A 72,089-nucleotide genomic window follows, 5' to 3' on the forward strand; every position below is an offset into this window, starting at 1 on the left:
AAATAACTTAAATTGGCCACTGGATGTTACTACTTTCTTCTTTTTAGAATAAAAGCTGTGAAATCTGCTTTGTTCTTTTGTGAAGAAAAGCTCTTTTTCTTTTAATCAAATTTTGTAATTCATCTCCCCATTTGCTGAAAAAAAAAATACTGACTAAATGACACTTAAAACACTTAATTTTACAAAGATCCCACTAACACACGATGTCTATATTTTTTATGGGCAGTAGCCAATAAATGTTTTATGAGTAGACTGATAGTAACCCCTTTTGTTTTTTGTTTTCTTTCTTTAAAGTTTGACTATACTATCTGTATTTGTTTTATCAGATTAACTGTTACCTCACTGAAGCAAAAGAGAGACAACAAATGAGCAGTTGGTCACTGATAAGCAGCATTCCTCGCTCAGCAGAGGGGAGCAGGCTCTGTCTCTGCGGTCAGCAAATGTTCAAACAGTGGGGGTGAACTACTGTGACCCCCCTCACTCACACACACACACACAGTACACAGGGAAGGGTAAACACTTCACCAGTCCTTGTTTTTTTCTCTCCAGGCCTGTGCTGTGGAGAGAACATTTGGATGATTGGACAAACTTTTGCTGGTGTCCAATTTGGTGCAGACAACAGGAGGAAGAAGACGAACATAACACATGTGCAGACACCGACGCAGATAGCTTGAAAAGTTGAAAGACATGTAGGTCACACTCAAATTGGACACTGGACTTTAGAGTTGTCTTTTTAGACCCATTCATTTCCCTGTGATGGTGCAAATGTTCAACACGTATTCTTATGAAAAAAAATACTAATACATTCAAATGTGCTGTTCTTGCATTACGTTCTCATTTTTATGTGTATGATTCAATATTCTAGCACGATACTGTCCAGTACAATGAAATTGCTTTTAGTGCAACCTTGTTCAGCATCATCGATTACTGAGAATGTATTTTTTGCTCCCCATTGTTTCTATCTGTTTGTTTCCCTATTGTCTAATTTAGTGGCTGCTCCTGTGTTTGTGTCCCCTGCACCATCTCTGTCCTTTTCCACTGTGATTCACCAGGGAAGAGGTACGTGATGTCTTCATGCCTTAAGTTTTCTGCTGTAACTTCCTTATTCATATATTTTATAATGTTTTTCTTGTCATATGTAAACATACTCTTTTTATTTCATTTGTTAATGAATGAATTAATAAATGAATGAGCTTTTATTGGCATTATACTCACAGGTAGTTTGAACAAAGAGTGTCCAGGGTGAGTGCAGTGCTGTTTTTTTGTTTCTTTAATGCACATTTTGTTAGAAATTGCACTGAATATGACGAGACTACATAAGGAGTTAGGTCTGGCCCTGGCTTCTCTTACTTGACACAATGCAGGTCTGTCACATGTTTTGTTTCACACTAAATCAGTGAAACTCATAGTAGTGACATGTTGTGTGTGCAAAATAGCGCCCTGTGTTGGGCGCCATTATCGACTGGTATTACAAACATCTAGCCTGTGTGTATTTGAGATACAAGGTCAACTCGGAGGTGATGTCACTTCCTGTTCTGACCTCCAACTCCAGATGAGAATGGAATGAGTGTGAGACCTCACTGGTTACGTACAACAAAACCCAGAGTAAACTTAATTGTTTTTAACCAATAGTTGGCCAATTAAGACAATTCTTATTCTGAGCTGTTCACATATGACAAATGCAGCAAGATTGTTCTCACATGTGCAATTCCAGAAAAATGCCCTGAATTCAGCACAGGTCTGAAAGCAGATCAGTCATTTCCGGGGCCCTAAGGACAACAGTGACACTTTTGGTGCTTTTCCACTAACAGCCCCCAGGCACGGCTCGCCTCGCTTTGGCTGGGCTCAGTATGGTTTTCCATTACTCCAGCACCTCCTCAACATGTTAAACCTCAAAAAGCAGTTGTTTTCAGTGTACTGAATCATTAGAATCGATTAATTAAAAGGATTTGTTCAGTACTTCCTGCATGTAAAGTACCAGGTACTATTGCTGATGGAAAAGCACTGTGCTGAGTCGAGCCGTAGTGGAAAAGCACCATTTTTCTTTCTTTTTTATAATTTATTTTGTTGGGCTGTACAACAATACGTAAGTAAAGGATACAAAATGTTGAACTATGAGAACTCTAATAATAATTTCAAATATGCACAGAAAGGGCACTGCTATGTGCTAATTACTGATGTCCTGTTAAAGGGTTTCACAGGGTTGTGAAAATGACTGTATTCAAAGTGGTGGAGAATACAAAAACTTATTAAAAGGTGGATGAGACAGACAACAGTGAGTGTGAGCTGAAGAGGAGTTAAATCACAAACAGCTGTGTGAGTTTCATACCCATACAGGGATATCCAGAGTTTGTGGCACATGTGCTGCGAGTGTGTCTGTGTGTTTTTCTAATCTCAATCTAATTTTCTCTTGTTAATTAGTTTACTGCTGCCTCCTGCTGCCTCGCTCACAGATGGTGTCTAACTTTTCTCCTCACTGTTTTGACAGACAACCTGGGGGCTTGAGATTTCTCACCACCCTGCGGTGCTGTGCTGTTTATACAAGAAGCTGCACATGAGTGACACACAGGTTTGTGTTTGTGTGTGTGTGTGTGTGTGTGTGTGTGTGTGTGTGTGTGTGTGTGTGTGTGTGTGTGTGTGTGTGTGTGTGTGTGTGTAATTCTATCCATTCGAGGACTCTATGTGGACTTGAATTCATTTGGACAACATGAACCCAAACCACATTTCATATCATAACCCGAAACTCAGGAAAGGTCCTGGAAGGTAGAAAATATAAGTTTTGTAAATGAGGACTAAATGCTAAATCCTGATGTTTGCCGACACTGGTGTAAATAGGCAAAGAGCAAAATCAGCTACAGACTTTTCACAGGAGGCAGATTTATTCCCAATAAGACAATTTGCTTAGATTAAGATGGAGCGAGAGATAACGTGACTCTAATTATTATTATTTCATTTATTTATTTGTGTTATTTTCTTTATTTTCTATGCACTCTGGTCAAAATTCCTCAGCTCCACTCCGATCACATACCCTGTAGGTTAGAACAATATTTCTGATTTTCCCTTCAAATACCAAAGGAAGCTGTTTTTTATAGTGAAACCCACTGAAGGACTTTTTTTCCAATTTATTTTGTACTAAATTCACCCCTAAACACATTAAACACACTATTTAGATTAATATTAACTGTTTTCCGTTGTTTTGATTTTTTTGGACCTCCAGACCGGGGACACCCACCAACACCTATCCGCTCAAGGGGGCCCAAAATCGGATACAATAAGCACCACACACATACCCCATGGAGCTCCGCCATTTTACTTTTTCAACCTTTTACACATTTTTCACAAACATTTAGATTAATATTAATTGTTTTGCATTCTTTCAATGGTTCTATTTTATTCATTTGAAAAAAATTCCGTGCCCCTGGTACCATAGTTTGAGAACCGTGGTTGTAAGCATTATTAAGTAGGTGAGGACTGAATGCTGATTCTCATTCTTAAAAGTCATAAACACACTTTTTCTTTCTTTATTCATGAAATACAATCATTTATCAAGTTTATTATTTTCAGGACATGATCAGCCTTGACTGGCATCATCGCTAACGTGCGTGTGCAGCCCATTATGGCGGGTGTGAGAATCGTCACTGGACGCCTGCTCTAATGGCCTCTAATGGCTCTTCTCATGCGGGTCACACAGAGCTGTCAGGGGCCAGCAGGGGCCACGTGACGCCCGCTGAGCGCTCAGAGTCACACATGGGCGCAAAAGGCACAAATGGGCCAGATAATGGGCCAAATAAGAGGAATTTACCTGCGCAAACACGAATTCCTTCTGTCAAAGAATTTTATTTGTGGACTCCAAAAACGACATATTTAATTAAATTACATTAAGCACACATATCTATTATATACATTTTTAATTTAGATGTTTAAACCTTTTTACTCATCTTGATTCTGTTCATTGCTTTCATGCACTCTTTAAACAATTGATGATTTATTTCTTTTTTCTTTTTTGTCGTTTATGTAATTGTGTTTGAAAACGGCTTTTATCTACGGTGTCTTTAAAGGATGACATTAACTTACGACTCCCATTCACTCACATGTTTCTTCATTAAAATCATTTGTCATGTATCAGTACATAGACCCGGGGCTTGAGGGGGGTCTGCTCCTCCTCCTCTTCGCCCTCCTCCCCCTCTGGTTGCAGCAGACTCGCCCCCCCTCTGTGAGCGACCACCTCGGCTTTATAAACCCCTCACTCCGCCATCATCACCACACACTCTATCTCCACCACCGGACACAGACTCTTCCACAGCCGCAGTCCAGCGTGAGACGGAACAAATCTACGCTTCTTCCACACGCGAGGACTGCAATACTCAACACATTTAAACACTATTTTGCCCGTTTTTTGTGCTAAGAGAATGACTTCCGCGTGCGTGCTCGTCCACCCGGCGACTCTCGGCGCAGTGTCGCGGTCGCGGCCGCAGACAGTGAGCAGCAGCTCGGACACTAACAACAGGTAAGTCCCTTTGGACTCTGACTGGACACAGTTAACTTTTAATTATTATAATTATTTTGTGTGGTTCTTTTTACCGGTTTAACACGGCTCTTTAATGCTGTGGAAGAATGACTAGCCTAAACGGCTACCTAGCTAAACCAAATGGTTGCTAGGCGACAGTAGCTGTTGACATAGTTTCACGAATACTGCTGTGAACTGAACTCCAGATATTAGTTTTGGTGTGTAACTGGTTTAATTCATATTTTAATCCAAAGTTCAATTTGACCTCAGGTAGCAGGGGCATGCACAGACATTTAGAAGGGCAGGGGTGGACATTAAAAGGGGCACCTACTGCACACCAGTGGGGCAGGCACCCATAGTATATAATTTTCACATTCTCACATGACTGTGTATACATATACAGGGACATCTTTTATAGCACAGCATTGCTTACTATTACTGAGTATTCTGTATGAATATGATCTGTTTGGGACACTGTCATGTAGCGACAGTAGAGAACTTCATAGCGACGTGGACATTTTGGGCATGAGGCAAACTGGTTCTGAGGGGAGAGAACACATCAAACTCCACCAATCCCCACGCCAAAGCCCATATTTTTTTCCTAGTTGGAATGTATCTCTAAAGTTGTCTTTCCATGGACAGTTTCCTGGAGTTCATGTGGGAAAAACGTTTTTCCATTCACATATGATGAACACAACTGGAAATTGGACGGGTCAGACGGGTTCACAACAGCAGGACATTGTCCAAAATCCAGAAATTTGACTGATTAAGGTTGTTGGCTGGAGTCCAGACAGACGTTTGGCAGACATTTGCATTCTCACAAAGCTGTTCTGGACAATTTCAGAAAATTATCCCATCAGGTTTTTTTTATTGTAGTCAAAATAATGCATCACCGCATCCATCTTCTCTTTCCTCATACAGGAGGCTTACAGTAGTCGGTGCTCAATACTCCGTTTTCAGGGGCTCCCAAACAATCCTCTGCTTTGCATACATTGTTTCTTGTTGATTGTTCTGATCACATTTCCTCTCTTTCTCTTTAGTCAGACCTCACTGTGGAGACCATGGTTATCCAGCAGCAGGAGCAGGAGCAAACTGTCCTGTGTAAGTTCCAACACTCTTTAAATTTAGAGCTGTGATTTGAACTCACTATAGTACTTTTTGATGAGTTGCATTAGGAAAAGCACAGGTATTAACATGACATTTTGTACTCACAATCTTTGTCTCTCTCCTCAGCCTTACTCCAGACCCACAGTGCCAGGTTACTCGATGATGAGTGGGAAATCTCAGTCCTTCCAGCATCCCGTCAGGTCAGGATCTCTTTTTCTACATATGTTCATTCTTCTATGCATGCCAGGTTTTCTATCCAGAGCCCCATTTCCACCCGAGCAGCTCTGCAATTATTTACGTTTCCATCGTCAGATTTTTGAAAAAATACCAAACTAACTGATCTTTACCGTCCCCAATTTTGGAACACTTTTGATGGGGCACCAACAGAGAATCGTATCTTTTGTGCAACAGTAGAGGGGAAAAACATTGTTTTTCCATTCCAACACACAAAGCACAAGTCATGTTGTGATAAACAGCCGAATACCAAGAAGAGAGAACATGAAATGCTGGGCGTCTTCTTTGTTTTGCGTGGAGTGTGACGCCATTTTTTATGTCGCTATCGCCATCTGACCCACGGAATCTGCGATGGAAAAGGCAAACCAGATCAGGGTGTTCCATTCAAAAACCACACCACGGTGTACTGAACTGCACTTCACCATTATGGGTGGAAATGAGGCTTAAGATAGTTCTTGTTATTTCATTTTAGTTCAAAAGTGTTTCATGTGTTTTCATAGTTATCTGTGGTTATGTTAACATGAGCTCTTTTCTGTCTTCCAAACAGACTCTTCTGGCCCAGAACCAAGTCATTTGACTATCTGTACAGTGACGGAGAGGCTTTACTGAGGAACTTCCCCGTTCAGGCAACCATTAGCTTTTATGACGAGTCTGACTGTGAGGATGATGATGACGAAGAGGACTGGGAAGAAGGGGGCGACTCTGACGATGAAGAGTGCCACAAACAGCAGTCACATTTCACCTCCTACAACTAAAAGTGACTGATGATAGCATCTCTGTCTTCAAATGGGAAAGAACTGTAGAGATTTGTTTTGTTTACACAAACTAACAAGCAAATGTCAGATGAGTGAGCGTAGGCCAAACTCTGCTGAGTTTATTTTCTGTGTGTTACTGCACACAATTAGTGAAGTGGTTTGCAGTATCTGCAATGCAATGTGTTTGGTGAGAAAGGAAAGCCAGGCTTCATGTGCTCCCACATTTGGGAGACTTGTTATGTTTACAGTCAATCTCAGGGTCGGATCTTTGCCAGTGTGTGTATGTGTATAGAAAGAATGTAATCCACACTCATTTCTAACTTATAATGTATATAGTGCATAACCTGTACATAAAGAAATTTATTTTTGATTTATTTTTATATTATGTGTATCTGTGTAAACTTTGCCCAAACTGAGATTGTATACAAAAATAAAAAACTTTTTTGGGGACTTAATTATGCTTCTGTATTTGCACAAAATAACTTAAAAAGCCGAATCAAAGTCTTATCCTTAACTTTAACCATAACTAGTCCGTGCACCTTTATAACCTTAATCAATAACTCTAATATAAGAAATATTTAATTTAGGACCAGGTTTTACTCCCAAAGATGGAGCAGTATTTATACCCTGTATAAATATTGTATAAAATAGTTTTTTTTATAAATTAAACTGTGCCTAGTGCCATGTATACATGTACCCTATTTGTGTACCCTATAACACTAAGTTCTTTAATTAATACACAGGTTCATATATTTGTTTTTATTTAAAATGTGTAAGGCAGGCTGAGTAGTGTCGTGTAGCAGAGCAGTCGATACCAATGGTATATCAACAATTTTGGTCAATTCCGTGATAATCATGCATACAAGCTATTCAAAATGACATTTTTATTTTAAACAAATACAATGTTTGATTCATGTTTATGAGTATTAAAATGAAATTTTTGTAATGTTAACAACCTTAACCTAAACTTAACCAGTTGCTCAGAAATTAGTTTCTTCCTCATGAGAACTGGGTCAGTGTTTGTGCCAGAAAAGGAAAACAAATAAACAAACATAAAATGATAAAATGACACTACAGCAGGTTGTTGGGCCCCTTTAAGGATGACTTGCTGCACGTGCCACTCCTTCACCTCTGTCGTTTTTCTCTGCTTATAGTTTTCTGTTTTCTTTAATTTTTTTTATCATCTACTTAAGTCCCGCCCTTCTTCACAGCATGTCCACATTCATGACGGCTGTGATTGGTCAGTCGTAGGGATTCCTCGTCTCCTATTGGCTGGCGGGCGCATGAATCACGCACAGTGGGCAGTGACTAGTGTGGGAGTTCCCTGGAGTCCACGATGGAAAAGGAAAGGCCTTTATCAAACGGAATGAAGGTAAGGAAGATTTATAAAAAATTTTTTTGAATATATCTCTTCATTGAACAAATAGACGTACCTGTTTTTTAAATGCTGCCGTTTACAAAATGGCGATTTTTGTCACTTAAGAGGCTCGTCACGGTCGTGACAATGAATTTTTCACAAGCAGTTATAAAAGCAGTCATACGGTGTTGGCATGTCAAGGAAGCCCTCTGTCTCTATTAGTCCATTAAAGCGCCGGTTTTGTGCTCACAGATACATGTTTATCGACGGAATAAATGTACAGTATGTTGTTTTACAGTTGAAGAAAATGTTTCGTGTGTGCGCGTGCGCGCGTGAGTCAAATATTTTTTTTAAAATAGGGCTATTTGACATCCGGTGTAAAACAGTTGTCCCCCTGTATCCTAATTATTCAGGCTATTCTGAATTCAGAGCCTCCCCTATCTTTGTCTCAGTTGCTATGGAAACCAACCCCCACCCTCTCCATCTATATTTATAGAAGCCTATGTTGTTCCTGGGGGTATTTTTATATTTGGTGAATAATGTCTCAACACTGAAGGACACATGTAGCATGTAGTCATTATATTCGGTATATTCATGTGGACATTTGACACAGATGGAGGAATCAGAGCGTGTCATATTGAAAGAGGGCAAACTCACAAACTGCATTACACACGAATTACCCCACTTGTTAAAATTAGATTGGAAAACCTTGACCTAGAAAAAAAAATACAGCCTAAACTAAATGTGATTTATGGGACACTATGCTATTGGTAAATCTCTGAACTGCATTTACGTTAATGGAACAAATACTATAGCACACCACACATTTATTGTAACTTCCCTAACCCATTTGTAATGACTCAAAATGTGCACAACAACACGACACATCTTCTCTCTTACAAAAGCTAAATTGTGGTTGGTGCAGGATTACTTGTTACAGTGTGATCGGTGAACAGCTAATGTAGTTAATGTCAACTGTTGGCCTTAAGCCTCTGATTAAATATGCGTGGCTTTGTGGCCTTTGTTGTTATGTGTACTTTAAATACAAGGCACCATGGACACTTGATACCTTTGATGGCTTTGATACAAACAGGGATCTGGAGATATGTGCAATAAATGTGCAAACCCTTCACAAGAAGACTACAGCTGAAGACTTTCACTGCTTTGGAATTAAATGTACGTTCGCCACTACAACAAGTCAAAAAATCTCACATTGATTTGGATCTGGGTGCGGACACGATCAACCCAAGAAGAATGATTATATTGCAACGGGTAACAACGCCCTGGAAGCAAGGAATGCCAGAGTCAACTGCTCAAGCCTGTACAAGCTAGGAAGCCAGTGAGTGAGTTCACTCCTTGCTGTTACTGACACTTTGAAGCCAGCAATAGCAGATTCGCAGACCGGTGATGAGGAAGGCTCATCAGCCCATGGGGAAGCACGCCTGCTTCAACGTATCATTGCCAGAAGATCCCGAACTACAAAATGGAACCAGATAGAACGTCTTGTGTGTAGGGGTGCACCAATCCACTTTTTTTCACTTCCGAGCCGATCCGATCCGATACATGAATTTGGATATCTGCCGATACCGATACAATTCCGATATGGATGCTCTGTTTGCTTTAATATTATTATCATTATTATTGTTGATTTTACATTAGGCCTCCTTTATACAGGCAAGTATGATATGTACGACTTTACAGGGACTTAAGGGAAATACATGTGCAAACCCATTGAAAACTTACTGCAGCTGAAGACTTTCAGTGGCTTTGGAACTTTCAATGTACTTTCGCCACAACATGGGGTGTTGTGGATTGATTCGGGTCAGGGACGTGCAGAGAAGGTCAGAGGGACAGGGGCTCAAATATAGGGCTGCTCAAATAATCAATTAGTAAAATAATTGTCAACTATTTTGATAATTCATTCATCATTGCAATGTCTTAAATTATTATTAGAGCAATCATCCCGTTTTTTCCATTCACCCCAACCTGCCTAGGCAGATGAGATCTCTTCCTTACTCGTTGTGGGAACTGGCCTAAAAAAACAATACATGTATTTGTAACATCAGTTAAAAAATGATATGCAAAAAAAAAAAAATTCTTGGTGTCTCAAAAGGGATATAATTTTGCCACATAAAATATCACAATATTGATTATAAATAATAAAATACCGTGAACTTCCCGAATACAGTGTGAAGTTTCTTGAGTCTAATGTGCTGTTTTATCCCTGCAGGTCTGTGCCTCGTCAGTGTGTGAATAACAGGGCAGGAGCATGGCTGCAGGTAGGTGAGCACAAAACACACAACCAATGGCTCGGTCATGGTCACAATAGTTCATAATAAATCAATCAATTACTCTATAGTAGAAATATATTAAAAAGTTTGTATTTATATATATATATAAAAATGACTGTGTAATTTGTGGTTATTATCAAAAGGTGGCAGCAGCAGCAGGAACTTAGTGAGTGGACTTCATGTGTGTTTGCTGAGGTTTCTTGAATGCATTTTGTAGCTGCCCCTCTAAGCTCAACACGCTGTAGATCCCGCAAAAACAATGATGACTTACTTTACCAGGCTCTTAGAATGCATCTCTTTAGCTACTCCTTTGAGCTTAACAAGCTGTGAACTCTGCATTACTTTAACTAACTCTCATGCCCTACCCTACTTCATAAACATCTGTTTTCTTGCTTTACATGCCATTTCAAACAGAGTTCAAACTGTTGAGTGACATTGTGCGCTTGTGTGAACTTCTGATCTTGTTGTTGCAGCGTTCCTTGATGGTAGGGATGCTCACTCGGTCCTGAAGCGTTTCCCTCGAGCCAATGGCTACCTGGAGGAGCTGAGACAAGGCAACATTGAGAGGGAGTGTGTTGAGGAGAGCTGCAGCTTTGAAGAGGCCAATGAAGTGTTTGAGAACAAAGAGAGAACGGTGAGCCAGATTTTTATAGCACTCCTCCATTATTTATGGTTGTGTGATTTCAGTGTAGTGACTGCTGGGCTAGAGAGAGTGGTCTCTGTAGCGCTATATTGCCACTATATTGCCTCATGTAGTGAGATAACTGTGGTAATAAAAGTCCTACAACAGCCAGTACATTTACATGTAGACAAGGGCAAAAGAAGGCTAATGATGACTCGCTGTCTTTCAACCAAACTAAAGTAAACATCTTTGGGCTACACCTGGGTATTTGACATTTTTGGTGCCTTCAAATTAAGTTGTGTTTACAAAATGTGCATGTGAATGCTTTCCTCGTGTCTTATTTACGACATCGCAAATGGAAAGGAGTTCATGAGTTGTGAATTTTGAGATTGAACATAGGTTCACTTTATGGTGGCTGTGAAGTTAAAGACGGACTAAAGCGAATGCAGAGATTCTGCTATTCAAACGCATTATATGTTAGAAAATAGTGGCTGAGAAGCTGTGGAGTAAAGAAATATGAAGTTAAGATTGAAATCATTTTCTCTCCAGTCTTCTGTTCAGGACAGAGAAGTTTTACAATACAGCTTTACAATAACTCAGTGTCAGTATTTGATGAGTATTTTATTATCCAATTTTGCCAGTGGAAATTGGCTAGATTAGACAGCTGATACAATATATGTATGAATTAATATAATGTGAGAATAATTATACATGTTAGGAAACATGATGCCTGATAAGTATCAACAGTAAAGGAGATTTATCATCACTAAACTCAACATTTGCATTATAACCATAAGGAAAATTATAGTGATTGATTTTCCCTCCTCTGTCAAGCTTGGGAGTTTAACATGATTTAATTTCACGCAGGTTATCATCACAATCAGACTTCTGTCAATACCTTGTTAATTTGATCGTGAGCTTTACTGATGGACTTAATTGGTAATCTAATAATAGATATTGCAACCTAACTTAACCACTGTAAATTTTCATGATGTTCCTTTATAAATCATTGGTTGTTTTGAATAAGAAATGTCAGTTAAATATATCATATAGGAGACAAACACAGTGATATTTGAGAAGTGAAATGCCATGCATAATGCCCTTTGTTTTGCCCAAATAACTCTATTTTAGTTTCATCAGTCCACAGCACCTTATTCCAAAATGAAGCTAGCTTGTCCAAATGTGCTTTAGCATACCTCAAGCAACTCTGCTTTTTCTGCATGACTCTTCCATACAGCATCTCCTTGTGTAAAGTACGCTGAATAGTTGAACGATGCACAGTGACACCATCTGCAGCAAGATGATGTTGTAGGTAGAGCTGCAACTAACAATTATTTTCGCAATCGATTAATCTGTCGATTATTTTCTCGATTAATCGATGAATGGTTGGTCCATAAAATGTCAGAAAATGTTAAAAAAAACATTGATCAGTGTTTGTCAAACCTGGAACTGACGATGTTCTCGAATGTATTGTTTATGTCCACAAACCAAAATGATTCAGTTTCAATGATTTCTTTTTTATGTGGAGCAAAGACTAAGAAAATATTCACATTTAAGAAGCTGAAACAAAATCTTGTTTCAATCATGAAAAAAGTTTCAGACTGATTAATCGATTATCAAAATAGTTGCCGATTAATTTCGTAATCGATTAATTTCGTAATCGATTAATCGTTTCAGCTGTAATTTTTAGCTTATAAAGACAACATTGAACATTGCAGGGCCTTAATTTCTGTTTCCTCTTAGTGTTATCTTCTGTAAGTACCTCTAAGTCAGCATTGAACTCAGGTGTCTCAAATAACCTAGGGGCCACTGAGTGTCTAGTCTGGTCAGGAGGCCAGTCATGTGAAAAATTTTTTTAACTGTGTGGTAAAACAACAGTTCATGGTGTGTGAGATATGAGATAAAAATCATATTATGACAAAAAACTGAAAACTGTCTTGATCCCCTGCCAGATGGAGTTTTGGAAAACTCGCAGCGCCTACACAGTGAGCAGTAACAACGAGGGCTTCTCTGAGCGCGCTGACACAGTCTTCATGGTGGTTCCTCTGCTGGCCGTGGCCCTGCTCATCATTATCGGCCTCTTCCTGCTCTGGAGGTGCCAGCTTCAGAAGGCCACCCGTCGAAGACCCGCTTACACCCAAAACCGCTACTTAGCCAACAACCGCAGCACGCGCAGCCTGCCGCGAATTCTTGTTTACCGGGAAACGGCTTCGCACAATGAAAGCTCGCACCACGAGTCCAGCTCATATCCCACTGTAGTGGTGAGCGGTGCAGAGAGAGGAGGAGGTTCCCAGATGGAATCGCAAGGCCTTCACCAGCAGAACACACAGGGCCTCTATGTCCAGGACCCCTCCATGTCGGTGGCCTCTCGGTTGTCTGGTGCCACGCCACCTCCATCTTATGAAGAGGTGACGGGACATCTGGAGAGCAGTGGCGATGAGACCTCAGCACCTTCATACAGTGACCCTCCACCCAAATATGAGGAGATAATCATAGAGAAATGAGAGCGGCCAAAATAATGCATCTGATGAGGCCAATTCTGGCTGCTGGTTGGTGACACCCACGTTTTTTGTTGTTTTTCAGCACCATAAAACACTTTTGTTTGACTCCTGTGCTGTGTTTCCAACATGGTACGGTTTGGTAAAGAATGGTTTGGAATGGTAAAGCCCTGGGTCAGGCTTGTGTTTTGACTGAGAACATGGTGGACGGGGGTGCCGGCTGTGCCTGATGGCTCCGTCAAGCGAGATATGTAGCGTGACGTCATGCGGGCGGTACGGTTTGGTTTGGAATGGTAAAGCCGTGGGTCAGGCTTGGGTTTTGACTTGAAACAGTACCTTTTCATGCTAGGCGGGGGGTGTCGGCTGTGCCTGATGGCCGTGTCAGCAAGATACGTAGCATCAACGCAACAGACAACAATGGAGGACATCAAGCAGGTATTTTTGCCTCAACAGGACGTCACGTTTGTGTGAGAAGAACAGGAAAAGTCTGACGCCCGGATCATCTGACTGTACAGTACCATTTTACTCTGGTACTCCAAAGGATGGGTACTCTAACTGTACCATACTGAACCGTTCCATTCAGTGAAAACACAGCAACCTTAAGTCACACTGGATTTTGTTTACAGTCACATCACACACTTGTACAATTTATTTTGCTCCTAATTTTGCTGCAGCACATCAGTGACTATATATGAACATTAAACAGCTCCCAAGATGGAAGCCAAAACATCTTCCAGCCCGATATTTAATTAACATGTTGTTTTTCTGTACAGAATGTACAAAGATGTTTTGCAGAAACGTAAAACAGCAAAGTTTTCCTCGGAGACCAGGCTGGTGTGTGACTCTACAGACTGGACATAGTCAGTAGTGAGAGTTTTTGGAGTCAAGCCAAAGTTGTTAAATGGATCATTTCCTGTTTTGTTTGCTGTTTATTGTTGTTTATATCCAGATTTCCAGGCAAAGCCAGCAGGGCTTTAAATTCACCTCCTATCATTCGACCATGAACAAGACTATGCTCACATTTTTGATACTTAAACTACTGACTGTGTAGTTTGTTCCAGTGTTTGTAGAAAAGCTCCGTCTCTGAGAGTAAATATCTGTATTTCTGCTTCACGCTCACTGTGAATCCCGTCATGTTTAGACTGTCCACTTTGCTCATCTGCTGTGGCCTCATGGTGATGAACCAGGTTCTGTTGCTTTGGGTAAAAACGTGCGTGGACTGAATCTCCTTAGTAATGACTTCTGCTACCCTGCTGTGCCAAACAGGTGGGAGTTTATTCATTGCCAAATGTGCTTTGTCTCAGTACTTTATATATAAATCTGTGTGGACCAAACTGATATCTACTCTGTACAGGCCTTATTTCCTGCAGTTTAAGACAGGGCCTTTGTATTAATACGTTTAAACTAGAGACACGTTTTCTTGCCACAGACCAGCCTCCCTATTCCTTTGTATTTATTTTGGTTAATCTATTTAAGTAAATTAAAAAAATAGCCTTTAGCTTTAATAATCATATTACCAATTAGTGATGAAGCTGCAAAATTACCAAATATCTGCCCCTGCTGTGCCGATTTGATGCTTTTCATTGTTTTGTATTGTAATTTTAATATTTGGGTTTTGGAGTGTTGTTAATGATAAAATAATCAGTATAAGAACACGCTTGGACCTAGACCACAGTTTGATACAGTGACAAAAAGGATTTAGCCGTCCTGTTTCTTGAAGAAAACATACAGTACACACTGCCACAAGCTTCACAAATACACATTATTCACATGTGCACAATCAATATTATGTGTGTGTAGCAGAGGTTGTTTGATTTTAAGCAGACACTCTGCTCCGTACGATTAATATATCAACTCAGTATTTGAATGCATGTACTTTATACATAAACATCTTTATGTACGTTCACGATAAGCATGCTACACTCGACCGTGAAGCGCCTGTGTTCCTGTTTGCAGGACGAGGCGATCGGTGAATGTCATTGTTTTGCTTTGAAAACACAACTGTGATTAGTAACTGTGTTACGTTTTAAATGGTGCAGTTACTGTGACACTGTGGTTGTGTGTCGTGTCGAGACCGGAAACAACCGAAGCAAGGTTGGAGACAGTGTAGCATCACTGGAGATGTGACCTTCACGCTGACGGTTAAAAAAATAATCAAATGTTCAGCTTTTTAGTCGTTTGAAGGACTCTTTTAATGTTTACAGATGTTATTGCCAAGTGTCAACGTGTTAAAGACGGTCAGCAAATGTGAGTGTGCTCGAGTTTCTTTGAGTGTTGTTGCCTTCAAGGAGACTGATTCAGAAGACGAGCTTAAACCCGATAGAGTAAATATGGGTCACTGATGATGACTATTTAAGAATCAGCTCCCTGAAAGGTCTAGATGATTTTAAATAATGTATGATTTTTATATGTAAAAGCCGTTTTCATGTTCAAATTGTGTTTTTTGTGAATTTTTTTCCACGCTTTTTTGATGCAAATTCTTCACATTTTGTCTTTAAACTGTATAAAGTGATGATGTAACTTGATGATGGGAACCAGTGTGTGGAAAACGCTATAGCTGCTTTCAGACATGCACCAAACTGCTGGAAATTCTCAGTTAGAAAGCGAGAAAAACCCAGTATCCATGGTCCCAAAATCCATGGTCAGCATCTGCCACATCAACACACACGACTTCCCATCATATTCATATATACTGTGCACACATATCGAATGTAAAACAAGATAGTGTATTTAAAGAAGTTTTACCAAAATTGCTAAATTAGAGGATAAGATTATCTCATGTATGTTTCCAGTTCAGCTTTGGTGCCAGCTGATATCTCTAAATCATATCTGGACCTGACCAGGCCTGAACAATTGTACAGTATAAGACATGTGACCTGACCAAAGGGTCTGGTAGTCAGGTTTATATTTCTGTTTTGCAGAGTGAGTTTTTGGTGATAGATTTGTTGCATATATGAGTGGACTTTTACCTCACTACAACTTGGTAAGGTGCACTTTGTACACCAGTGGCTTAATTTTGTATCCTGTGCTAAAGTTGTTCACTGCCTCTCTTACAGCCTGCAGCTGTTTCACACAGGCTTTTGTTTGATCACTTCCCAGGAAGAAAAACACTGTTGGGGAAAAATGACTGATGACTTATTTAATCATGTATGTTTCATATAAAAGTGACTTCTTTCCCAAAAATACATGCACATGTGTTTTTGTCCCAGAATCAATTGTGATAAATCAATTTGTTGCATACAGTGCATGGCTGCTTTGCTTTGTGATAATGTAAACAATGAGTAACATGAAGATTATTGTTGCACTTATTTTTTGCTGTAGGTGTAGGAGTTGAAACACGCCACAAGGTGGCAGTAGTGCATCATTTAGTTTTGTATACAAGGGGCAAGAACTAGAAAACAAAACATGAGACATGAGAAAAATTAAGTTTGAATTTTAAAAGGCAAGAGGATTAGGGCCACATGAAATTGTTTTTGGAAACTAAAAAAATAAAAAGCCATAATAGTTTTATTCATTTATTTATTTTTGTTTTTTATGGCTCTTATCCTCTTATATGATGTAAAACATAATAATTTAAAATGTCTAAACAATTTGTCCAATTTAGAAGCTCAAATTTATCTTCTGTCCAGAGTCGGACTGTATGATAATGTAGGCCGCAGTTCATACTCCTCACCACTCAGCGGCGATATAACGCACTACACCGTTGCCAACCGTAAATAACACTTTCAAGAAGAGGACAAGGCAGAAGAAGAGAGAACGCAGAAGAAGAAGAAGAAGAAAGAGAACTTTGTGTAATAAGGTCTGTTTATTTTGTTACACTTTACACATGACTTTCGTAAAGTAAAGGACAACAAACGCCTCGTGTCGCCAATTCACAGTTTCCTATGACCGGAAACTGTGAACTGTCGCGACAACCTGTTGCTGTCAACGTTCGTGTTGTTAGCCGTTTGACATCATTTGCTCTTTGACATTGACGTGAAACAGGTGCTGTTTGTCGCAGACTGTATTTAAAATGTGTACGAGACTACAAAACAAGAACCAGTGGCGTTTCAAGGGAGTGTGGGAGCCCCGGGACAAAATGCTCCTGTGGCCAGGGCCGGCCCAAGTCGTTATGCGGCCCACTACTGAATTTGTTTTGGGGGGGCCTTCAATGTAACACCTCTATAAACTCTCTTATGTCTCTTTATTTCGATTTTATGATATTGTAATTGTTTATCACATGATGTGTTTTCACATTTAATGCACTTTGTACTTCTACTAGGAGAAATGTCCCAAGACCTGAGTTGTGATCCAATCTTCATGGAGGTCATCAATAAAAACATGCGTGTTCCTGATCGCCTGAGCGTCGGCCCGACGCAGCAGTGGCAGAGGGAGGAAGGAGTGCAGCCGCCGCCAGTTTACACCATGCAGGTCCCTGAAAGGCTGACATACACAGGTATAAATACTTTAAAAATACTGAGCAAATGTGTGTGAAATGCACGTATACTGCAGGTCGTGATGCATAATTATCATATGTTCCCTATATCTGATTTCTTACCGAACTGGGTGGGAATAATTTCTCTCAATTTCATTCCTGATAATGTTTCTCCAAAATGAAAACATCCAAAGAAGCTCCTGATATGAGCCCCAGGCCTCTGTTCGGCCCGTCCAAGCCGATGATCTGCGGTCCCGTGGGTCTAGAACCGTGCTGGGAGTGTCCGTCCGGAGAAGTTTTCTACAAAGAAGCACTGCAGGTAGCTCAGCGTGACGAGAATTCCTCTGCAATGATTGTAATCTACATTTTAAATGTTTCGCTTTTGAGATGTGTTTTTACGGACCGTGCGTTGCTTCTGTCAGACCACTGAAGATGTGTCACAAGTGAAGGAGCCTGATATGCCTGACACGTCTTTTCCTGTATGACAGAGTCCCATACGCCGATCGTACAGTGACCAAAGCTTTGGCAGGACGCCGCCTGCCACACCGACCCACAAGAAACAGGCACTGACAAGACACCCATCAAGCTCGTAAGTACTGGACTTTTAGTCGTGGCAACAGGGCGGCTATTTGATGTAATTTTCACGTCCCACAATGCAACTCAGGGGGCTGCTGTGGCTTAGTGGTTAGGGCTTCGAGCTCGAGACCGGAAGGTAGCCGGTTCAATCCCCGACCAGTCCGCAGCTGAAGTGCTGTTGAGCAAGGCACCTAACCCCCTCACTGCTCCCCGAGCGCCGCTCACTGGCATGGCAGCTCACTGCGCTGGGTTACATGTTCTACACCTCACTGTGTGCTGTGTGTGTTCACTAACTCACTGTAGAATTGAATTTCCCCTTGCGGGACTTAAAGGGTTCTTAATCTTAATCTTAATCTTAAAAAAACTCTACAGCAACCTCCTTGGATTTAGTTGCTCCTCGCTTAGTAAGACAGGTATTTTCCAGAATGACCAAAAAAGGCTGATATTCATGTTAAAAGTTTTTGAAGTGGCCCTTTAACGCCACAGCTCTTTTGGGAGTGATGATATTGACCTCTTTAATGTTTGTGTCTTGTTTGATCAATTCTTGTATCCTTGAAACTATTCCTCCCATAAAATGTTATTAGAGGTCGACTTATACGGGTTTTTCTGTGTTCGATGCCGATGCTGGTGATTGATGCCGTAGTCCTTCATCTGAGAAAATATAACTGTTTAAAGATCAAATAATACAAGAAAAAAGTGCTTAACTTTAGTCACCAGTTATTTAACAACACTAATCTTACTTGATTACTTTGGTGCACACAGATTACTCCTTTTGGATGATCTGCTGTTGATGTTGAACCTTATTTTAAAATCTTGGGTCACTGAATGAAATGATCGTGTCTCTCCCAAATAGTCCCTCAGTCCCTCTGGTCCGTGTTGTTCTTCTCCTTTCTGACTCAATCCTTGACTTTGCCTCTGAGTTGATGTTCTCCTTCTCCTCCTCCTCCCCTCCGTCCTCCCCTCATCTCTCTCTCGGCTGTAGTCGAGGTTCGGGTCGTCACGTACGTCAGCACATCGCTCAGACCACCACCAGCCCTCAGACCCCGGCTCAGTCTTTCCCTGCCTCCCCTCTCAGCTCCCTGTCGTCATACCCCTTTGTGCAGGCTGCCAAGCAGCTGGGCCGACAAGTGTCGCAGCGCCTCCTGCAGACGGTCACGCAGAAATACAGGTGTGAGTTGTCCAAGGGAAACACTCAGGCTGATGATACAGTTACCCTCATTTTTGGCCACAACGAGCAACTAGCTCATCGCAGTAAATCCTGAAATCCTTTATCTTACTTTTCCCAACACACACAGGCTCATTGTAGCCTTTTTATTCCTTTGGTTGTTGCAAATTTACAAAGAAAGCACTTAATATCTTTATTAGATACATAACCTTAAGGAGTCAGCTTACTTAACGTCTTAGCTTACAACATTATGCGTCTCAAATTAACTTGCAATCGCAGAATTTGTCTGCAGTTTTTAGACTCTAAAACCACACATAGAATACACTTAAAATTACATTTTAGAGGTTACTATTGTTCCTGAGTGTGTTCTCTCTTCATACTTTAATCTGTTTACGCATCTTTTTGTTTGTTATTTAGGTTTGTTTATGTGTTGTCTCCGCATTTTTCATCTTTGCTTTGGCTAAAATTCCTCACCTCTGCTGGGGAGACGGGGCGAGAATCCTCAGATTATCTCATAACATCTCTGCTTCTGCGGTAGAGGAACTAACCAACGCCAGGAGTTCATGTAGATAAAGTTACTGCTTTGCTTTAAACTCAGTGGATCTTTCTAAAATCTGCTTCCAGAGCTGAAGCATCTTTAACTTGACGTCATTATCTGTTTTGCTGACTAACACGCGGTCCTCGTCGTCTCTAATCGCCTGGCTTGTGCGTCACGTTGTCGGGGGTTCTCGGGCTCAGACTGCGCTTTGTTTTTTTCCTGTCCTGTTGGATGAGGAGATTTAGCAGCCAAGAGAGGCCGCCACCAGCACGGGTCACACCGGAGATTCCTGCTTCAGCACACGAGGAGAAAAGGTGACTGAGGGGAAGAATTGTGTGTGTGTGAAACTAACGAATCTGAGGCTGTTTTTGAAGCAGGTCAGCTGGTGCTGTTGTTGTTGAGGCTTTATAAATGGAAGTTCATCGACGTTTCCTATTGGAATCATCAGATATTGGCTGATTTTCCTTGTGCAGTCAGTTGTGTCGCCCCCTTGTGGCTGTCTCGTATACTCTTACGTCCTGTTAATCTTCAAACCAGAATAAGATATCCACTTTTTAAACTCTGACTTTTTTTGTGATTCCATATGTGTGAAAGGTGCTATATAAAATGACTGTTTTAATTATAATATATCACGATGATTAACTAATTAGCTTGAGTTCCCTGTAGGGATGCAACCATTATTCGATTAATCCATTACTAAATGAACTATTTTATACTATATATTATTTTTATTAATTAAAACAAGCTTAGAGATTTTTGCTTTTCTGGACTCATTGCTCCATGTGACAAAAAGAAATCATTCAAACTGAAAAATGTTGGATTTTTGGACAAAACAAGACACCTGACATCATCATTTCTATGTTTGGGGAACACTGACTGAACACTGACTGAACTCTGACGACTCCCCCTTTTCCCCTCTCACACTCATCTTAAGTTACGGTTGATGTTAATGGTTTCTATCTTTTTCTCCCTGCTGATTGTCGTGGTTTGATATCATCCTTTGAGTTGTCTTTGTTTATGATTTAATGTTTTCTAACCTACAGCAGCAGGTGAAATCAAAACAAATCTCACACACAGGCTAAACTGGTGTCCAGGTGATGAGTTTATATGAAAGTCTTGCTCAGTCTCAGAGAGTTTCTGTGTCTTGTGTCCAGGGCGATGGACACCTGGAGCCCAGAAGAGGAGGGAGGAACCGCAGCTGTTGAGTTCATCATCCTGCGGAGACAGGTGGGCCCAGTTTCCCCCCCTCATTGTTCGTCACTTCCTGTGTCTTGTCTCCTGCTCTCCGTCTAACTCTGTTACGTTGATTAGGTGGTGAAAATGAGTCGCAGGTTGGCGGCGCTGGAGCGCCACAACTCTGACCACAGGAGCACTGAAGTCATCCTCTTCTCCTTGTTGTTCTCGGCGTGTCTGCTCAACGCCTGGCTGTGGATCCGCAGATAACAACACAACCTCCTGTAGCTCTGGCCACTGTCAGTAGGTAAAAAAAAAAACGCTTCCTCCTGGTGATTTGGCCATGAAAAGTACCAGTCCAGTTTGTCACATTTAGCTGCAATGGTTTGCATTTGGCAGGAATTGAAGATAAAAATAATTATACTTCAATTTTTTGTAGTGTTCAATCAATGAAATTGATCATCAAGTTTTTCTTTACTTTAAGTTAAATGAAGGCTACGTAACACACTTGGATGTGAGGGATATTCAAGTGCAACATGAGCATTACACACTCGTACATGCATGTCCAGTTACTTAACTATAACAATAATAATAATATGCACTGAAGCTGTGTAAAGTGAGTTTCTGCTCGGCTCCTTCCAGACACTAAAATAATGTATAGTTGTATTTATTGACATTATTTATTCAAGGTGAACTGTTACAGGTTTGATCACACTGTTTGAAAATGAACATTAGGGATTCAGTGACATGGATTTGTATTATAATCAATATATAATATACATTTTCTGACCATGCACTTTTTATCGGCTGCAGTAAAGCGCTATCTTGTGTGAGATGTTTCGCGTGGACACTTAAGTAGAGACTATTTTCTCCCAAAGTTACAGAATTGTATGTAAATGTGTGTTTATAAAATAAAAGTAGACTCTATATTGAAATAATACATTTGTGTGGTGAAGCGTTTGACTGTTAACATAGAATCTTGATGTTAAAAATAGTGAGATTAGAATTTGTAACGAGAAGGATGGAAAATAAAATAAAAATGGCCGACCGGGAACTAACTAATAAATCAGTCGCACCTGAGCGCTGAGGATGGAGAGGGAACAAACAAAAGAAGCTGCAAGGTGGAATGAATGCAGGAGGAGTGCGGGCAAATGAACAAATATTAAGTAAGTTTTTTGACCAACTAAGTAAAGGTACAAAAATTAGGAATAAACTAATCCCTGGAGCAGGAGACCCTGATGATCTTTGAAAACCGGTTTGGATGCAGTGGCTTATTTCTCGGTTGGAAGATACCTAAAATAAGTCCCCCCCAATTATTGCTTGAATGTCGAATGATGAAAGAAATATAGCATAGAATAGATCGATGTAACAAACTATTTCCTCTGTGTTTTAGCAGAATCTGAAGTTTCAAATAAATAAGAATACATTTAAGGGTTTGAACCTACACATTTAGACCCCAAGTCAATGCCTTGTAGATCCGTTTTTAAGTGGTTAATAAGGATAAATAAGTTCTATCATTCCCAGGAAGTCAATATGGGCTCATTAAGACACAAAACAAGGAACAACCAGTCTCTTCATTAATTTATTTATTTAAGAAAAGAATTAATTCACACTAACTTAACTCATTTATATTATATCATAACAATCATTTGGTTATTTTGGAGTCGGTCAGAGAAAGAGAGAGAGAGAGAAAACTAAATGACTTTATACCATAGTACAAGAAACTATGAGATGAATGTTGTTTTCTGTGGACTGTGATTGTACAGCAATGGCAACATTAAACGGCATGTATAGAAACATACATATGGAAATATAATGGCTTAAAAAAAAAAAATCACCACAATACAGACACTGATATTGGACATTTTTGATTTTCAGCATCAGTCCCCTTGTGCCAACTATTTGTCACATTATTGAAAAACTGAAACGATGCTGTTAATAACTGAAAAGTCCGATAAAAGACAAACAGCTCCTGAAATTCTCCACTTCTACAGGTCCACACTGATATGAGTCACATTATAGGTGATGGAAGAGAAGGAAAAGGGCTTTTCCCTCTCACAGGAAGCAGATTATTTCAGTTTGCATGTTGAACTGAACACTGCTGGATACTTTGGTCTGTGTTTTTGTTCAATTTGAATGATTTTCTTTTGTCATATGGAGCAAAGAAAATATTCACATTTAATCAGCTGATCAACACAGAGCGCTTATTTTTAATTATACAGACAATTAATTTAGTAATCGATTAATAATCGATGAATTGTTGTAGCCCCAAATTTGATAAACTTGACAGAAGATTCATAGTGTATGTGTAGAGAAATAAACGGAGCGCTCCAGTTCCACTGTAGGCTAATGGCGCTAAAAGGAGCTAACGGAGCTAACTGGTAAACCTGGTGGCACGTAAACATGACGTCACACGGGTCTTTTTTTCAGGTCAGTAACGCGTCAGTTAACGCGTTAACATGCCCAGCACTACTAAACAAGACAAATGTAAGCTAATATTAGCCTGGCATTTCTGTAATAAAGTGCGCTAGCCCTTCTCCACGACTCCGAAGTAGGATTGTGTATGAACTTCTGTTGTGGTATTGTGTTATCAATAGATATCATTTTTCATTCATTTTGCCATGCGCCTGTTTTAAAATAGCGACAATAGCTTTTGTTTCCGTGTTGCATATTGGACCTTTAACCAACACTAATGTGGCAGTGGTGAAATAAAAAAAACATGTATTGGCAGCTGTGAACAATGTGTTTGAGGATTGTAGATCTATGTAGTGGAGAAGTCAGGTGCTGAGTTTTAGTAGTGGTCCAAGTCCTTAAAGTCCTACTCAGACAACATATCAGTGCATTCCCAATCAAGTTCTTCTGGGTGAAATGATCTTGCTGACCTTCTGACATGAAACATCTTTGGTCCAACATTTATTTTTTTTTGGTTTGCAGTGGACTTTTTTTTTTTTTTTTCTTAACCCTCACTGGAAATGTTAAGCACATACTTAAAAATAAAATACACACAGTGCTGCAGTCTGGAACAGGTTAAACACAAACCATTTTCTTGAACGTTATGTCGCGCGACTGGAGTCTGAGAAACGTTTCCATCAACAGATGAAAACCAGTCCGTTCTGTGACCTTTGGTCAACACCCAAGACTCCACTGTGCATAGTGTAAAGCAACGGAAAATTGTCTTTTTCGCCTGATAACATTCCTTATCATATTTAATATGCATAGTCAAACACTGCATAACAGTGAAAGAGCTTGTGTTAATTTAAATCAACCACTTTTGATATAGGGTAGTGAATCTATACAAGTGACTAAGTATTAACAATGAAGGGGGCGTAAAAAAAACCCTTCATTCATGTTGTTCTTCAAGCACGTGACGGGAGGTTAAATACTGAATTCTTTTCTTTAAGATGCTGCTATTTAAGAGTGACCCCAACCAGTGGGGTTGTGCCCCCCCCACCCCCCCCACCCACCTCGCCCTAACTCCCCATCTTGTTGCTGAGACTCTAACTCTTCAGTTTTTCCAAAAACACTTCCCTTCATGACACGGACAGAGTCTGAAACTATCCGATCTGTGACGACAACGCAGAACGTGTGTCTGCACCAACAAACAAATCTGCACCAGGGCTCGCTAACGTGTCTGGACACAGCTCACAGGTGCACACACGCCATCACAGCACGTACAAAATGTAAATACTCTATATATATATATACAGTTAATAATGTTTTATATTTGACATCATTTCTGATTACCCAAGTGCTATGTCTAACTACAGTAAAAAAAAAAAAAAAAACATAAATACAATACCTAATTGTCAGAAGTCTTAAAGTAAAATAGCAACAAAAAAAACAACTTCAACAATAATTAGTGCAATAAAATGCGATAAAAAGGTAGCCAAGACATTTGGTCCAATGGAGCTAACCAGCCTCCAGCAACACTTATGAAAGCCGTTTTCAGACATGAACTCTGGGTAATGTCCACAGATTTGGGACGCATTCCAAACAGCATGAGAATCTCTGAAGGATCCAAAGTTTAGTTGGCGACGTGCAGCTTTAAAAATGCAGCACATTCGAGCATTTTTCTACCAGCTCCGCTTGGACATTAACCAGAGATTACACTGACAGGAGAGTCTTCAGTGCAACATCTTGTTGTGGAACACTCTCCAGAGTTCTGTCCATGTCTGAACGCAGCTCAAGTATCAAGCCGCTTGTTAAGACCAACGTTCTAATTGCCAATTGCCTGCATGTTGGGAAGGAAAACTGTTACAAAGCCTCCTGAAGGTCCCCACATCTGCTGCTAGTGCTGCAGAAACAATGACACTAAACCCACCCACAGGTTAACAAAAAAATAAAAAATAGCCTTCATCACCAACCACAGTGAGTCATAAAATAGTGACAAGAAGAGAAATCACCGTAGAGCAGGACTGTAATTTGATTCTGAAACACTTTTTTATGTCGGTTGTTGGAATCCTCTTTACGTCCAGACAGCCATCAATCAAGTTGTCGGGGGATATGATGGAGTGTAGGAGAAATGGTTGAAATAATGCTCAGGGACACACGAATGTCCACACATGTAGACAGGTAAGTTAATGATAGGAATGCTGGCGAATTAATCACTTTTGGTCCGAACAAAATGATTGGTCCTGCTGATTACAGTGTTATTTGTTGATGGTTATCACGGACGTAAATAGGATTTTCACACACATGACAAAAAGTGCTTTAAAAACCAATTAGGGACAGTAGCTTCAAATGGAAAAATACATTAGTGTGTGTGGGTGTAAATATGTATGTATTCTATATGGTGGCCCTGAGGTGCAAAACACAAACGCAAAACAAGAAACGCAAATCACAAAACACAAACGCAAATGAAAAAAACACAAACTTTGATAATGTTTTCATTTCTGCTTTTGTGTTTGTGTTTTTTGATTTGCATTTGTGCGTTTGTGTTTTCTGTTTTGTGTTTGTTTTTTGCGTTTGTGATTTGCGTTTTGTGATTTGCATTTATGTTTTTTGATTTGTGTTTGTGTTCTGTGATTTGAGTTTTTGATTTGCGTTTATGTTTTGTGATTTGCATTTATGTTTTTTGATTTGTGTTTGTGTTCTGTGATTTGCGTTTGTGTTTTGCACCTCAGGGCCACTGTAATTCTCTCGATGATTACAACTGGACAGAAAGATTTTGGCTTTCAGCTCCATCTACTCTGTTTTATATTTTCCATCCCATGAATGTAAACTGTAAACTTGGTCTTTTACAAGCGCGGGCCTACATCGCAACTGAAAACCTCTTAACTTTCATTCAACTTCAAAACATGAGTCGGCAAATTTAGCCGTCGGCGTTCTGGTAAAAGTGCCATAAGCGTCAGAGAGATAAATACGAGGCTATAAAGTCGCACTTCATAGTGATAAACGCGCTAAAGGCAAAGCTGAAACAAGCCACGAGTTTCCAAAGATAAACAGTGAAGGAATGAAGGGAATGTGAAACAAGTGTTTGAATGAACGCAGATGTAAACAAAGAGGATGAAAATATGTCTTTGTGTGTGTGTGTGTGTGTGTGTGTGTGTGAATTGGGATGATCTACATGTCACTGCTTCCGTTCTGATGGAACTACCATCTTCGTTTTTGGAGGTTTTGTTCCGTTGCTCGTTGGGTCAAATGAGGATCTCCACCATGTCGTTGTCCACTTCCTGTTGGGTGGATGGCGTCGGTGGCGGGGGCTGTTGCTGTATGTGGGACTGCAGTGGATGCCTTCGCTCCAGGGTGCTGCTGTGAAACATTCCTACATCTACGCGGAGAACACGAAAAGAACACAGGAGAATTAGCATTAGCATTTGTGTTGATGGGTAAAACATCTCAGAAAAGGTCCAATATGCAATATTTGACACCGCAGAGCGTGCATATCAGGCCACAACAAAGGATTGTGAAAGCTAATGTCAGTAAGTAAATCAATGCCTCGTCCAGGAAAACAAACTGCTGAATGCGCCAAGTTCTTTGTGAGTCAACAAAGGCCAGCGCTGAGTCACGCTCATAAAAACAAAACAAAAATAACCCTGGTCTTATCGTTCTCATTAACTGAAGCCTTTTTCCCGCAAAGAATCTCTGAACTACTTGCTTGCGTTTACTGAGCAGCTTATTACTCAGTGGGTTTTATTTGGTGCATTTAGTTGAACTCGTGGCCTTGTAATCACAAGAAACACATTGTAAGATTATTTATTTTTGCAAAATTTATTCTTTTTAAGGTCCAACTCAAAAAGTTACCATGGTAAAATGGATTTGGAGTTAATTTATAAAGAAAATGTTTTTAATTGTTTTAAATGATGGTTGTTTTGTTCTACTCTATGGGTAGAACTCTATGAGCTGCTCTACATTTATACTAAATGTATTTATGTATTTATTTAATTAATTAATTAATTAATTAATTAATTAAATAATAACATTAATTAAATAATTAAATGAATAATCATTAATGAATTGTATTTGATTAATTATTTGTCAGTCAACTTTATAAGAGATGCTGCCGAACCTGGGAGCTCCCTGCTCTTTCTGTTATGCTTTGAACTTAAAACAAAGATAAGTGAATAATAAAATAACATTTCCGTTATTTTTAAAATTTTGGAGAGCTATTTATTCGTTTAAGTTTCATTTAATTTTATAAGACTGCTGCTGAGCCTGGGCGCTTCCTGTACTTTTTGTTCGAATTTTAAAACAAAGATCTGAAAAGCTGTTGAGTTAACATATGCTTAAAGGCATTTAAACGAAGTTAAGTGTTGGTGTTTTAACGCCAATATTTTTTTACTTTAACTGCAAATGAATATCGGCTCCAAACATCAGTTATCGTCATTCTTGACGACTAATAATCAGTCCTGAAAAAAACATATTGGTCTATCTCTAATTTCTGCACCCTCCAACACATAATCCTAGGCAAACCCAGGATTCCAACATTATATACAGAATAGCCTGAGTGATGTGATTTAATTTAGCTCAGTTTGTGGAGATCAGAGGCGATTAGCCACTACTCTGAAAACTTGACGGAGAGCGGATTATCGGGCTGAATGTCATGTCATGTCATGTCATGTGAACTGCGCTGAGCTCTGACAGTGCCAGCTGACCTGCTATGCGGTCAGGAATGTAGATGGGGCTGGGGCTGGACAGGCGGGCAGGCAGCGTCATGCTCTGCAGGGCTGGAGTGCTGGGTTTGCTGTTGTCCTGACTCTGGCCCTTGTCAGTCTGCGTGCAGCTGTCCCTGCTGCCCGTCTTCGAGTGGCCTGCAGTCATCGGAGTGGACGGTAGCACTGGGGAGGGCGACGACGAGATCGAATCTGTCCTGAGAGAATCTGTACGGAACTCTGGACCCAGTAGAACACCTGGTAAAAAAAGAAATCAAACATAACTTGTTCTTCCAGGTGCAACACATTAAATACATTAGCTATGAGGACTGCTGGTTCTTACCCAGACTGCCTTTCCAGCTGGTGTCCTTGCGTTCTTCAGTGATGGGCGAGCTACTAAGGCCCAGGCTGTGAGAGAGCAGTCCTGAACCACCAGAGCCAGTGTTAGAGATAGACATCAGGGACTTGGAGGGTCTCATAGTAGAAGGCAGGTCTGACTTGATAGGCTCTTTCCTTGAGCGCTGGTGGAGCACCTTAATCATGGCATCCTTCTCTATGATTTGTGCATGGAGATTTTTTATCCTGGATTAAGGGAAAACGAGAAGGAGAACCAGGACACGCTTATTGCTTATGAGTAAGAAATTTGAACTTTTGTCTTGTTGTTTATGTTGGGTTGATTTCCAGTTTCCAGAGATCCCAGAAAAGTTACATTTTCTAAACCTTAATCTGTTAATACTTACACTATCATTCAAAAGTTTGGGGTCACTTAGAAACTTCCTTATTTTTGAAGTAAAAGCCCTTTTTTCAATGAATATAACATTAAATCAATCAGAAATACACTCTATACGTTGTTAATGTGGTAAACGTCTGGTTTTTAATGGAATATGTACATAGGTGTATAGAGGCCCATGTGTTTCTAATCACGTTAGAAGGCAATTGGATGATTAGAAAACCCTTGTGCAATTATGTTAGCACAGCTGAAAAAGCAAAGTTTGAAGGGCAAAATGATAATTTTAATGATTTCTAATCTTGTCAATGTCAATTTTGCCACTCTTTTGATGAATAAAAGAGTGACTTTAAATGGAAAACACAAAAAAATTGTATAGTTGACCCCAAATTTTTGAACAGTAGTGTAAGCTGACACATAAAAACAATATTTATCATTGGCAAACTGCATGAGACCGTTTTCACAATTGAAATATTTACCAGGTGACCAAATCTGAGGACGGCAGCGTGTGGACAGTGTTTACCTGCTTTCCATGTCCAGGCAGCGCCGATTGGCCATGAGAATTTCTTCCTCTTCCTTCTGGATCCGAGCCTCCACTGATGTGTCGTAGCTGCTGCATGGTGAGTGGCTTATAACTGTTGCTGATGTGTCCCTACAAAACAGGACAGAGCCTCTATTAGACGACAACACTGTCTTGAAATAGCTCATTTTACTGAAGTGCAATATAAACATATAATAATCCCATGCTCAATCTCTGTTTATTATGTAAATATCTAGTCCATACTGTAGGAAATTCTCTATTATGTACACCATCTATTCTATTTAACTCTATTTAACATTTTTTATATATAGTCTAAATATCCTTTTATATTGTACTTTTCTTGTTAATGCATGATTATTATTTATTATCCTTATCTTTACTGTCTTCCTGCTGTAATGCTGTAAATGTCCCCACTGCGGGACGAATAAAGGACTCTCTTATCTTATTTTATTTCTAATGAAACATAATTTCATTGCCTGTATAATTTGGCAATCAAGGAAAACAGAGACTAAAGCTCTACTGGCGTTATTTACACACCGTTTTCCTGTAATGTGACAGAAATAAAGAGTTAATTGTTCAGTTTAAAGAGAAAATAGTTAGCTAAGTAGCCCATGACTCATGTACAGTAGTAGTGGTTCCATTAAAATACTAACGGCATAGTTATTTGGCAGCCATGATTACGATACAGTAAGCTAATTCTTTTAAATTGCTTTCATATTGAGAACAAATCTGTTCCTACTCTACTGCAAATAACTCCACGTATATGCACCTCTGAGTGGCGACCGAGGCAGCTGCATCCAGGGCAAACTGCCTCATCACGCTCTCCTCCAAGTACTTCTGCTCCCACTTGGTCATGTCGGCCTCCAGAGCCAGGATTCGCTCCTCCTTCTCCCTCAGGTGCTCCATCAGTACTGTGGCGTTGTACTCAGACGGGACACCGCTGCTGTGGTGAGAGCCTCCCTGGCGCTGCGTGGGATGAAGACGTGAAAGAGGACAGATGAAGAATCTTGTCATTTGTGATATGAAATAGGCTGGTGACGTGCTCGTTTCTTGTGAGAAGAGTGTGTCGTCAGCCGAGAGCTGCAGCAGAGTCACATCTGTTTCTGAAATTACATCACTCTCCTAAAAGTTCAGCGAACAAGATTCTTTCCACAAAGTCACAGGCACAGCAAAAGGGAACAATGTTTAAAAGTAGGTACATGCACTCACACACAAAGATTTTCCAATTTGCTAAATTTTAAGAATATGCTGCTTTATTTCCCTTCTAGAAAGTGGAGTTTTTGATCCACTGCTGCCTTCCTCAGCAAGGTAAAATGTGTTATTTTGTGACTTTAAAAGTGTCATCATCTTATTTATGAACTGATCTGTCACCTGCTGCATGCGTAATGACTCCAGCTCTCTCTCCAGCCTCGTGCGAAGCCGATGCTCGAGCTGCTCCCTCTTCTCGCAGGCCGCCTGAAGCTGAGCCAGAGCCTGCTGCATCCTCTCCACCTTCTCCACGTAAACCTGCTTCTTCTTCAGCTGCACACACAAACACAAACACAAACACACAAATATTTACTTTACACTGGTGAATCTAACGTTACACAGCACCAAACAGCTAAATCACGGTCACTCGCTGAATAACAAATGATCTTGTGCTTCAGCCGCAGTTATTCCCATCCACATCCACCAGTGGTCATGACAGTATTAAGGACATTCACTGAAACAAAAACATCAGCAGATCATTGAAGGAACACTGGTGTCGGATAGCAGACCAGCACCAGTGAAGCACTGAGGCAGCAGCTCCGAGAGAGATTTTCCACTCGAGTAAAACACTGGTAACCAGGAGACGCGAGCTGCTCGCCAAGAATCCAAACAAACAGGAAAGTGACCTGATTTTCAGCTATTCTTCACAAAAACCAAGCGAGCGTTTCTCAGGCTGTTAAACGTTGAAGCTCGTTACAGCTCATTTTTGCTGACACTACTTTATTTCTGACTTTCACAAAATGATGGAGTTGATTAACTTTTCTTCTATTCTTTCTAACTATAGTTAAATTCCGGATATTATCAGCAACCTATGTCAGTATGCTTTAAACTTTCTTTCGGAAATACACTACCGTTCAAACGTTTGAGGTCACCTATACAATTTTTAAAAGTCTTCCATGCAAACTCGCACTTTTATTCATCAAAAGAGTTGCAAATGAATAGAAATTATAGCCAAGACATTGAACATTTTATTCCAAATAATCATTTTGCCCTTTCGTTAAAGAACCAGCAAAACTGTTTTCAGCTGTGCTAACATCATTGCACAAGGGTTTTCTAATTGTCCAATAGTCTTCTAACGCGATTAGCAAACACAATGTACCATTAGAACACTGGAAATGAAAACCAGACGTTTGCAGCTAGAATAGTCTTTTACCACATTAACAATGTATAGAGTGTATTTCTGATTAAGTTAACGTTATATTAATTGAAAAGCGATTTTCCTTAAAAAATAAGCTGAGGTTCTTCAGGAAGAACCTCAGCCTTTGTAGAAGGACCCTTTTGGAACCCTTGTTTCTAAGAGTGTAGTGTACATCCAGTAGAGGTGACGAGAGATGCTCTTACCTCCTCCTCCAACTTGACCACCTTGGCCTGAGCATTGTTGAGCGCCTGATCTCTGATCTCGATGTGTCTCCTCTGGTCTTCAGTGGTGGAGCGCAGCGAGTTGATCTCCATCTCCAGCTTCTCCTTCTCCCGCAGCGTCTCTTTGTCTGAACACAAAGCACCACAGCGTTCAATGAAAGCGAAAAACGCGCCTATGAGAGGTCTTAAAGGTAGGCGCTGTGTTTTACTCACGCTGAGTGAGCAGCTGGGAGATGGTTTTGCGGTTGTCCTCGGATCCTTCACACTCTTTAGCAGCGAGCTGTTTATTGGCCGTCTCCATGCGTTCTAAAAACAAACAACACAGTATTGGCTTTGGTTAAATTCTGTCAGTTTCTACAATCTACTTGGACTAAACCGATTTGGTAATAACATCCACATACAATCTGACTTGCGTGCAGGTCTGAAAGCAGCTTTGCTTTGAGTAAAAATGGGGCCCTTATTGTTGAAGGCTCAGAATTGTGTCATTGTCTTTGACTCTTGATTTTGACCCAACACACATTGTATCTTTTTTTCCCCCCAATTACTGTCTCTTTGTCCCACTCACTCACTCGGTCTCTGTTTTATTCGACAGTAAAGGCTCCTCCGGGATCTGGTTGCTCGGTGATTTTAGAAAAACAAAATCAAACAGTTGCTTTATTTGTTTTGTAGGAATACAAGTCATCTCTAGAAGGATGTGGGGAAGGGACACGAGATTTCTGTTGTGTGCCAGACTTTTCTTTTATCAACTAAATACAAAAATCCCTTTGAGGTCTGGAAGGATTTGTCATTTTCTAACTCAAAACTTTTAACAGTATCAGTATTGGCAAATTGGTTCCAGACGATGTAGTTGTTGGTTCACTAGTAGAACCTGTATCAGCTGCAATTTAACCTTACTCTGAACCAAATTCTTTGTTTTTGTTTTTTCAAACAGAGAAAACAGCTATTACAGTTTCACATCTATGACAAAGCTATGAAACACAGAAGGAAGGTAGAGCCCGACACATTATTAGGAACCCTGTGTGTGACGAGTCATTTCAATTGTTAATAAATGCTCTTTTCTGTATTTAGAACATAACCCCGTCCACACAACCTGCTGGCACAGCCTCAAGGAGCATGGACACATGGACTGGAGGAGCAGAGGATCAAACCGCTAATATTCTGATAAGAGGATGACACGCTCAACCTCCTGATCCACAGCTGACCACAAGCACAGAAGTGGCATTATAAATCAGGAAAGTGTTATTTCACAACGCTGCTGTCTCACCTCTGAGGTCTCTGTTGAAGTCATGCAGTCGGCGCACCTCCAGCTCCAGCTTGTTCCTCATGGTTTTCTCCAGGGCCTCCCTCTTGGAGGAGGACTTGGCAAGGTTTTCGTAGGCCTCCGACACCAGCTGGATCTCTGTTTCCAACTGCCCACAGGAGCCACGGGAGGAATGAAGAGACACAGGAAGTGTGAAGGGAAAGCATCAAATCCTGCCTGAACTGGCATCACGGAAAGTTCATTGACAATCAATCTAATGGAGACCCAGTAATAAAGCTACACCAAATGTAAGGCCTTCATGACCCATGTGTTATTCATAAACACACAGATCAAACAGATTCATTAGTTCAAACAAGTTAACTCAAGTCACCTGAATGTCAACACTGACCAATTTTCCCTCGCATCCAAAAACAGTAATACAAGAAATATTTCTACATTTATTGATGGCTACACCCAGATTTAAACAAAAAACAAGTTTGAGTCATACTGTGATTTTTTAAAGCTGGCTGACTTTCCAAACTGACTAAATGATTGATTTAATGCTAGAGTAAATGTTTTCTGGATATCTCCACACCAACATGAGGAACTTCTCCTCTCAAAAGGTCCACTATGCAATGTTCTGCATCACAATATCTCATCTACAGTCTGTAAATCTGTAGTAGAGCATTAATGTCTTGAGCAGAGAGTGGTGTGACTATGTTAGTTGTTATCAGAGCCTTAGTTTCAATAGCTGGTCCAGTCCTGTGTTTACTACGCTGCATTTACTGTGTTCAGTTGTCCGTTATTAGTTCAGGACGTCCTGCTTTGTGTCATAAGACCAGGGTTAATACTGGCCTTTCATGACGTAAGGTCTACAAGCTGTCAAGAGAAAGATCCGACATTCAAGCTCTAGCATATAGGACCTTCTTCTGCTAAACATTACCTTATGCAACTTGGTGACTTTCTCACGGCTGGTCTCTATCTCCTGTCTCAGCATCCTGTTCTCCTCTGTCAGCATGTCCACCATCTGGTGTGCACGTGCCATCATGGCAAAGGGTTCTCCCTGCATGTGGGAGAAGGAGTGTGGGTGAGGAAAGTGTCCAGCCTGGACCGGTAGCTGGAGCTGTGGAGATATTGGTCCTTGGAGCTGATGTTGCTGCTGTAGCTGCTGCTGATGTTGTTGCTGCTGCTGCTGCTGGTGATGTTGTTGTTGTTGTTGTTGTTGTTGCTGCTGCTGCTGCTGTTGTTGCTGCTGCTGATACTGATGGTGCTGCTGATGATGGTGCATCCTTGGTGTGGAGCCATAGGGATCAGGTGGGAATCCGTGACCTCTCTGTAAGGATGGGTGAACGTGTCCCAAATTAAAGGGCTCACTTGCATGGTGTGAGCCAGGACCCTGCAGGCCACGTGGCCCCATGCCAGGGAACGGCTCCCCCTGGTTCTGTAGGTGCTGGTGGGGGAAAGAGGGATGAGAGGAGTGGGCGGCACTTAGCATGTTGCTGAGGGCGGAGGCCTGAGCACGTGACAAGGAGCCCACAGAGGTGACGGAGGATGTGGGACTGTGCTGGTGAAGAGGCCTTTGGGAGTGAACCGAACCCTCTTTACAGGACCTGAGAAGAGAACGGTAGTGTGGTTACATGACTCTCACCTCACCTGCTGAACTTCACTGTGGAAGGGACAAATTTGGTCCATATTGTCATTTAAAGTCGTGTGGAGCTAACTGGCTTAATCAGTATTGCGTGAACTATAATGGACTTGACAGTTTAAAAGTTACACACTAGAGCTTTAGATATCATTTGCAGTCATAATACAAATACAGCAGCCTTTAGGCTAAATATTAGATATACAGGAGGTTGATAATATTAAAAATCAATTTCAGATACAGTGATCATATGTCAGTGGGGTAGAAATAACCTTAAAGAAAGAGTACATTAAATTACTTTACAACAAAAAAGAGTCACATTTTCCGACAGCATGAGTAGCTGGGCTGTTATATTTGTGGATTGATTTTCCGTACTGTGTTCACTGCAAATATTTGGCCTCTTTAATATACAAAACAAAGTAATAACAAGATCTGTGACAGAAAATGGGGTTTAGGTATCAATAGTCGATACTTTTCCACGTTTCCATGACGACTGACAGGAAAAAGACGCGCGTGACGTCATGTTTACGTGACTCCGGATTGTTGAAATGAGTCTCTAAAGTCACGCTAAACTTTGAAAACAGAGGCACATACGCAGTACACAGGTACGCTGGTTATGTGTAGCGGTGCTCTTTTCGTTTCATAAACAGACTCTTCCAGTTCGACTCTAGGCACGCTAACGCCGCTAAAAGGAGCTAATGCAGCTAACGGAGCTAACTGGTAAAATGCTGCCTGAACTCCAGTTTTGCGTCGCGTAAACATGACGTCATGCGCGTCTTTTTTTCCGGTCAGTCATCACGGGTTTACGTGCGTTATCATATTGCACAGCACTATTTAGCATATGTGTATGTTCGAAGTGTGTGTTCGCAGTTTTAATTTGAGTGTCCAAATTCAACAAATAGCATAATTAACATCATTTTTCAAAACAAATTCCATATATATGTATATGAGCTAAATATCCTGATCTACTTTATCCACTATATCCTCAAACCGATGTTTTAAGAGAACCAGTAAAGGTTCAGAATATGGATCATGTTACTTTGAAAAGCTTTTTTGAGTCCTATTGACCAGTCAGATCCACCTGCAAGTGTTTGTTAACTGAATGGACCAGTTACCAGCTGTCAACTGGTTTTGTACAGTGGCAACATTCCTGCCTTTAGCCCTTAAAGGAAACAGATCGTGTCTGGACTTGTCCCTGGTCTGATGCGGTAATCATAACTGTTTAATTCTGGTTTGCTGTGAGGTAAATGTGCTGCTGTAAAACAGGCCCAACGAGCTCTGTTCTCACCATCTCAAAAACACTATTGGGAAACTACGGAGACCTCTTCCGCACCGTTTTCATGTTTGTTTTTTTATTACTTTCAAGCTTGACTGTGATGTAAACTAAAAGCTGTGTTTAATACTAATGAATGTGTGTCTTTGTGGACAATCAGCTCAGCATTTCTATCATTTCTCCACTTAATTTGAAAGGCTTTTGTGGTCGTGTATTCATCGCTCTGGAAACGGTTCACATGACTTTGTTGAGAAGCAAATCAACTATGATAAAAATGTGAAACTTGACATTTATGGTACAGTTCTGTAAATGACAGCGCTTCCCGATGCATGAAAGTCAAAGGTCAGAGTGATTTCTCGGAGTTGGAAAGAATTTAAAGAGTCTCGCTCAAGCATACTTACACACTCCTTTATGCTTGCTCATTATTTCACGGTACGTTTAAGTGGCTTCATGCCAACGCTAAACTATTTGACAGTTGCATTTTCTGCATGGGGGGGATGGGGTCACACGCCACACACCAACTGGTATCATGAAAACACATGACAAGGGATGCATGAAACCAAGTTTAATTTAGCTTGGTGTCTTGTCCCCCGGTCATACACTGGTCATTTACTGAAGCAGTGATTTTACTTTTTCTTTTCGCTGTCTTTGTCTCTCTAATGAATCGTCTGTACTTGTCTGTGATCAGCTTGGGTGCTTTGACTGATCGCAGAGTTTTCAGCATGTTGGAAATCATATTGACGACTGCCGATCACGTTCAACTGGCTAGGACTTGCAAAACGCGGGTTTTCAAGTTGAAATTCATGCAGTGTGAACTTGGCATTAACAGTAGAGTTTGAAGATTCTACGCAGCTGTACGTAAACCTCCACCATTACTCTCTGGGCTCTTTCACGCTAATTACATGATGTGATGTTTTAAACGGTCGGACTGAGGGCCTTTCTTTATGGAGTTTGGATGTTTTAATTGAACTTTGAGGTTAATTGAACACTCTAAATTGTCATTGTTGTGAATGTGAATGTGAATGTGAGTCTGTGATGGACTGGCGACCAGTCCGGAATGCGACCCTGCCTTTCGCCCTGTGTCAGCTGGGATTGGCTCACGTGGAGGGTTGCGGGGTGTTAAACATCTATGAATGTGTGCATTTTTTCTCACCTGAATGAACCATACTCCGGTGGGGGCTGGTATCGGACAGGAAGAACCTCCCTCGAGTGTTCCCTCCCTCTATGCTCTTGGTAGTAATGGCCTCCTGGGTCCTGCTGCTTCGTGGGCGAGCCCATTCCTTTGAAAGGGTAGTCCGGAGGAGGACCACGATGCTGTGGCTTGTAGAAGTCACCTGGTGGGCCTGGAGGGGGCAGCTGAGGGGAGAGTGGGGCACTAGTAATAGGAGCATGGGCCTTCACACCACTGGTTGCCAGAGAGAGCTGCATAAGTCGCTCACTGAGAGAGCGAACATGCCCTTGCTTCAAGTCCTTCAGCCCATCATCCTGGTGCACCTTCCCTGCGCCGCTCACTCGTTGCACAGTTGGGCGACCCTCAGTGCGCAACTTGGTGTTGGTCACACCAGTGACATAAAAGGCAGCACCCACTGACACAGGGTGAGGAGGCTGCTGGGGCTGATTGTTCTGCTGCTGAGGCTGTGGAGGAGGAGGAGGACCATGGCCGCGGAAGTATTGAGACTGCACTTTGGCCTCCTCATATGTAGGGAGGTCCTCTGGGTTTAGACATTGCCCTTGGTTGCCCAGACCTCCACTGCTGCCACATCCTCCTCCACTGCTGCCACCCCCTCCTCCTACTCTGGTGGAACCCAGCTTCTCCAGGCCACTGTCCGTCTGCAGCTCCTGTCCCTGGGGCTCCTGACGGGCAATGTGGGGGGTCATGGAGTGATCATCAGAGGGGCCTACCTGTCCCTGTCCTGAATAACCTCCTCCCCCTCCTTGTTGTTGCTGTTGTTGTTGTTGTTGTTGTTGTTGCAGGACATAATTCCGGTTCATCTGCTCCTGTAGGAGGCGCTGCAAGACGGTGTTGCCGCCACCTCCTCCACCGCTGTTGTTGCTGTTTGACGACTCCTCAGCCGCGGCCCTCATCTCTGCCTCGCGCCGGCCGCGCACTTCATGGAAGGACAAGCTCCGTGCACGGTCTACACTCCCTGAGAGGAGAAGAAAGCGGAGGGAGAGAGAAAGAGAAAATGATGCAGCAATGGCAAAAGGGATGGGATATGAAGAAATTGAGAACAGGAAAGAAGGTAAGAGTAAACATGTTGTATGTAGACAAAAGAAAAGTGAGGTCAGGGATGCCCATGGACCATCCACAACCATCACTGCCCCCCCACACAAAGACCAATTTATGCACAACATAAAAAGGAATAACAATTTCTTAAAAAACCCAAGGAACCAAACCACCAGCAAAAAAAATCCTCTTATATACCCCAAGATTAACCAGCCTTAACCAAAAAGATCATTAGCTGCTGTCAGTTAATTAATATTGTAAACAACAAATTGTTGTTAATCGTCTATATTATCAACCATTTAGTCAGTGACATGGGTCAGTTTTAAGTTCTTTTCAATTTATCTGCAAATCGATTTTAAAGAATGACAAGAACAAGTCCAACATTCTAAAATATCTTACACTGCCCAACCAGATATCACGTTAAAAATCATATCAAACAGAAATGTAGTAAATCCCAGCATTGGATAGGATTAAAAGCCAAGATTGACTCATAAATTTGCTCAAAATAATGCAGATTAAAGAATTTATCATTCTTATTCTTATTGTTCCCCAACAGCTGTGCTGGCAGTGTGTGAATGGCATTTTAAATGTGTGTGCATGCATACGTGCAAAAAAGGGCAAATGGCAAAAGTATGGATATAAACAGATTATTTACCATTAGCAAAACTTGTTCATTTCAGGCAAAATGTGTCTATGGCAGCAAATCAATCACAAAACACTGTTCTCAGACAAGTGATTATATTCTCTTAAACCCCAGAATCAAAGCATTGAGGACCACCCATGATCACACGTACTTCATTCCATCGCTCCGTAAGAAAAGGAAAATGCTAATTTTACCAGATTATCTCATGGACTATGACAAAATGTTAAATTATGCAAATTTACAAGAAAATAAACCAGTGATTTTGTCAAGAAATGTGATTAGAAATGTTTCGACAGCTTGAAAGACAGAAGAGCCATTTTCAATATGCATACAATGTTGTCAAAGTGGAAACCACAAATAAAAGATGATGAATCAAATGAGTATTTTGAGAATTTGGAACTACAGCCAATCCAAATGTTACAAGCAAAATTATTTGGAAGGCAATTTAAACCCAAAACTCTATAAATCATCCTGTTTCCACCCTTGAGAAACAAGTGAGTGTGCTTATTTTGTTGCAGTTTCCTCTGACAACACCGAATGCTGTTCACCATTTTACATTATCTTTTTTCTTTAGAGTAAAACAAAATCATTACATTTATCACTTTCTGTTATTCTTCTCATCCTCAGTGAGGAAGACGCTTTTTTGCGAGACATCTGCAGATAGATGAAAAAAAAAATATTCGGGACAAAAAGGAAAATGTCAGTTTGGTTGGAATGTCAGCAAAACACAACAGGGGAAAAAAAGGTTATTTATGGAATACAGTAGGCTGCCTGGTAAAAGTAGAGATCCACAAATTATATTATAACACAAAAGCTTCCATGTGATGCCACTCAACATTAAAGGGATAGTTTAGTGTTTAAAATAAAGCTAACAAAATCTCAGCGTCCAGCTTTAAAGGCGCCATATGTAAGATTGTGGCCAAAAATGGTTACTACACTCAAATTCAAAATACCGAGGTCTTTTAGGTTTCATATTCTCCGCCATTGTTGCAGAGCAACCACAGGTTGCCAGTGGTTGCTCGGCAGCTGAGACTCTACTGACTGCAGTGATTGGTAGACGGCGGTAGGTGGCGCCACATGCCAAAACATGATTTCAAAACATAAACATGATTTGCAGTCTGCAAAAGATTTCTTTTAATGCAAATATTTTGGCTGTACTGTTGTTGTTGGTGAATTCAGTATGCTTTAGATTTATTACATAATGCACCTTTAAATCAGAGGTAATCTGCATTCACTTTGCATGCAAGGTTCAGGAAATGCTACTGCGAAAAAGTGAAACTGACAGTTAGGCCTTATCCACACAGAAACAGAACTTCCTCCTATTCAATCTTTTCTTTATCATTCTCAAAATTGTTCCCATAAACACAAAAAGACTCCAAACGCTGTAGTACATATGCCAGGCCTGTGTGTGGCACTGTAATGCCGCTAAAGACATACAACAAAAACTCTGAAGAAGATGTGGAGCTTTGGTTCCAGAGGTGGGGCTATGACATTCCCTGCTTTCCTAAAGTTGTGTAATGCTTGTATACACAAAAACACAATGGTTTTGAGAACCCAAATTTGCCCAAAAATTCCACTTCTGTGTGGATAAAAAGCCAAAGTTGTGGATTCTACTTAACTCAGTTAAAAGTTTATGTTGGTAATCGTGTCATTGTTTACAAAAGTGTCACTTTCTAACCATTCCAGAGTTTTCAAACCAAAATTGTGCCAACAGCTTTTTCAAACTTCTCCATTTTCGTGGGCTAAAAAGCTGTTGTTATGCTTTGGATTTTTTTTTATTCAAACATGATTTGATTGCCTTTGCTGGTACATCTAATCAAGTGTTTCAGTTCAGTGGACTATATAATTCATAACATGATCGATTTTAAGTGTTTTACTAACTTTAAGTGTGTCTTGTGCCTTTCCTAATCTCCTCATATTGTGAAACTTTTCAGATTGACTCTTTTTTAAAAAAACATTTTGGAGCTTTGGCACTTGTATAGCTTTAACTAAATTCCACTTTCATGTTTGCATGCAGTTAAAAATGATAAATAAATCATAAATAAGATTACAGGTGTATCAATCTGCCGACTTTCAGCAGAGAATATTGTCTCCTGGGCTTGCATGGCAAGTGTACATGACGATACATGAATACATTACTTTTCCCACACTGCCACATTCTTGGGCCATCACTCATTCAATAATTGGATTGTTGTTCAAAAAATATTGTCGATTTTCTCTCCAGACTTTGACCAGAAACTGGAAGTGTAACCGTATTTCGCCTAATGCTCCTGAAAACATTCAATTACTTAAATCTTTACAAAATGCTTCGTTAAATAGCGTAAACTTTGCTTTTGTAGGCCAGCATGAAAGGTGCACTTTTAGAAAAGTGGATTCTAAACTACTCACGCTTTAAAAAGAACGCTCACCTGTGTGGCCTCCTCTGAAATGTTCTCTTTTGCTAAAAATCTCCCCACAGTAAAAACCTCGGAGTTAGTCCAACAGTTGTCTAATTCACTGTGTCGCTGTATCACTCACACCTGCCTGCTTCTTCTTCTTTTTCTTTTTTTTACAGGTTTGAAAGAGAGGTGCGTCACCTCTCTTTCCACCCGCCTGCTCCTCCTCGTAGACAGAGTCGGGAGGAGACAGGTGGATCTGGCAACCACTCAGCGCCTGAGCCACTCCCTCCTGCCTGAAGAGCAGCGTAACGGCCGCAGTGCAGCGTTTACTACTGTTAACGGTCAATGAGATAAAATGAGGTACTGACACAAGGTCAATCAGCACATTCTTTTGTTCTCCGTGTATTTATACATTCATTTCCTGTCACATGACTCTCCTGGTTGAAAATTAATTTACAGGTTTTCCCCACAAGTAGATGTGATGTTCATTCACCCCTGAACTAAGCAAATATATGTTTTTGTTCAATCAAGGAAGTATTTTGAATTGAAGAAAGCAAAACTAAGGTGACTCATATAGTAATACATACTGGTCTATCCCTCCTCCTTCAGACACATTAATTTGTGAAATCAGTTGGCATTTCCTGCCTTTGCAAAGGAAAATGCCCTCCCCTGATTTTCCATGATAATTCATTTCAGGAAACAGTTTGCGATCCCATTCAAACCTTAGAATTCACAATCAAATTTAGGCAACTCAGCAAGCCAGGACTTTCAACAACAAAAAAAAATAAAAAAAATGTGCAAAGCAGATGACAGGATGTTAGAGAAATGGAGGGAGGAAGGGGGGGGGGGGGAGCTGGAGGAAAGTGGGAAAAGTCCAACAAGAAGTGTTTATATCTCAGAGCAGAGCAGTGAGAGGAATTTCTAGGCTCTGGGTCAAACCCAGTGGGCCTCTCTGTCTCTAATCTGTAGGCGGTTTTCATTCACACTCGGATATTTCCTACATGGAAATGGGCGACTTTTGAGAGGCCATTATGACCTCACAGATGACAACAACAGGCAAAACCCTCACTTCTGCAGCCTTACAATCTTCTACTGTACATCAGGTAGATGATGGGCTGTGTACGACACCAAGACAAACATGTTCACAAAGTGTCCATTGTTAAATGTATTCACTTCTAAAATGCATATGACAGATATGTGATGGAAAGCTCTACAAGCTGTAAGGCACATAGTTAACCCTTGTCCTACTAGACTTGCAAGTAACATTAAGCATACATAATGTTACATGTTCACATATTTAGGGCTGATATGCATACTCAAAAGCAATGGCCAGTGGCACAAGTAAATAAAGTCCCACTTCAATATACAAAGCTATCGATTGAGTGCATTGAACATTGCCTTAATTATTCTTATACAACTTTTCCAGTAAACAAAGGCCTGGGATTTTTGTCACCCCAAATGTGGATCTTGTTCCTTCAAGCCAAAGGTCACCTGATGTAATAATCAAGATGTTGATTATTTACAAACACAGTAACATGTTGCGCTGCTAAGACACCAAACCTTTGTTTATCAGGACAAAATCATGTTACTGTGGAGTGTGTGAAATATGATAGAAATCTCAAAATAAGCAGATTACAGCTTTCATGTGAACATTCTCGTCGAAATTAATTGTTTATCCACAGCCAAACTGTAGTAAGTCATACTAAAAAGAGGGCTAAAAAGAACTGGAGAATCTAAAGTTGAGGCTGAAACAGCAGTTAACAAAAGATGTGACAGTAACATAGGCAGGGATGCAGTTACACTTCCACCACCTACACTTCAGATAGCTTCAGGCTATTTGCAGAAAACACTTTCTTCACTCATGAGAGGAGAGAGAGCAGAGGGCAGAATGAATGACAGGACCATAAACTGTTAACGTTGCCCAGAGGAGGCGCATGAGCAACACTTGATTTACATTATTTTTTATAGAATTATGGCTCAATAATGCCAAAAAAAATCCAGCCTCCGTTCCCTTTTAATTGGTGTCAGGATTACGAAGCTAAGTTCATGGTAAATGTTCATGTAATAAATTCCAAAATGTATGTACATAACAGGGAAACCATAACATATCTACGATCATATATGTTCATATATGTTTTGTATTTAAATGGACATTTACTTAGAGTTAGAATATGCAACACATGTACATATACTACTTAACTTATACAGTATTTCAAATAGATGTTCATGTTTTGTACATGTATGAACATATACTTATTATATGCAAAACAGGAATGTGTATGAACATATTTCTAATCTGCTCTGTGTTACTAAACACATAAGGACTTATAAATACAAATATATAGACATACATTTATAAAATATATACATACATATATGGACAAATTTGGAATATTTGTTCAAATTCATGTGTCTTATACAAGAACGTGTCAAATTATGTTCATATGAACATAAACATATTTCAAATATATGGACATATATGAACATATACTTATGTGCTCAGTATATAAAATATATGCATATGGACAAACTTGTAATATATGATCTATTAAAGTGTGTTGCTATATATGAACATAAACATATTTCAAATATATGGACATATATGAACATATACTTATGTGCTCAGTATATAAAATATATGCATATGGACAAACTTGTAATATATGATCTATTAAAGTGTGTTGCTATATATGAACATAAACATATTTCAAATATATGGACATATATGAACACATACTTATGTGCTCATTAAAGCATATGTACATGCATGTATAAAATATATGCATATGGACAAATGTGTAATATATGTTCTATTAAAGTATGTTGCTATATATGAACATAAACATATTTCAAATATATGGACATATATGAACATATACTTATGTGCTATTTAAAGCATGAAAGATATGCATATGGACAAACTTGTAATATACGATCTATTAAAGTATGTTGCTATATATAAACATAAACATATTTCAAATACATGGACATATATGAACAAATACTTATGTGCTCATTAAAGCATACATACGTGTACAAAAGATATGCATATGGACAACTTTGTAATATATGTTCTGTTAAAGTATGTTGCTATATATGAACATAAACGTATTTCAAATATATGGACATATATGAACATATACTTATGTGCTCATTAAAGCATGTATACATACGTGTATAAAAGATATGCATATGGACACATTTGTAATATATGTTCTGTTAAAGTATGTGGCTATATATGAACATAAACATATTTCAAATATATGGACATATATGAACATATACTTATGTGCTCATTAAAGCATGTATACATACGTGTATAAAAGATATGCATATGGACACATTTGTAATATATTTTCTGTTAAAGTATGTTGCTATATATGAACACAAACATATTTCATCTAATAATATGTACATCTATTAATTTATTGTGGTTATGTTATATATGCGATGCTAACATTTCACCATATATACTGTAGGTGACATATATGTCGACACCTACAGGGACATGTAAGTCATATGCTACATTTCTGTATGGGCAGTACGGGGTCCACCTTGGCCCCCAAAAAAGTTTGAGAACCCCTGGCCTACAAAGAAAAATGATCAACTCTCGCTTAGAAACACAGAGTGTGTTTTTCCCCTAAAACATTCAGTTACAATCCTTTAAGTGTTTTACTGTCATACGTGAGCAGAAAAACACACTTTCCTCTACTTTAAGTCTCACTAACTGCACGTCTCTAAACGAACCGTTGTTGGTTTTTTTTACCTTTCTGCGCAGCCTCTTCCGTTTACTTTCTCGGTTCTTCTACTCGATGAAACATCATTTTCTCTAGTTTTCTCCTTTCAAGCGATTAACTCAGGCGACTCCACAAAAAAAAGTTTCCCTCTACAAAAGGAAAGCCCACTGCCGCCGTTCAGTCGAGGCTTTCGCGGTAGATTTAAGTCCTTCCTCCGGGAAAAGGAGCTTGTCCGCGGCCGCAAAGTCGTCGTCTTTCTCGGCAAATTTCATGTTTAACGGTAAAAGGGGGAAAAAAAGAAGGGGAAGCGGTGCGGGAGAAGTGGCAGGAAGCTCCCCCCTGCCTGCTCGGCACTATGAGAGGAATGTTCACCCCCCTCCCCCCGTTCAAGCAACTGGAGGAAAAAAGTTTTTTGGAGCAGGGAAATCCCTCCTCCTCCTCCTCCTCCTCCTCCTCCTCTTCCTCTTCATCCTCCACAGCCCCCTCCTCCCTTCTTCTTCTTCTTTTTTTCAGTCGCAAAAAATGTGATTATTAGCATCAAATAGACAGTGACAGTCCATACACGAAATAAATCACAGCTTGGTATTTCTCGTGACTTTCATCTCTCAGCCTTATCATATTACTTGATTATAGCCAGTTTGAGTGTACCTCAAGGGGATGCTTGAGTAAAAGTACAAGAATCTTGCCAGAAAATTACTTTGTTGTCTTTCAACTGGAAGGTTGCGGGTTCAACTCCTGGCTCTTCTATGTGTCCTTGAGCAAGGCATTTAACCCCATGTTGCAGCGTGTGAATGGGAATGAAAGATGGGTGAATGCAAAGCAGCTAAATAATATAAGCAAATATAAATAACAAGTAAAGTGCAATATACATACATTTTTGTACTTAAGTATTTGTATTTTTATCGTACTTAAGTATGTATAAGTAGTATACGTATTTGTACTTTGTTACATTACATCCTTGATTATAGCTAGGAGTATTCAGTGAATGTGAATACTGACTTTTTAACCCTTTAAGGTACGCACCAAGAAAAAAGCAAAGCAAAAATTATTTATTTGCATTTTTTATTATTTTATTTTATTTACTTATGATAACAATAATAACAATATATATATGTATATATTCTATATTATATATATACAATAAAATATATATATATATATATATATATTATTTACTTATGATAACAATAATAACAATATGTATATATTATATATTATATATATACAATAAAATATACTGTATATATATATATATTTTTTTTTTTTAATTAGACCCTTCAGCATTTTAGATACAGGCCTCTACCAAACGGTTGAGAAGTCTGTTCATAATAAACCTGGTTTGCATAATTCATAGTACAACATTCACAACATTCACAAGTTACATTAAGTGTTAGTGAGTTCAGCTTGATTCATTTTTCAATGAGATATAGTGACTTAAAGTGTGGTCGACCAAATGGTTGAGTAGTACCTTAAAGGGCCGTTATGGAACACAATTAAAGGTGCCATATGTAAGAATGTGGCCAAAAACAGTTACTACATTCAAATTCAAAATACTGAGGTCTTTTAGGTTTTTGTTTTCTGACGTAACTGTCAACCCGTGGTTGCTCGGCAGCTGAGACTCTACTGGCTGCAATGATTGGTAGACGGCGGTAGGTGGCGCCACATGCCAAAACATGATTTGCAGTATGCAAAACATTTTTTAAATGCAAATATTTTGTCTGTACTGCTGTTGTTGGTGAGTTCAGTTTGTTATATGAACATTATTCCTGAGTCTCTGTGACATATTAGGAGGATTTTATGGCCAGTTGCTTAAAAACTATTACATAATGCACCTTTAATATTGCATTGAAAGTAGATAGCAGATAATTAGTTGCACCCCTCGCTATCATTACAATTAAATTTAATGGAAGTAGATGTTAAGTGCTAAATGTGTTTATTCATAATAATGATAATAATGATGATCATAATAATAATAATACCCTTATTGACATTCTTATTGCTTTTGGTTCCTACCTGCCAGTGTTTACGGGGAACTACTGAAGGTGACAACAACATTTTAGTTAATTAGATAGAAGATAAAATAATAACTATAACAATAATAATACTTTTTTTTTTTAACCAAAATGTGCCATATGGAAAGCTATATGGTATAATAAAAATATTGAAACAAGCTTCCTTTCAAAACAAAGTCTGACAATAACTATGTCCCCGTGATGCCGACATCTAATCAAGTTAGCATTAATGTTGTTAGGTCCATGAGTCACAGTCATGAAATGAGAGAAAGAAAAGGAGGGAAGAGATTGAAAGAAATAACAATAAAGGCCTTTTGTTACCGTGGGTGTCTGCTCTAAATCTACTCTGAGCTAAGATTTTTTTTATCATGCTCTGTGTTTTACAGGCAGCCAATTGCTGCTATACAATGTTTAGCCACAAGGTGGCGACAAAACAAATTTCTCAGCTTTTTCAGCTTCTGAAATGTGAATAGTTTCCGGTTTCTTTGCTCATAATTACGATATGTTATGTCATAATAGCATGCATAATAGTTGTAAAGTATCTCATCATATCTTAACGTATAAAAAAAAATTACGTAGCATCTCAAAAAATATTAATTAGTATCTCATAAATATTGTTTTCTTGCATTATTTGATCTCTTCCATTGGCTGAAACGGGCTTCCATAGAAAACAGTGCAGGTCGAGTAGGAGGAGCAGAAAATGGCCGCCTTTCAAAGTTGCCCACCTGTAAAGATTTGAATGACGAATATTCGAGACAAGTTCATCAAAACCGGGCTGCAGCATAAAGAAAAGTGAACAAACTGTTACAGGTAAAGTGTATTGTAGTACTCGTTATGTGGAGCATATGCTGTGGTAGCTTTACATTATATTTCATTGGATTTTGTTTCACAGCTAGCTAGTATCCTATTAGCCATTTTGCTAACATCCATTCTAATTCTAACTACACTGCTAATGCTTATCTACAGTATATATTCTAGTATATATGTTATCCTATGATCATGGTAATGTTAGTTTGTCTTGATAATGACCAGAAACCAGGGTTGACAGTAATTTTTAGATAACCATTATTACTTGCCATACATTACAATATTGAATACTGAAGCATACAAATACACATTTGCAAATTATACTAACCAAAATACAACCACAAACTTACTTACGCTGGATAAAGTGACAGTATCACTATTTATTTATACTGTTAACTTGGGAATTCAGTGTATTACAATAATATATTTTATTAAGTTGTGAAAAAGTTAAATCAGCGCTGTGATCCCCTCTCATAGAACACATTTCACTTACTCACTCTTAATTGAGGAACCACTAAAAAGATTTAGATATACCTGACAACTGCATTTCCTTCCAATGTTTTAATTTAGGTTAGGTTGTTGCATCATAATTATGTACTTGTACCACATATGTTAAGTGTGAAAACACCCATAAAGACTGAATCAAATGTTTCCTCTCTGTACTGCCAGTGCCTTCCTGGACAACTTGGTGAAGTTTGACCAGCGGACACAGGATGACTGCGTTGCCATTCCTCTATCCTGTAGATGTGGGTGTCGTTACCTCTGGAGGACTACATGCTTTTCTGCACAAATACACTTTGGAGGGAAATCTTACAAAGCTAAAGAAACTGTTACAGACAGGTATCCACCATCGCGTATGTAACGGTGTGGTTTCGTAATGCAATTATACCAATTAAAACTTGTATGTTGCAAATATTCAAAATGTAGAATGAATGAAATGAAAAAACATGGTGTTTTGTGATGCATACCAGGTGTAGATGTAGACTGTGTGAATCACCTGGGTCAGACTTCACTGTTCTGCGCTGCTCTTCTGGGCCATGTGAAGGTGACAGAGCTGCTTCTTCATTATGGAGCCGACCCGAACCAGTAAGCTTTGCACTCAACCACTAAAATAGCTTACTCATCGTCAGCAGACTTTTAAAAATCACAAAATACCAGAAAATGTTTGTTAAGTGACTCATGATTCCAATTGGAGTTTAGTTTTTGGACTTGATATCATATGATATTGATGGTCACAAGCTTCAAAATAAAGTGATTATAATTTTGTCTTGGCTTAAATGACAGGCATGGCAATTTATAACAGCCACAGCTTGTGTTAATGGTAGAAGTTACTCATCTTAAAAAGGTTAAGATGAAACAGCTGGCTGATCAATGTCTTTCATGAAAGCTCCAGCCATTTTCAATCCTTCTCAGTGGACGGAATTTTCTAGTTACATTTTCATTCACATTGTATTACAAGAACATGTTTATCATTGATTTGTTCTTGTGACAGCAAAAACAAGTGAGATAATGTCAACATATGACCTGATAAATCAATGTCCCAATTGTTGGAAGAGCTTATTGATATTATTCTATAATTTTATTGTAGTTGCTGTGAGGATTGGAGCACCCCAGTTCATGCAGGAGTATTTTCCTGTAATGCTTCTGTGGTGAGTGGCCTGCTGAATGCTGGAGGAGACCTGAGACTCCATGATATGGAAGGCAGGACTCCTTTTGATTGGCTCAGGGCTGTGAAGCAGAGCGACAGTGCACAGGTAAATGTGACATTGTGATTTTTTTTTATCGTATAATATTAAAGCAAGAAGACCAAGATAAAACTGCTTAAATTCTTTGAAAAAACAAACACAATTCTCATCAATAAATGTGTTGTACCAAAGTAAACTTTGACCGCTTAGTGTTCTATTAATTTTTAGTGTTTTCATTCTAAAATTCATGCTTCTTCCTTCTATTTCATTAGATGGTAGCCTTCCTGGAAAACTGTATGTCCTCTATGCAACAGCTGTGTCAGAACCCAGCCACGAAGAAGCTCTATGGTAGACACATGTCAACCTCCATGCTTTTACAACCTATATCTTTATTAGATCGCATAAAGACAAGGTATGGTCATGGTGCACATACAACAATGTTTTGTTTAATTTGCAGTGTCTGATTTAGAGATCACAATGTGTTTGTTACATATTTAGAAGGCTTGTTTATACGAAATGACATGTGTTCTTACACTGGCACTTTATAAAAACAAATTTCTCTCCTGAGAAATAGGATGTATGACCACTGCTAGTTTTCCTTCAGGTTCAGTCAAGCTGTCTGAGCGATGCGCGCCCATTCCTGCCCCCTGCTGACCCCCTGCACCAAAAACCAGCATGACATATTCTGACCTTGAAATTATGCTTATTTTAACCTCATTACAAAAGGCTCACCTAAAGAAGTGCCTGCTTAAATCTGTGATATCTTGAGAATATTTAGTCTCTATTAGACAGCGTTTTCTATTGGAAATTTAACACATAATAGTTAATTCATTCATTCATTCATACATTAATTAATTAATTAATTAATAACATCAATTCAGTGTAATATTAACATCAGCATTAACCACATTATTTTGCCACAGTCCCTTTGTTGGTTGTCTGATGATGATGACGATTAATACATTTATATTTCTACTCCATTCAGTGCTATTGACATGCAGTTCAATAAGAAGAACCGCATCACGTCCCCCTACACAACAGCCCTGTGTCTGGGCTTTGGAAAGGTACAGTATACAATACATCTTGTTATACTGCTCCACCTGCACATGCAATATCACAGGACACCACACACCCACTCAATCATCATTTCACGAATGTACAGAAACTGTGAAAAGGAATTTCCGCAAGGGGACAATAAACTAACAAACTAACATACCATTAACAATGTACAGTGCAGTTGTTGATTTACATATTGATTTTTGTCTGTATTGGGCACAACCTAACCTTACGTTCAGAGAGAACTGCCTTTGTGGTGTCCTAGATCTACAGTCCATTTAATATACTTCTGTGTCACACTACTAAACTAGAGGTCTGCTCATTTTCCTTTGTATGTTTGACCAGGTGTGTGTAAATGAGCCATGTCAGGCTTTTGCTTGGCCAGCATCTATTCCACTGATCAAAGAAAGTGATCTGACCCAGGCTGATGAAGAACCTGTGCTGTCTTTCACCTGTGGCTCTTTGACCTCCATGACCAAGTAAGATTGCCACATAGAGGGGATGTTACTCCAGTTGTCTGTTGGATGCAGCTGAACTGAAGCAACTGTATTGAAATAGTGTAATTGCACACACTTGAAGCGAGGCTCAGTAATTTGTTTCTGAAACACTTCTAACTATTCCCTGATAGCATTAATTAAATTAGCATTTCTGTCCATCCTCATCAGGACAGAGGTTTGTAACTGTAAAGCAAGTTTTTGAATAACCTGTGAATGCAAGTCCACAATCAATTATTTTTCAATAATTCTGCCTACCTTTTGCGAGCTGAACCATTGAAAGGCTCCTGCAGTAACTGTAGTGCACTGGAAACATGCAGTGTGGAGTGATGTGGGTCTGCTCTTATCATCTGGTTGCTGATGGCACAGCAGTATTAAATGCCCAGGGCTTCCGGGCCATTTACACTCTTATTTTCTTAAAACATTGGAAAATATTGTGTCCTCAAATTACTTTTAGGCACTCTCCTCTTCATCAATTTGTTGTAATCACAGAAAGTCTTAACATCTGTAAGTTACCACAGTATGATATAATGAGCCAAGTTGTCTCCACAAATTGCAAAGGAATATTAAATTTTTTCTATTGCATTTTCTAATTGTGTGTTTCAGTTGCAGCTGGAGAGACTCCAGGGTGACAGTGAAGAAAATGATGGACAGTCATGCTTACTTGGATCTGCTCATCAAAGAACAAGAATACTGCAGGTGAGAGATACCAGCATGTGTGTGGCAAATTCAAAACATTGGTTGTGGTTTGTTAACTTGTATGTGTGTCAGTGTAGATTTGTCTATATTTTGATGTGTGTGTGTATGTTGTATACAGCCAACTGTTCCACCCACAGCTGCTGCAGCTGATGGGTGTGAGTCTGTCCGATGATCTCCAGAAGACAAATCTGGTGTTTGAGCGAGTCACTGTCGGCACACTCCACAACCTGCTGCACAACAGGGTAACAAAACATACCTAGCATATCATAGCACATTCTGACACATGACATACACACTGTAAGATGTGGCTGCTTGTCTGTCAGAGTCATTGTTAATTATGGAATAATTAAACCGCTAAAGTAATAATGGTGACACAAGGAAAAATTTATATAACTACTTAATGAAAGGTTCACCTTATAAAATCTTCACTTGGGTTCCCATGAGCTAAAATTATAATTTTCTTTTCGGACTTTGCTGTGGGAGAGTGAGCAGTTTAAAATGTCATGTAAAAAGTTTCCATCATAAATATCCTGTCACAAAGCGGTTATTATGTCATTTTTGTCTTCTCTCCATCTCTGCAGCGCACCGAGTTCCCAGTGCTGCAGGAAAAATGGCTGCTGTCAGTGATGTTGCAGGTGTGTGAAGGTCTGCAGTATCTCCATGGGCACGGCCTGGTGATGAGAGCCTTGTCTTCACACGGTGTGGTCCTCACAGAGCTCTCAGTAGCCAAACTTACCGATTTAGGCTTCATGGTCGCCAGGTAGGCAACAGTTTCTGATCAGTTTAACTCCAACTTCAATGTTCAGTCTGAGTGTGTGTTTTTTTGCATAGAAAGTGCACAACATGTCCTCTCTCAATGATCATCTAAAAATGAGAAGCTGTGTTTGAATGAGTAAACTCAGCTCAAGTGTAGGTTGTTACTCTCTGTTAGCTCTGTTTACATTCTGTATCACTTGTCTCTTTAAGGTATAGGTGTTGTAAATGTAATCTTCAAATATTTTGGTCGATATACTGTAGTTGGTTTACCGAAACTGATGCTATATATACCTTTCTGTGCTTTCTAGTTACAAACACACACATGGTATTTTGAATTTATTTGAAGTAGTACAACGGATTCACAATACCAGCACGTAAATAGCAAGTTCGCAAGTATATACAATTTAAAAGCCAGTCATTTGAATTCCATATTAGCACTTCATTTTGCGTGTGTGTGTGTGTGTGTGTGTGTCCAGCAAAGGCAGTTCATGTGCCAAAACCCCCAAGCACATAGCCCTGCCCCCCAGTTTGTACAGGTGGGCTGCTCCAGAGGTTTTTAAACAGAAACCCTGCACAAAGGAGGCTGACATCTACAGTCTGTGTGCTCTGATCCAGGAAGTGTACACAGGTAGCTCCCTCCTACTTGCTTCTTATTTTCAAATTAGACTCTCCATGTCAGGAAAATATGGTTTTCCTCTGCTCTTTGTTCAGATGATTTTTGTTACCCTGTTGTTTTTTTCATTTTGAATTCAAATAGACCTAATTCATTTAATTTTGAAGGAATAGAGTACTAAAACTGAACAGACCTCAGCATCACATCCAGGAAATACAGATAAAGAAGCATTGATATGTTTAGTAAAAATGTCAGAAGACTTTTGATCAGAGATGAGATTTCCATCTTGCAGTAGTTAAAGCAGCTGTCAGTGATGCCGTCTTCTTGCTAACTGCCTGTAGGTGACAGTATTTTTAATGGGATATGTTTCAGACAATGAACCATGGGGCGCTGTGAGCCTGGATATGATTAAAAAAGCAATGGACAAAGGCCAGGTCCTGGCAGTAAACAGCAGCATTCCACAGCCTTACTATGATGTGGTGCTGACTGGCCTGCAGCAGCACCCACAGGACCGCACATACAGCCTACACTGCCTGTGCCAAATACTGCAACAGGATATCAAGGTGTGTCTGATTTTAAAAGCTTCAGTGTCACTGTTTGCTAAGTCATGGAATGTTGTGTTGAGGTTCACATTTTAGGTCTCAAAAACAAACTTTGCATGCCGGTTCAGACCTGATACTCACATCTATCCTTCGATTACATGTCAACATTATAGGTCAAATTCTGCCGGTACTGTATTTAGTATTATTTATTCATCTATGTATCCATCGAACAATTTGATACTGCTTTATCTTCGATATGAGGGGTGCGACTGGTATACAGTGGACAGGTCACCAGTCCATCACAAGGCCAACATACTGAGACGAACAACCATTAACTCTCACATTCACACCTGTTGTCAATTTGGAGTGACCCAATACGAGTGTTTTCGGACTGTGGGAGGAACCCTGGAGTGCCTGGAGAGAACCCATGCAAACTCACACACACAACAGCTCTCAGTTGCATCAGAATCCCAACCGGTGACCTTCTTGCTGTGAGGCAACAATGCTAGCCACTGCACGACTGTGTCAATCTTTATGTATTTATTTACAATTTGTTAACTTTAATACAAATTCTTTGAGCTGGTAGACTTTTTTGACTTGTGGATGTGTTACTCTTAAAAACACCTAGAGAAAGTAATTTCAAAGTAGACACAAATGATCAGGGACTGTTAACATTTAGGATGCCAAAGGATAGTGGCCTCATACTTTCGTCCTGTTGAATATAAAATTCCTTTAGAGTCACCCAGTGGATGTTATGAGTCTGGCAGATTGTGCATTACTAATGTATGTATGCACACATCAGCTAATGGATAATTGTATTTTTTCCTTTCCTATGAGCCCAAGAAGTGCCTGGAAACAATTCCTCACATGATGCACTTATTTGTTTGTGTTTGAGCTACAGTGTTTGTCCCCGGAGGATCAGCTGGGCGGTGGTGAGCTGAGTGATTATCAAGAACAAGATCTGGGATGTGGTATTCAGACCACAACACAGCACAGGCTTGTGGGAAAGCCAGTAAAGCACGGTACTGAGCACAAAATACAAACACTATAGGTGTTCCTGTGTTTACTGAAAGATTACCGTTTTCTCTATTGTTTTTGCAAAGTGCATTTCTTACAATCTGTACAAACAGCACCACATAATGGATTACCTGCTAAAGACAATTACTCAAAAAACAAAAAACCCTTAGTTTACCTCTCAAAAATAAGTATTTTTCAGTGTCAGTGTCATCAGGATGTAAAGCAGAGTAACTGATTTAACTATTTTGATGTTAATGTGACTTACACAATGAACTGGTAATTCATAGATGCTGTGGAGGGTAACATAAGGGAATGATAATGCAGGAAAAGCAGACTATTGTGCAGAATCATTTGCATTTATGCACCAAAGCAATTGCTATTGTGTGCACTAATGTGGAGGTTGAATAACAGATAGTTTTGAGAAAGTCAGTTCAACCTCAAGCATTTAATGCTTTGCATATTTTTCAAATCATGATCAAGAAATATGCATGTGTATACTCAATAATAATGTGTGTGTGATCATATTATAAATATGCATGTATGTCTCAGTTGTTTTTAGCACTGCAAAGCCAGTCAAAATGAAGGCAGTGGTGGACAGCCAGTCTTACGGCGACAGACAACTTCATAAACATTGGTACAGTGGAGCAACGTCAGAGCTGGGGACGGAAAGCGAAGAATTTTCAGAGGAAGAATCTGTGCACCACCAAGTGGACACTCACACAGACACAGAGTCAGAAACAGAGAGTTCTGAGGAAGAACCTGAAGTAGAGGTAGATATAGACAGAGAGATAGTGGAGCAGCTGGAAGTCCTGAAGCTGCACAAACCTACAGCTGATCAGCAGATCAACACCTTTGTGGTTGACCTCAAAGTGTCTCAGGAGCTGCTGCGACAGGCCAACCAGAGCCTGGACATGGTGGAGGATCACCTGGACTCAGAAAGGTTTAGAGACGCTCCTTCCAGTATCCACGCAGTCTCCTCTAGTGCATCCTCTATGTCCTCCCTCTCTATAAATCATCCTGGAGAAGGTACTGCTGCTGCTGGACCTCATTCAAACCAGTACAGTCTCTTAACACAACGAGGAAATGACTGGTCAAAGAACCTTGATGCTCAGCTCCAGGACAGAAACTGGGAACTTCTGAGCGAGGAGGAGCTGGCCTTATGGCTGAGACACTATGCAGCTGAACAGCAGCATTTTGAACAGGACTGGCTGCTGCAGCTTTCTTCTGACTGTGACATGACGGAGTTTTATTCAGTTAAAACTCATCACAGCGAAATGGAGCTGAGCCAAAAGCAGCAGGTACTGTTTAATGCAATGCAGGTTTCTTTTTCTCCTTCCTTAGTTCCCACATTAGCACTTTTTAATCAAAGAAATTTGCAAGTTCTGGACAAGACTGACTAGGTTGTGTTCAGGACATCTATGACTTCTAGCATACTGGAAACAGACATTTTACTGTACAGTTTTAGAGAAATTCCAATTTAAAAGTCTCACATACTCACTTTTTTATATAATATGTATCACATAAATACATGCCTTTATTTACATGTCTGCTGACATATCTACCAGCAATGACAAAAGACCAATGTTTTCCATTAAGTATATTTAGAATATATAAAGAGCTTGTAATTTGCTGATGCTGTCAGTGGAAAACAGTAATATTTCAAACTGTTACATGAGAAATTGTAGTGCAAACACAACATAGTCAAATGCTTTTGTGGGAAACATGTGATATGTGTCTTCCAGTCGACCAGTTCACAGGAAGGTACAGATGACACAGGAGAGGCGTGCAGGCCAGCAGCAAGTGGAAATCCACCAGTGGATTCTCACAGAACCAGTAAGATATTGATATCATATGTGACAATAAACTATTAACTTGGAAAAATTAATGCAAAGTGGTGTGAAGGTTAAACTTGGTTGTTCTCTTGTTTTTCTCCTCAGATTATGAGAGCTTTTCAAATACCTGTAAGGATCCAAGTGTCAGTGGAACACAGACACAGTGTACACCAAACACTTACATGTAAGAACAAAGATGGACGTATGTTCTTCATATTCTAATGTACTGAGATTCACTGTTATTGAAATAGATTAGTGTGTAGCTACTCTCTGTCTTGTATAATATTTGTCAGCATATATATAGTTTCCAGGTGAGAGCAGCTCTGAGACTTTACTCAAACCAGAAACAATAGACAGCTTTTTACATTCCATTGAGGAGAGAGGTTTATAGGTAAACATAGGAATGACAGTTGGCGTGTTCACTGTGAAATTAGCATGTAGCCTTAACCAGCATTCACCTGTGTTGTACAACGGTTAACATGTTTTTTCCTCTTTCAAGTGCATTTTTTGGCACAAAAATTCTTGTATTTTTATAAATCTGTCGTCCTTATTCATGGGCATGGCGACAAAGGCTCGACAGTGCTCCCTAAAGTGAGTCTCTTGTTTAAGATGTTGTGATTTTTCAAAATGTGTTTGTGTGTATGTGTGAAGGACTTCGTCAGACGTGGCTCTGCTGGCTGAACTCTCCAGTATCACATGCTCTCCGGCCGTCCCCAAGGAGAAACTCTACAGTATCTATAGCAACAGACAAGGCCCACCCTGTAACAGTACCCCACGTAACCCAGGTAAAGGCATTCACATTGTGATCACTGTGGAAACTTGTTCTTCAAGTTAAAGAAAAAAAATACTCCTAACTACTCCTTACAACATTTGTTTTGGTTGTCTTCAGTGCAAAGACCTTAGTTTGGAGAACCAGTGTTTATTAAATAGACCCAACATCCTGCCATCAGCACTTCATTACTGATAATCAGTCCGAGGCCCTGTTCAGACCTGGCATTTATTAACATCCAACAACACGGATACTGTATTGGCTGATTTAATCCAGGATGCGTTAATGCAACATTAAGTATGCCAACTGCCGAAAAACACTGAACGAGAGGAGGAAGAAAAGAAGCTCTAATTACAAATGGACAGCACTAAAACTGTAGCGCATTACCTTTATTATAAACAAATGTCTTTGTTACATTTTAGCCATGGAAAAATTAGTTTACACACACTGTTGATTAAGATCATTAGCTTCACTCAACTCCCTGTGTTTCTCACTACAATGGTGTTCAGATCTCGCTTTGCTCAGTGACCCTCTTGTTCAGAAAGTGATTTGCTTTATGTCAAGACAGACAGAGACAATAGTATCGTTGTGCTAGTAAAGCGAATTGGATGTGAAGACTTAAAACACTAAGAAATACCCATTAAAATCACTCAAACTCACCCACACAGTCATACAGAATCAAGGACTCAATCTACCTCCTCCTGCCTTCTCAGCACCTTAACAGCACTAGCTCCTCTTGCCATGTATGCCATGTTTACAGCCACTTTTAAATGTATCTACTGTGTGTATATTATATTTATATTTATATGTACAATATATATATATATATATTCATATTAGCTTTACTTTTTTTGTATAGTGTATCCTTGTTCTGTGGGAGCGCCCTCATTTCCTACACAGTGCAATAACAAAAAAGGCTATTCTCTCGTTTCCCTGATCCACTATCCAGATTAGGCATTATTACCTGATTACATAACAAGATAACAAGAAAATCTTATCACTCATAACCTGGTGCTTGTGTTGTATTTTATCAGACTTAAACAGGCGTGTGATGACAGATATTCTAAAGGCCAAACTCCCAGACTACCCTGCCTGCAGCCACTGCAGTACTGAGCATCTGTGGACTGAGAGCTCCTCCATTCCAAAAGCAAGCTCATCAAAGGTTCATACACTCGTGTCATTCACCTGTGTTTTTTTTCAGATGACTCTGAGTAAACCTTAACCATTCTTCCATTACAGCTAATAGATGAATCCAGATGTAAACAAGAGGCCAATGCTGCAGTGGCCTCTCCTCTCCGTTTGGACTCATAAACAACTTTAATCTGGCTTTGAATTTAGCACAATTTAGCTTTAGATGTTTACAACAGTGTACAGATAGTCTGGAAGAACCTGCACCATGTTGGTCGCTCCAGTGGTGATATTAAAATATACAAACCTTTATTTTATGAACCTGTGTAGAGTGAATTACAGTTCACTTTACACAGGTTCCCAGAGTGCATGAGGACCAACATGTTTCCCCTTTTTTTATTAATTAATTACACTTGATAGGTTTTGTGAGCAAGCTAGTAAGTTACACTCACATTCAGTATATTACACAATACTTTATGTATTAAAATGTGGCAGTGTTGAAGGAAATAAGTGGTTCTGGTAGTAGTTTTTATCAGTTATGGGGGACACTGCTGAATCTAACTTTCCATGCTGCTGACTAAAGCTGCAACTAACTATTATTATGATTGATCTGTTGATTATTCCCTCATTAATCAATTAGTTGTCCAAAAAACAAACACCCTGGAACACAAATTGGTTGCCCAAAGTGCTAATGTGCTGCTTAATTGGATATACAAAATGTTTGTGTTTTATTTTGTGCCTGCCTACTGTCCGCTTGCTCGGAGCTCTTCGGATAGGGGTTCATTCCAAGTGTCTTTGGTGAGTTTACCAGCTTCCTGGAAGGCTTTCCTCACTAGGATCACGCCTTTCTGCTTCACAGGTGTTACTAGGCCGATGGGGTCGTACAACCCAGCGACCTGGCTCAGTAGATTATGGCGAGTTAATGGGTTTGGTGTTTTTGTGTCCACCTCTCCCTCGGTGAGGTCAATGCCGGTCCTCATTTTCTTCTTTCTCTTTGAGAAATTAATAGAGGCCATCGCAAAAAGCTTGTCTTCCAGTACGAGGTAGCCAACTCCTAGGGCTTTGTTGTCTTCTTCCTTTAGTTGGTTTGGTAACACCATGGTCACCAAGGTGGGTTTCGACTCGTCCTTCCTCCCACTTTGACCTGACCGGACCCAAGGCTTAAGGTAAAAGCCCCCGACCTTCAGGATCTTTTCTACTCCTTTCAGGATCTCATCTAGGCGTTGTGGGTTATTGTGGGAGACGAGAAGGTCGTCGACGTAGACGTTTTCTTCGATGACTTCCTTGGTTTCCTTCATGCTGGTGAACTGGGGCAATTGCGCGGTCTTGCGCATGGCTACTTGTGCGATGCATCCGGTGGGTTTGTCCCCCATGTTCACTCTTACGACGGCATAGTCCTCAATTTCGTCCGTTGGTGAATCCCTCCACAGGAATCGATGCACGTGGACCTCTTGTTCTCCCAGCCACACCGAGTTGTACATTTTTTTGATGTCTCCAATGGCCGCGTGCCTTCCCTCCCTGAATCTGAGGAGAACCGCTCTAATGGGGTTGAGGACGTCAGGGCCCTTGAGTAAGATGTTGTTCAAGCTCGCTCCTCTGAATTCTTGGCGGCCATTCCAAACAAGGCGTACTGGCGTGGTTGCCGAATGGGGGTTTGGTGCGACTAGGTGACTTATCCACCATACTGCTCCCTTCCAACCATTTATCATCTCCTGGTTGAGTTTGACAGCAGCCCCTCTACTCAGCATGTCGTGGACTTGCCTTGAGTACGTTTCCTTCCACAAGGGGTCTTTCATGAGCTGTTTCTCTGTTCTTAAGAATGTTGCTTCCACGGCCTTCCTGTTATTGGGGAGGGATTCTGGGTCCTCTCTCCAGGGGTACTTAGCGTCCCAGTGAGACTGGTTGCTGTGAGCATCACTCTCCTTGAAGGTCAATCCCGCCTTTATTATCTCAAGTTCTTTTTCATCGGCCAAGGACATTTCTTTTCCTCCAGGTGAGCACTTTCCGCAACGACATCCTCCGCATGCAGGAATGCAGGCGGCTCCGACGCTGTCCCACTTGAGCCACTCAAGGACCTCCGAGCTGCATGCTGCTGTCCTAAAGCTTCTCAGATGTTTTTCCAATTCCACGTCTTCGAAAAGGGCGGGATGGGTTCCACTCACGATCTTGCCTAGGGGACCGTCCGATAGTACTAGGTTGCCAACTTTTTGTAAGGTGTGGGGGGCAATAGCCCCTTCTCTCACACTGATCAGCAGGTCGATTTTCTTCGGGCGTGTCAGATCCTCCAGCTTGACGCCTGGGAAGATCTGCTGTAGGCGTTCCGGCGTTATTACGTGCCTCACTTCGCATATAGTGTCCAGCCCATAGCAAATCATTTGGTGGTGCCTCAGTGTCCCCCTTGGGGTCCGTGTCTCTATTGTCACACGGTACCTCTTGGTTCCCTTCTTTTTCCTCACCTTCATCTTATCGACTCCGCTGATGGTTATTAAGGCTGGTGTGCCGACCAACCCAAGCTTCCTGGCCGCTTGGTGTGTGATGTAATTGGTGTCGGAACCGGGATCTACGAAAGTCCCGAGACTGACTCCGCCCTCGGCTTTGGCAGACACAAACATGAAAAGGCCTGGGTGTTCTTTCAAGTCGTCTGGGTCACTTTGTCCTGCTTGGTATACGCTCAATGTTGCTTTGCCTGTAAATGCTTTAAGGGTCTTGTTGAGGGTTTCTAGTTGACTGGATATGTCTTCTGGCAAAGTTTGTTTTTTCTCTTCACCTTTTTCTTTTCCAGTAGCGAGTTTAGCGGTTGGTTTTTTGGGGCACAGGAGGTAGTGGTGATCTGCTGGGGCGTTTCTTTTTCTGCATTCTTCCTTCCTGCAGAGGAACCTAGGAGTGCAAAGGCCGTCGGCCTCGTGGTCCCCAAGACACTTTGTGCACGCTTTTGCACTTCTTACATGAGTTGTCTTTTCTGAGAGGGTGGCTTTCCTGAAGGTTACGCAACTGTACAGTTCGTGTTGTCCACCGCACATTGTGCATGTCCTCTCCGTTCCGATGGTTGTTGCGCCGGCGTAGGACCTCTTTACGTTTTTTCGGCCTACCGTTCCCTCGTAGTTTCTGGGCCCCTCATGCTTATTGGCAAGGGATGACATCCTCGTCACAGTCATATCTTGGAGTAGGAAGGACTTACGTCTCTTTAAGAATTCCAGGAGATAGTCCATACGGTTGTCTATACAGACTCGGCGGTGAGGTTTGCTAGCGTATGCAAACCAGTCCATTCGCATACTGTGAGGGAGTTTGCATTCCAACGACCTGGTTATCAAAGGGTGGTTCATGGTGCTTTCGCACTTCAATTCTGCGAGGTCTGTCATTGCTCTTTCCACAGCCGTGATCAACTCCAACGTCTCTGCCGCTCGGCCCTCTTGTACATCTGGCCGGGCTTGTATATCCTCCAGGATTTCTGTTGCTGTGATGCCAATGTCTCCATAATAGCACTCCAGTATCCCAAAGATGTCCCCCGCATCCTTGGAATGCCCTAGGTCGAGTTTGTCCCTCACGTCTTTACTCAAGCTCTCTAGTAAATTATGTTTTTTGACATCTTCTAATCCTGTCGAGTTTGCCTGCGCTTCCATGTTTGCCCATTCTTTCTTCCAACGCCAATAGTCTCTTCCTCTCCCGTTGAACTTTGGTAATGTTGTCTGGGTGTATTTAACGTTGGATTGGGTACACATCGAGCTGGTTTCCCCCCTGGTGTTCGTACCGAAAGGCCCCCCACTACTTTGTTCCACACCAGGGTCTACAAAAGGTCTTGGTGATCTTGGTGTGCTGGTGAGGATCGGAGGGTGGGTTGCACTTTGTGCTTGCTCTATGTCAAGGTCAAACGTGGTTAAGGGTTTGCTGTTAGTGTCTTGTTCTACACTAAAGGCAGTTGGTAGGGCCCGTTGGTATATGGTGATTTCACTGTCACGATCTTCGTCTTTGTCCCATTGATGTTTCCATTTTTTCATCAGGTCTTCCTTGTCTTCTTTTAATGACGAAAGGAATCTCCATTTCTTTTTTCCATGTGGTTGGTAGTCTTTCCAGGTACTCACGGCGTTTCTGATTTCATCGAGTTTTTGGTCAAGTTTGGTACTTTGGTACTCCTGCTGTGCCCGCAGTATTGTTTTGTCTCTACTGAGTGCTTCAGTCTTGTCAAAAGTTGATTTAAACTCCGTAATGAAAGCGTCTATGTCAGGTTCTGCTTGCGTAAACCACAGTGTTTCTACTGTGGTGTGGTACTCTCGTATGGTGGTGTTTTTCTTTGCTAGGGCGTTGCCCTGTCGTCTCTTGAACTCATCCTCATCCATTGAGTCTTCCATCTCCTCTAGTGTTGCGGCATATTTAAGGCTTGTGCTAAGGAAGTTTTTGTAATCGATGAACAGTGTTTCTATACTTCTTTCGACCGGTTCACTCCCTGGTAAACTGGTCGTGGCGATGAGAAGGTGCATGTTTGTTGTGAGGACGTTTCGCGCTCTGGACCACTCCTGTTCTTGGTCCTCCAATTCTAGTTCATTGCCAGCCATCTTACTTTTCTCTTGGTTCTCGATCAGTTTAACTGAAAGGATCAAAGGCGGTTAGCAGTTGGGCCTCGGTAACAAGGTAAACGATACAGTCGCCCTGCGACGTCGATTCTTTGATGTCGTGGTAGCGGTGGCGTTGAGTCTCAGCAGCGTTGGCTAGTCTCCTTTGACGGCCAAGCGTTGACTCTTTGGTGGTTTGTTCGGTAACTATTGGCTCCTTTACCAGTAGTTGACACAGCTCCACTTTACTTTGCTCAGTAACTATTGGCTCCTTTACCAGTAGTTGGCGCAGCTCCACTTTACTTGCAGCTGCGGTACTTCTTTTGCCTTCAACCGCCCCGTTAGCTCGTCCTCGGCTGCTCCGTCGCGGTGGCTGCTTTAGCCCTTTGACGGCCCCGTTGGCTCTAAGCTTTTTGCCCGTTGTGGTGGCGTTCTTGGTGGTCCCGACGATGTTCTTCAACGACGGGCGTTCTCCGCTCGGCACCGTGTTCTTCGACAACGATCCCAACAACGGTTTACAACTGTCCAGATTTTTATCGGCTGCTTCTTACAGCTCAATAAACTACCCCCTGGAAAGGGCATCCAGAACAAGTATGGCGGACAACTCGAGTGTCTTTAAGAGGTTTTATTCTAAACACAACTCAATACACTACTTAATAGGTTGTAAACCGGCAAAGCATACAGGTTCTGATGATCAGTTACAGATGAAAACACACAAATAAGGGGTTGGTTATATATAAGAAGCGCCTTGGATGTTAAGGCTTTGATTGCGATTGCTTTGATGACGATCTCACTCTGATTCCGTACAGAATGCGCTGAATAACTGCTAGAAAGTTCTACAGTGGTTCTTACAGTTACCTAACCTTGTGTAAATGTTTTAGGGTTCCTACACTCCTCTGCCTCCATCTTTGGAGGCGGACACTGCCAGCAGTCTTCAGGGCTTCGTCACAGCCATCCAGGGGGAAGAGCTGTTTAGCGATACTGAATCTCTCAGCTCCGGTTTCCACAGGGGCTACAGCAGCTCTGTGGAGGGTGAGCCCAAAGAAGAAGAGAACGGAGAGAGCGTAGGAGTGTCTGAGCAGGGGCAGAGTGAAGAGGAGACGGAGAGAAGCACTGACAGTCAAAATGTGATGGATGAAGAAGAAGAGAAGGCAGTAGATGAGTCACAGGAAATAGCAGGAGGACATGATGAACAGAGCACAGAAGGAGAGGAAGAGACCAATGGGAGAGGGACCCATGATGGAAAATGCTGTGAAGAGAAGCCTGACAAGTGTGACCCACAGAAGGGTGAGAAACAAAGGTTTAAGATTTTTTTAAATATATTCATAACTTGGTAAACATAAACAGAGGCATTTTAATGGAGTTGAAAAAAGTAACAAAAACTACCTCATAATATTAGAAAATCGCAGACATATATCACAAAATACAATATGAAGACACAATTCAACAGTTATAAATGATGTTCTGAACTTTTAAGTGGAGCATTTTGGAGCCTGATGCTGCTCTTAATAATAAAGAAATGAGCCATTGTAGAAGGTGCAAAACTGACTGCAGTTGATTTTGTTGATGCATTTTTGCTTATTGAGCTGATGAAATGTCATTTCTATTGTCCCCCATATATGTGTGGGGTTACATTAATACATTCATTTTAATCAATTGCTCATAATAAAAACATTGAAATGGATTTGTTCTGTAGATCCAGAGAAGGAGATAAAGCTCAGAGTATCTTCATAGTTGTGGCACAGTCTCAGTTTATTGGAGGACACTAACAGGTGAGCTCTCTCCCTGAAAGTCACATGTATTAGCAGCCCTAATTAGCTGCTAATACATTACTGAGGGGTAAAGCTTGAGTCACTTGTTTCTGAAACACTAAAATGATAATTGTCCGTCTGTTTCAGAGCTCATGCAACACTTGATGATGTGCTGCAGCAGTTTGAGAAGAAGGAGGAGGGCACCACATAGAGTCCTGGGCTCCGGTACGTAAATCTACAGTCCAGGCGAGTACAGAGTTAATGGTTGGGTTAAGTGATATAAAGGACATCAGCAGACAAATGGACTGATGGCAGGATACAATGACATCAGTAATCAATGAAACACATTTTCATTCATAGTTGATGTCAACACTTGAGCAACTGGATTCTTTTCATCACAGAAAATACTAATACTTACTCAGATTATAACATTGACACATCAAACTGGAGGCTAAGTCTAATACATTGATTAAACACTCATCTACAGTATAACACAGGTCTTTTTGAGATTCTTGTTTGATGCCATCAGTGGAATAAGTGCAGTTAAGCAGCAAGTCAAAGCTTAATTTCTTTTATTTGAGATAATTTCTGTTTGTGTTGTGTTTTTTATTACAGGATTCTTGGTGCACGCCCAGACTCTTTGCAAAACAACAAATAAAAACAAGGTGTGTGTGGAAGTTTAGCTGCATTTTGTTTCAGGTGTTTGAATTTCCACTGACGTTTTGATAATGTTGTTACTAATTTGTTGCTTCATGCAAGGTTTGTTGTTCTGAAAGAGTTCACTTGAAAAGTTTCCAATATATGTTTAGGCCAGAGTATTAATTATTTGAAAATGTTATGAAAAATAGATACTCAAATTCCTTTGTACATCAGGTGAAGGTATTAGCTCCACCTAGAGGTTTCATCAGGTTCTAACATTAGAAGCATCTGAATTAAATGAAGGTAAACAAAAATACTGTTTGGAAAAAGTGTTTATTTACATTATGCTCTTTTTAAAGATGCAGAAAAATACATAAAAAATACAGCTCCTTTCAATCTCCTTTTTCTGACAGCCCAAAAGAGAGTGAGCAGTTACCAAACTTCAGTTCTCAGTCAGAAAATGCTGCTTAACAGTGAGATAAAGCAACAGACATATTACAGAGCTAACAATGACTTAAGCATGCATATAGTTTATAAGACAAGCCTTTCTCTTCTTTTCGTGTCACCGCTGGTAGAGCCTCTATGCAAAGTTCACATGGCACAGTCGAAAAATACCCTTAAAATATCCCTTTAACTGCATCAATTTACATCACATCTGTATCAGAAATGAATATAAGGCCGATATATCCGCAAACATCTGGTACAAATGTGGTGGTCATGAGGAGTTTGATCCTGCAGTGAATTCCGTTTGTTAGTCCAGCTCAGAACAAGCAGAGAAGCATCTGCATCCAGAAACACTCGTCCCGTCGACAGGCTCAGCCTTACATCACAAGACGAACATTGCCTTTCCTGTCCTGCTCTACTAAAAACAGATGCTGCAGGACCTTTAGCTTAGCGTCGCTCACCTTCATCTTCAGTAGCTTCATCTTCTGCACGTTGAGGGATCCACTACAGGGGACAGGAAGGAAAGATAGACAGGTTATGCATGTTCATTTTGATGGAAAGACAGATCCATATTTGAAAAAAAAAAAAAAAAGGATTAATTACCAACACCGTATATATATTATCTATAAAATATAACTGTTACATTATTGTGCTCTAACCTGTTTTTGCTGAAGTGCTGCTGCAGCTGCTGGTAGAATATATTGAGGTCGGCCAGCTTGATGCTGGAGCGTATGCTGGAAGGAACAGCCTCCAACATGGCGTCACTCACCTCCTTATATTCACAGCCTGTGGACAAGTCAAACTCAGTCAGATAACAGCAGCTAAAATGTAAGCTGGATAAGTATGTTCCACCTGATGTCATTGTCTTTGTTTTCTTTGTATTAGTATTTAGAATAAAGTAAAAGAAGAGAAGGTAACAGACTTACTCGAGGGCTTACTTGCTGGTGCTGCTACAGCAGCAGGCGCCTGGAGGAAGAAGATTTATAATGTCAGTTACACACCAGTTCACACCAGAATGCCCAGTGTAAGGTTGTGTGATAGTATTGAAGCAGATGGTAACAACAGTTGATATCCCCCCCCCCTCATTTATTCTTTAATGGAAACATAACAGTATGAAGTGGTAACCTGAGAGTGGAGTGTCTCACCTCTGGAGTGGTCTGACTGAGCGCTGAAGCCAGGAGCAGCTCCACTGACTCTCGCTCTGACTCTGTCAGTGGCTGAACCTGCAGCAAGTTGACAATGACACAGTCAGTTGTTACATGGTATATCAGGGCACGTTACTGTTTGTGTGCGACTGGTTGGTTATGTGGTTACTCACCTCCACGTCAGCAGTCTGCTGGACATTTTGGATCACCTTCATGACACTGTCGAGGTTGTTTCTGATGGCGTCCATGGACTCTTTTTGTGTAGCTGCAATCTCTTTCACCTGAGAGCTCAATGCTGCATGCTTGGCCTTCAGGCTCCTCAGGTTCTCCAGCACCACGGCTGGGTTCTCCTGCAGGAAAATATCAATCAATAGTTAATAGAGACTCAATGTAAAAGCACCCAGTCTCACATGTGTAGTCAATTGTACACCGTTTTTTTTATTATTATTTATTGACAAACTGAGAATGTAGATTTGAAACTCGATTTACGAGATTTATCTTTTCATATTAGGGAGAAAATGTTGAAAAACCACACAATTTACTCTATGTATGCGTGTTTGTACACAAATGACAAAACCTCCCAGCATCTCCTATGTTTAGATTAAGGGTTAATATATCTATATCTATAATACCTATATAATTGGTATAATGCTTTCGAACTACACTTGGTAATTTGTTTCCTGCAGGTTGCACATGATGTCTTTGGTTCAATGAATGTAAAAGCAGAGGTAATTTAGTTTTCACCTCAGCAGAACCTCCATTCTCCGCAGTGCTGTTTATGAAGTCCAGCTTCAGCCGCTTCTCGATGTATTCCAGGTCAGCCTGTGACTTCTGGAACTGCAAAGACGCCAAACTGTGACTGAGTGCAGGACAATCTCTAGACAGAGTTTAGTGACAAGAAAAACACTTATGCATGTACCGGTTTCTGTTAACTCCATTTGAAGGCTATTTTCAATCACTATCTAATGACTGAGCAGCTGATCTCTGCAGTTTTCAGTTGCTTTGACAATACTATTGCACTGCTAGCTGCAGTGATACAGTAGTGCAATGAAGTCAGAGCACCTGCCAACAGCTGAAACTTTTCCCTTGTTGCAAGGTCCAGAAAATACATTCTCTGTGGAGTTGTGGGTTAAGAGCAGGGGCAAAGAAGAATGAGTAATTACATTAATACATTAATCCAGGAATTTGAGGAAATAACCCTGAAAATAACTGATTGCCTGTGGGCAATACTTTCAGAACAAGCTATTATTTTTATGCTGAATACATAAGGATTTTTTTTTTAGCAGCATACAAAGTGGTTGATTGTTAATTCAATGCTAACCAGACAAGTTATCGTCTAAACTAGGGCTGAACAATTTAGTATAAATATCTAATTACGATTATTGTTGACAGGAATTTTGATTGTGATATGAGAGGGAATGGTACTTTATACATACTATGAATATGTGTGTAGGTCTGGACAATATTTTATCTGAAGTCGATAGCATTCCGATTAATTAGTCTGAACGGTTAATGGATGAACTAATGAATTAATAGGCCCTTTATTTCAATGTGTTGGTTTGATTTTAAGGCTGATTCATACACTGTTACGATCCATATAACAAATGACGTCATACGTCCATGTCAACAACAGTACCGGTGTCATCTGCATGCAGTGCAAAAATATTGGGATATTTGTGGATCAACAGAAAATTCTCCAGGTGAGAAAAATACATATATTGGAATGTGGGATCAGGAACACAAGCCAATTTACTGGGGTGTCAGGATGTTGGTGGTGATTGATATTGAGATTTGTTAATTGTTTCAACTATTGTTGATTCGTTATGAGATTTATAAAAGTGTTTCACGTTTTGTGAATGTGTTTTTAAAAATGTAAATCTGTTGCACACTTTTACGAGTTTGCACTTCCAGGCCACCGTAGACGAAAGACCCCTGGTCCATTTTGCGCCTGGTCAAAATTCACAGTTTCACATTTTCGACGTGCTTTGGCGCAACATCTGCTGCTTTGTTGAGAAGCTGACAACTCCCCGCAGAAAACGGCATTAAACCAGTTCTCTGCTCCCCACATTACGTCATTACAGACGGTTGTTGACGTTGAACCCGGACTGTAAACAGCTCACACTACAGTCAGTACCATGTTGTGCTAGTTAGCTGGAATGCTGTACCGCTGGGTGAAACACTTGAAGCTCTGTGACCGAGCATTAAATTGTCAACGTGACAAAGAGAAACTCGCCATAACAAGGACTGTCGTGACGTGTCCCTTCTTGACTAAACTATAGACAAGTAAAGAGTCGCCGATAGTTCTGTTAAAGTGCACGACGTCGTCAGAATTCAACACATTCAGTAAAAATACAATATTTTTCACAGCGCTCACCATCACCTCCAGCTTATCAACTGTTGACTCCATGTTGAACAGTTTTCAGCCTGAAGCGGGCTCTGTGATTGGTCAGCGCTCAGGGTTGGCGAACGCTGATTGGTCAGATCTGTGTCGGTGGCTCGCGCGCATGGATGTATGATAAGAACTGGATAGAGCACCGCCCCCTCTGCTTTGAAGACAATGTTGTCCTGGTGGCTACACTGGGTACTGCAAGAAGAAATACTCAATGGGCCCAAAAAGCAATTTTCCCATTGAGCACAATAGTATAAGAGACGCCTGTGTCCACAGGACACCTCGAGACATGGACACAGGCTTTAATACATCTTTATATTCTATATTTTGAATTCGCGGAGTTTCATATGTGTAAACCTTCCTAAATGCCATAAAAAGCCCAGACAAATCTTATTTGTCTTAATCTTAATCTTATACCCATTCTCATCTAACTTCTTTTCATTTGTTTATACTTACATTCACTGTATATTGTATATATTTTCAGATTGTCTACTTATTATTGTATTTTATTTTTATTGTTTATTTTATTTAGCTTATTGTTCATTTCACTGTCTTATTTTATTTTATTTTATTTTATTTACATCTGTATCTAGCTCTTGTTTCCTCATGCTGTATTTATTCTTACTTTGCACAGAGCATCTGGAACAAAAACAATTTTCCCCGGGGATTAATAAAGTATTCTGATTCTGATTCTGATTTCCCAGAGTGACGTGTACGAGCACAGCAAAGCGTGTTCATGTGGCGTCTCGGGAAGGGCGCTACTGTCAGAAATATACTATACTCGTCACAAAAATGTGTTTGTGGATTTGTGCTTTTTTGGTTGGATTGAAACCGGCAGAGAATCAACCTCCCTATTTTTTAGTTTATTTTTTTAAATAAATAAAATAATGTATAAAAACAAAACATGTGTCTAAGTAAAAAAATAAAATAAGGTGTATTATTTAAAACGGAGAATATAGTAATACATAGAGTTTATATTGTTTTTAGAAGCGACTGGTTTAAAAAGAGAAGAACGTGTAGAGTGGAGGCCACGCCTCTTCGGCGGCCATGTATCACAGGTGATTAGCCCAACCACTCACACCTGTGTGTGTGTGTGTGTATATAAAAGTCAACTCCTTCAACTGCTTCATTCTCCGCTGAACCTCAGTGAATCATCACCTGAGCCTGAACTGAAGGTGAAGTAAAAACGCTCAGTCGATCATTTTGTCTTTAATCCTGTTCACATTTGAACACCTTGATTCCTGTCTAACTTGTCTCTTTTTTATACAGACTGAAATACTGCTCATCCACCCGCCGTGATGTCTGTTCGGTGAGTGCCAGAAACCAAACCCCGTTCGAATTTCTGCCATTTTTGTGAAGTAACTCTTTAATAAGTGACTCTCTGTCCAAAACCCTTGTATCTAGGACTTGTTCCGGCTCCGTTTGATCAAGCTGAACAATTCGTCTCATCGACATTTTTCGAAAGATTCACACCTTTCACTGACATTTTAACTTTTATTTTCATCTATTTACAGGTTCCGTGAACGTGACAAACCAGTCCAAACTCCAGCGGTAACACCGAGACCCACGAAGGAGGTGTGTAGATAATGACTTTTGATAAAACTAGAGGAATTATCTTTGTGCACGTGTGTTTATTTTCCATTAACTTGCATCATCCTTCATCACCAGGTGAAGGGAAACGCCACCACACACGGCCTGAATCCAGCCTCTTCACTTCCGGTACCTTTTTTTTATTCCGCTTCCGCCTGGAGTCAGCATCACTTCCTGTTCAGTCACTTGGACAAGGAACGGACTGCACACAGGTGAGAGTGGACACAGCACATCCTTTGCTTTTGTTGATATAATTATAATACTTGTTCTTAAGCTTAGTGTCTTTGTTTAACATCTTCTCTTTGCTCTGTTTCAGAATCCTGGTTAAACTGAAGACAGTGATGCACAAGGTCGACCCATTCAACTCTTCCCAGGTAACAGCATTGTCTGCATGTTTCCTTCGTTCTAATCACATGTTGGCTGTCAAAATGGCGTGTTCTCTAAACATTTTGTTTTTTACTCTCACAGGTTTCAGAAGCTCCATCCTGAGTCACTGCAGCAGACTTTCATCAGGTCACTATTTCCCACACAAGTTCCCTTAAAAGCATTAATTCACCATTATGTTCAGGTAAAGCTACATTTCCTCTGTATTTATGTTTTTCTCTGTCATTCAGGTGCCAAAGAATGATCCTCAAGAGAGAATATCAGGCAAATGGATGTGATGCAGAAGTACATCTATTAAAGTCCTTGCAGCCAGAGGTACGAGCTGCAATACTCGGTTTTGTTTCTTATTTCACATTTTCCTGTTGTGCTTTATTTTAATGACACAAATTTATATCCAGGATTCCTGACCTGTGCTGCGTTTTCCTGCAGCAGTGAAAGCTTGGACAA

General features: G+C 40.4%; 5 protein-coding genes across 6 annotated transcripts; 3 read left to right on the forward strand and 2 right to left on the reverse strand.

Moving 5' to 3' along the window:
• Window positions 1–4,386: 4,386 nt before the first annotated feature.
• Window positions 4,387–6,603, forward strand: ripply1 (ripply transcriptional repressor 1; the record flags this gene model as incomplete). The annotated part of the gene is made up of 4 exons (XM_083890120.1): window positions 4,387–4,507; window positions 5,548–5,608; window positions 5,741–5,814; window positions 6,396–6,603. Exons 1-4 carry the CDS (start codon window positions 4,410–4,412, stop codon window positions 6,601–6,603), a joined length of 441 nt encoding a protein of 146 aa, XP_083746246.1. The 5' UTR covers window positions 4,387–4,409.
• Window positions 6,604–10,105: 3,502 nt separating this feature from the next.
• On the forward strand, window positions 10,106–14,154 carry LOC310927737 (transmembrane gamma-carboxyglutamic acid protein 3-like). The gene is made up of 4 exons (XM_083890117.1): window positions 10,106–10,239; window positions 10,395–10,417; window positions 10,725–10,885; window positions 12,826–14,154. Exon 4 carries the CDS (start codon window positions 12,826–12,828, stop codon window positions 13,375–13,377), a length of 552 nt encoding a protein of 183 aa, XP_083746243.1. The 5' UTR covers window positions 10,106–10,239; window positions 10,395–10,417; window positions 10,725–10,885; the 3' UTR covers window positions 13,378–14,154.
• A 2,969-nt stretch (window positions 14,155–17,123) lies between these two features.
• Window positions 17,124–22,105, forward strand: LOC310926916 (uncharacterized protein). 2 transcript variants are annotated; one of them, XM_083889127.1, is made up of 8 exons: window positions 17,124–17,170; window positions 17,633–17,806; window positions 17,980–18,104; window positions 18,274–18,374; window positions 19,344–19,529; window positions 20,304–20,378; window positions 21,219–21,291; window positions 21,376–22,105. In XM_083889127.1, the coding sequence occupies exons 2-8, from the start codon at window positions 17,638–17,640 to the stop codon at window positions 21,505–21,507; spliced, it is 861 nt and encodes a 286-aa protein (XP_083745253.1). In that variant the 5' UTR covers window positions 17,124–17,170; window positions 17,633–17,637; the 3' UTR covers window positions 21,508–22,105. The 2 variants fall into 2 exon arrangements, with proteins under 2 accessions (XP_083745253.1, XP_083745254.1); XM_083889128.1 differs by having other exon boundaries at window positions 17,983–18,104.
• A 4,623-nt stretch (window positions 22,106–26,728) lies between these two features.
• amot (angiomotin) lies at window positions 26,729–39,882 on the reverse strand (the record flags this gene model as incomplete). Its single annotated transcript, XM_083890502.1, has 12 exons — window positions 26,729–27,007; window positions 28,332–28,586; window positions 28,672–28,910; window positions 29,579–29,707; window positions 30,366–30,562; window positions 30,968–31,117; window positions 32,186–32,331; window positions 32,417–32,509; window positions 33,468–33,612; window positions 34,387–35,053; window positions 37,512–38,505; window positions 39,822–39,882. The coding sequence occupies 12 exons, from the start codon at window positions 39,880–39,882 to the stop codon at window positions 26,874–26,876; spliced, it is 3,210 nt and encodes a 1,069-aa protein (XP_083746628.1). The 3' UTR covers window positions 26,729–26,873.
• A 26,122-nt stretch (window positions 39,883–66,004) lies between these two features.
• ska2 (spindle and kinetochore associated complex subunit 2) lies at window positions 66,005–69,688 on the reverse strand. Its single transcript, XM_083889132.1, has 7 exons — window positions 69,654–69,688; window positions 68,024–68,116; window positions 67,453–67,629; window positions 67,280–67,357; window positions 67,061–67,100; window positions 66,794–66,920; window positions 66,005–66,638 (listed from the first exon to the last, which is right to left on the reverse strand). Exons 1-7 carry the CDS (start codon window positions 69,684–69,686, stop codon window positions 66,512–66,514), a joined length of 675 nt encoding a protein of 224 aa, XP_083745258.1. The 5' UTR covers window positions 69,687–69,688; the 3' UTR covers window positions 66,005–66,511.
• Window positions 69,689–72,089: the final 2,401 nt, after the last annotated feature.

This window comes from Microchirus variegatus (genome assembly GCF_963457635.1).
Source record: "Microchirus variegatus genome assembly, chromosome: 5".
NCBI classification, from domain to species: Eukaryota; Metazoa; Chordata; class Actinopteri; order Pleuronectiformes; family Soleidae; genus Microchirus; species Microchirus variegatus.

Bases quoted from the DNA above. Each gene is read 5' to 3' on its own strand.
- LOC310927737 (XM_083890117.1), top strand. From the start codon at position 12,826: ATGGAGTTTTGGAAAACTCGCAGCGCCTACACAGTGAGCAGTAACAAC.
- LOC310926916 (XM_083889127.1), top strand. From the start codon at position 17,638: ATGTCCCAAGACCTGAGTTGTGATCCAATCTTCATGGAGGTCATCAAT. The intron at 18,375-19,343 runs GTAAGTACTGGA...TCTCGGCTGTAG, and splicing joins ACAAGACACCCATCAAGCTC to TCGAGGTTCGGGTCGTCACG. The intron at 19,530-20,303 runs GTGTGAGTTGTC...TTGGATGAGGAG, and splicing joins ACGGTCACGCAGAAATACAG to ATTTAGCAGCCAAGAGAGGC.
- ska2 (XM_083889132.1), bottom strand. From the start codon at position 69,686: ATGGAGTCAACAGTTGATAAGCTGGAGGTGATG. The intron at 68,117-69,653 runs GTGAGCGCTGTG...GCGTCTTTGCAG, and splicing joins TTGATAAGCTGGAGGTGATG to TTCCAGAAGTCACAGGCTGA. The intron at 66,921-67,060 runs GTAAGTCTGTTA...ACTTGTCCACAG, and splicing joins ACCAGCAAGTAAGCCCTCGA to GCTGTGAATATAAGGAGGTG.